General features: G+C 40.8%; 1 protein-coding gene and 1 long non-coding RNA gene across 2 annotated transcripts; one reads left to right on the top strand and one right to left on the bottom strand.

The window, feature by feature from the left end:
- LOC110394266 lies at positions 23998-32599 on the bottom strand. Its single transcript, XR_002435486.1, has 3 exons — positions 32089-32599; positions 27569-27608; positions 23998-25422 (listed from the first exon to the last, which is right to left on the bottom strand). It is a non-coding gene; the product is annotated as an uncharacterized LOC110394266 (long non-coding RNA).
- On the top strand, positions 39590-44363 carry TRIL (TLR4 interactor with leucine rich repeats). The gene has a single exon (XM_021388058.1). It carries the CDS (start codon positions 39870-39872, stop codon positions 42141-42143), a length of 2274 nt encoding a protein of 757 aa, XP_021243733.1. The 5' UTR covers positions 39590-39869; the 3' UTR covers positions 42144-44363.

Below are 72089 nucleotides of genomic sequence, written 5' to 3'. Positions count from 1 at the left end.
CAAGACCACAGCTTCTGTATTTTAGACTAAAAGCATATTGTAAGGTTATTCTGTTTTGCTAAGAGGCCCTCAGCAAAAGAATAGCAGGTTTATCAAATATCAAAGAAGCCAGGGCCTCCACACAAGGCCAAATTGTCTCACTCTAGGATTGGGGGAGGGATACAACAGGCAGGCCTCAGGATGCTTCCCTCTATCCTCCTTCCACACTTATCTTTATCCAAGAATCAACAGGTGTCCAGAAATAATGACCGGGTGCTGAGTAAGCAAGAGTTAGAAGTTAATTAATTAGCAATATACATGCTTAGCTAGCAACAATTTATGTTCAACCAGTATCTTTATGTTTAGTTGAGCGCTGGGAAGATTGTGAACCTGAAGTACTCAGCCAATGAGGAACCAGGGGAGGAAAAGATAAGCGTCAGGTAATAGGGCATAAAAGATGTAACACTGCTTTCTGCGGCGCGCCTGCTTGCAGGACGCCCGCCATTGCAATTGCGAATAAAATCTGCTTTTATCAGAGATACCGTCCTGATCAATTATTTGGATATTTCCAACAGTACAAAACTGACTGGGTAAAGAAAGAAGAGACAGACAGACACCACCCGTGCTGAGCTCCCACCCTCGGGACATCAGCATAAAAATCACACTGCCGCACTCATCTCTGATTTGCACAACCGGGATGTTATTTGGTATTACTTGTCAAATTGAAACATGATCTGTAGATCAATGCCTTCCTCCAAACATAAGCAGAAAATCGGCTCCTTTGATTTTACTACTTTTTTTCCTGAAAGGAGGGAGAAAAAAAGCTGTCTGCTTATTTTACCTCTTCCTGTTTTTGTGAACTGGCCTATCTCTGATTGTTTAGATAAAGTGCAGCACAGACCTGTGTCAAGGACAGGAATTAAAAAAAAAAAAAAAGATCACAACGTTGGCCTGCCCTTTTCTGCTGGGTTATTGTGTGATCTTGATGCCGTTGTTTAGTTTCTTGACTTCTGTTTTCCCTTCTTGTTCATACTGATTCAAGCTTGGGCAGCAGAACGAGAGGAGGAGGGTGCAAGGAAGGACAGCGGAATGAGGTGTTGCCATCTGGCAGCAGCATGATCTCAGATCGGCTCAGCTGCTCACCACACCACACTATTCAGAGTCTACAAAAGTTTCTAACTGTTGATTTTAACTTTGGGGTAAAGGTTGGCTCGTTGCAGAGCAGGCAGTTCTGAAGAAAGGCTGTTCTGTGTGTTTGCTGCTAAAATCTCCCTTTAGTTGACATGTAAAATTTTTCAGATACTGAATTTTCTGTGGGGAAAATGGAAATTAATTTTAATTGTGAGAACTGACTTCATGTCACCTAAGTTACTATGACAGGTTTCAGGTTTTCCATGTAAAATGATCTCCAGACTTCTCCCACGAACTTCACCACAGAAACCTTTTCCAGATGAAGTGCATTTTAACATTGCTTTCAGAATGATATGGAGATACAGCACAGAAGAATGAGCATTTTTTAGCAGTGACTGTTAGGAAAATAAGAGCAACAAGATTAAAAAAATACATTGAAGCTTCCAGAGCTGAGTCTACTCTCAGGATTCCCTTTCTAGCTATGCTCTCTGAGAGGGTCAGAGCAAGTGGTGGGAACTGAAAACTATGGCAACTACAGATATTTGGAATTTTCAAATGCCGAAGGTTACCATTTATCTCTTTGTTACTAAGAGACGTGGCTATCAGGCTTTAATAGAACTTTGGGGGTTTCAAGGTTGCAGTTATGTTTTATTTTCTCTGGCTACTAAAACTTCAGTTTCTTGACACATTATCTGAAATAACTTTCCATTTTAGATAGATGAATATTTTAGTATTTGCATTTTTTCCTGACTGTCTTTTTTTTTAATTTGTTTGACATGGCTTAGTGGCTTTCATGAGCTCCCAGTCTGCAGTTTGTCTGATGGTTTAACTGAAAAGAACTGAATTTTTAAGCTGAAAGCATTCTTGATGTGGAAATCTTAGCAATGTCTCCGGTACAACGGAAAAAACATGATTCAAATTTGCCATCTTGCTGAACTTAAATGATGAACTTTAAAATGCTCAAACATAGGAGTCACGAGACCTACACTCCACCTTTAAGCATCTTAACCTAAAAAGCTCACTGAATATGTTTATGTAAAGTAAACAGTCTTAGATAGGTGAATATAAATTTTGTGTTGAAATAATTCCTGAGATTGTCTCTTAGGGAAGATCATCTTGCATGAATTGGAGATTGTAATGTGATGTCCTTTGTCAACTAGGATAGCATAGGCATGCGTACACAAGCATACACATATCCGCATTGTAGTTTATTTCAACATTTAGGATCTTGGGTCCAATGTAGCTACTCACAATTTCAAAATTTTGACTTCAGTAAACCCCTGGAAATACTGTCATAAGGACTTTAGAAAACAATCCTACCAATAAACTTGTGCAATATCATTGTTGACTGAAAATGTTAATCAAAGGCGTCTTGTGATCGTACCTAACTTCTAAAGCAAGGTGACTCAGCAAACCCAGCTCTACAGTATGTAGTCTGGAAATAGAGACAAGAGGACACCTTTACCTCTTGTAGAGAACCTATGCAAGTTTTCTCATGTCTCTGTGAATGTTAGAGAGAGCCCAGATAAGCAATACAGGTTAGATATCAAACTTCTTGATTGCCTTTAGGCCTCTGGGCACGCAAGTTGTATTTATCTAAGTGAATAGAGTTACAGATTCACATAAACGTGTGTAGATGGTCTCCTGCTGTACCTATGGAGCCATTTCTGGGACAATGCTTTGTTTGAAGCATCAGATAATATCATTCCTGTTTTCAATTTGGAAAGAAAAAGACCTGAAGTTCACAATCACAGTGACCTGGGCCTCTGAAAATGCAAGGCATGCTACCTGGGTCATTTGTACCCAGAATCCTTGTTCTGAAATATTCTCAAAATTCGGAGTATTTCATAATATACACACATTTCTCCTTCAAATATGCACTGACTCTTGCAAATGAAACCACTCCAGAAGCTAAATAAACCTGATCTTCAAATGCTGTTTTCTACCCAGTAGTTGCAATGCAAGCAAATGCTAATTCTATAGGAACTTTCTTTTCTTTTGCTACAAGTTTTATGGGAAAGGAAAAAGAATTATCCAGGCTATCTGCTTTTCTTTTAGACTTTTCACCTAATATAGCACAAGGAAAAATATACTTACAGTTCAAATAAAGAAACAAGAGTTGCAGGTAAATTACCACATTTGGTATTAACTTCTTTGTTACATGTTTGGCTATGGGTTTAGTAAACTTTTTTTTTTTTAATAAATATTTATGCTCAAAAGTGTAACTGAGGGAAAAGTACAGTGAAAGGAACTGCCTTTGCATTTGTATCTGTCTTTTCATAGTTCGCTAACACTCTGACTGTAAATCCTTGGGAGCAGTTTGCTGTTAGTGCTACTTTAAATTAGCCTTAATGAGGTAAAGCAAGCCATTAGTGTCTAACTGGGCTTTAATGAACTGAATTCCTCAAGAAGAGATTTATGGAAACTGTATCTGACTCAAGCAATCACATCAGGGAAACTCCCTCTCCTCTCCCCCTCCTCCCTGCAGCAAGGGAACAACACGGGATGCATGGAGCAGCACAAAGCCAGGACTGCCGTGCTGCCCTAGCAGAGAACGTGCTCAAATCAGTCAGACATCTCCAGCAGCTGAAGGGAGAAACATGCGCCCTTCCTTGCAGATGTTTTGCTGCCATCCTGACTCTTTTGGTCAGGGAACAGGTGAGCATTCAAAATGTAGATGTGTTGCAGTCAGCTGGGATCAGCCTGCTGCTGCACCTTTGGTTGCTGCTGTGTCGCTTCCCCAAACAGGAAACCACGAAGCGCTGGAGAATGAGGTCACCAAGGCACTGGGAGAGGCACACAAGTTGGCCTGCAAAGGATTATCCTCTCCTAGAAATAGGATAAGAGATTGAGATGGAAGAAGACTAAAACAACCCTGAGCTGCTGCTGCAAGGGTGTAACTTTGAATGCCTGGAAAGATGCGACTTGTGTGCAGGCTTCATCCAGTAGGCTGCTTTCCCAGGCCATCATTCCCCAGGTCCCAGGCCATAAATTTGGGTGGAAGGACGTGGCATAATTTCTTCTTGCTGCCTGAACTGAGTTCCAAAGGTAGGTTTACCCTGTAGACACATCTCAAAATCCTTTATGCCAGTGGCTCTGAATTTGAAATTCACTGTTTATGCTCCAGGTAGGGCTTTATCTCCTTAAGTATACAGATTACTTTATTGACAATTCATATCCTGCAAATGGCTATGGCTGTGTTGTAGGTTAAACCATCCATGCAAATGCGAATCCAAATGAATATAGCACGTACTTGCATGTGTGCTGTTAGCTAGTGATACGAATTGTTGAACTAATAAATTCTTTAATCAGAGCTTCAAATACAGGCACTGTATTTCCCATCATCTAACAGTAAATTAAGAATGTGCACCAGCAAGGCTGTCCCTCTATCTTTCTTCTAGGCAGAGAGTTGCATATTAATCTAATACAGGTTTTATGCGATAGCCACAGCAGGATGTGGATCCCCAAGGAGATCTGATATGCCATTGAGCGCTCAAATATCATGAGTCAGGCTCTGAATATAATTGGCTTGGCTTAGGCTCTCTAAATAACAAAAAAGCCAATATGTGGCTTGCAGCTATTTTAATTTCCTTCTCTGTTTTCGAGCCTCCTGTTTGTAGCAAACTTACATTTGCAAACACAAAAGGTTGGACGTATGTATGTGTGTATGAGACAGAGTGAGGATGAGAGCTTATCGTCACTAGAGTCCTGAGCTCCATGCTTCCAGAAAAAAATAAATCATTATATTGGACCCTGCAGCAGTTTCATGGCAAAATGGGGATTTCCTGGTGCTGCAGCAAAGGGTAAGTCCTTCAACAGTGGAACAGTTTTTAAAAGCATGTGAAGAACCATGAATTTCTTTGCTGAGAGGAAGATGATCAGACCTCCAGTAGCCTTTTTCCTTTGGCTCAGTGGCTCCAGGCCATAGAGCAAGTTTCTACTGTGAAAATCTGGAATAAATCTAAATCCCTTTGCTTCAGATAGCAAAACTCCCCAAACTGCTTAATATTAAATACGTGGCATCAGACAGAGTGCAATTTGAACCTGTCTTCAATCAAACCTTATTACTATTAAGCGTGGAAGGCAGAATATCTTTAATACAAGCATTACTACTGAGGAGCTGACTTGCTGCCAAGCTGCTTCAGACCTGCCTTTCACATGGTTGGTTTTCCTGGTGTCTCAGCTTTCTCATACTGCCTCAAGCTGACATTCCCACCAGCGACTTCATGCCCTTGATGGCTGGTAATGTGGGAGGGATCATAAGGCTGGCACAGAGCCCAGCTGCAAGGCTGAATCTGTCATAACTCAGCAGCCATGAATATGTCCCCCTAAATTCCTCATCTGAAAATTGATGATGTTTCCATGGCTCAGTACCTGCATATCTAATATGTATTTCTATACTAGGGGCCAAAACACCGATATCATATTAATAATTACCACTGAGATATCCTAGAGCCTTAGGAAGAGAAAAGAGAGAGAAAAAAATACGTTATCAACCAAAAATAAAAGAAATTTCGGTAAGTATTTAATAAGTCTCTGACTGGTTCTGAATAAAATGCAATTAATAAGAAAACGTTTTCTACACACGGGAACAGTCTAGTTTGTCTTCCCATGTTCTTTTAACAGTCTACTTAACTCACGCAGTCCTGCTGAGTATTCTTGCATGTTAGATCTTGCTCTTTTCAGTAAAAGTCATTAAAGTAGCAATTCATTCTTCTGTCTCAATAAGCTCCTGTTACAACAATTACCGATGGAGAAAATGATGGAGGAAAGCTGTGATTCCTAGCTGAATTGTGTTGTAGTCCCACATTTGCATTACATTGTGATGCACCTTATTACATTTTCTATGTAGATAAAACTACATACACTCTAACAAAACATTTCAGAGTAACAAAAAATAAAAGAAATTAATGCTAATAATGAATGTAAACACAGATATAATGATGTTCATGCTGGTAAATACAACTGCAGAAAATTATCTTAAAGTTATGAGGAATCCAGATCTCTCAACATCACTTAACATATAAACATTGGAGCTGGTTGAGATGAGCCTTCTAAATAAACCTTTGGAAATTTTAGTAGCCCCTATAGGAAGCATGTTCATATTCTACCCATAAAAAGATCTCTATCCTGGCTTATCTCTACCAATTTGCTGCTGGCTCCTGATTGGTACAAAAAATAAATACCACTACAGCCTGGAATTTAGAAAGGAGTAGTACCCATTGTGTTGGGGTTTTTTTGACTATTGATAAAATATAGGTACAATTCTTTCTCCTCACCTGTGGTCGTTGGAGACTAAAACGCATCAGCCTCCTTCCCCCATTTTGGAGTCCATGTGTGAAGGAGCCCAAGAGCATCTGATTCCCACATTTACCACAGTGTCTTCCATGGATTTATGGTTCCTTGTGCTGCCATCATGAACCCATACCAGGAAATGCTCAGACACATGATCCAAGGGTTAAGTGCTTTTCTTACTATATCAAATATTTTTGTAAATGGTGTTTTGAGGAAAACATTAAATCTTATAGCATGTGTAAATATTTTAACTAAGTTTTCACCCTGCTTTATTTATACACTGCTACAGTTATATACCGTGTTTGGAATGATAGTTCTTCAAACCACTTCTTTTTGTACTGTAAGTGCACTTAGAAAAAGAGAGGGCAGTGTTTTGGCTCTCATAAATGTGCTTAGTGCATCAAGGGGTCATTTTTCAGACGCTGTTAGTAGTTTGTTGCCTCTATAGATGCAATTAATTGCAAAAATCCTTCCAAACATTGAAATTCTAGTTCAATCACAGTTCTGAAAATCTATAGTAAAACTGGATTAATGTTTTGCTTTAATTAATGGCTGCGTTAAACTATCTGATTTCCTAACTGCTGTCATATGCAATCTTTTGCATTGACGTTTAGTGGAGTGTTGATGGAAGCTAATCTCTTTGCACTTCCTCTACAGGCAATAGAAAGAAAGGGGCTCCTTCAGAGGTATGATTTAGAATGTCTAAAGTTAAGCTCCTGCCCTAAATCACCCCCCAAAACTCCCTATCATTGGCGTGCCTCCCCATTGATGTGAGTCTTTTTGAATTCTTCCTTTGTCATTGCATGCATGTAATATAGGAAAATGAATAGGCAGAAAAATTACTGCTACTAAGACTCCTCAAAAAGAAATGCTTTTTGTTTTATTCAGTCTTTAGAGGCTGTTAGGAATGTACTGAGAATGTTGGAGTCAAACATGCCTTGTAACATCTGGATTTTTAGGTCTTTCTAAAATAATTAGGGCCTAGCACGGTCTCTGCAAATGTGATTTGCTTCTAAAAGAAAAGAACAGGTCTAGGAATTGATGACTTGCAGAATTTCTGGTAAAGAAGAAAGACAAAACATGTAGGAAAAGATTTCTTAAAGTCATTTTCACCTTTGAAATTTTAGGTGGCTTCAGAAGTTTAAATCTAATAGAGCAAGAAATCAGTTAACAAACAGGTGTCTGGAAGCCTCAAAAGAATTGAGGTCTTGCAGTTTCATTCACATCAGTCCTTGCTTTTCATAGAGATGAGTCCTCTGCTGCTGCGTCTTCCCCCCGGAGCATCCTTAGCTCCTTGATTAAAAGGAGACAGGGAGGAAAGGATTTGGCCATCACAGTGACAGGGACTGAGGACAGAAGAAGGATGTTGCTCCCCCATTCCCCTTCCTTTCTGCAAAAAATAGGTAAGAGTAAGTGACATGCACTGGGGATCCCTCTTGGGTCCAGTAAAGTTCAACGTCTTCATTGATGACCTGGATGAGAAGAGAAGGCTCCAGGGAGACCTCCAGTACTTGAAGGGAGTGTATAGACAGGAGAGGGAATGACTGCTTACATGGGTGGGTAGTGATAGGACAGGGGGGAATGGTTTTAAACTAAGACAGGGGAGATTTAGGTTGGATATTAGTAGGAAGTTTTTCTCTCAGAGGGTGGTGACGCACTGGAACAGGCTGCCCAGGGAGGGTGTGGATGCCCTGTCCCTGGAGGCATTCAAGGCCAGGCTGGATGTGGCTCTGGGCAGCCTGGTCTAGTGGTTGGCGACCCTGCCCACAGCCGGGGGGTTGAAACTGGATGATCATTATGGTCCTTTTCAACCCAGGCCATTCTATGATTCTATGATATGATTCTATGTAGGGACAAGTTTGCAGATGATACAAAAGTGGAAGGAGCAGCTGATACACCACATTTGTGTGGTGCCAGTTAGAGGGACCTTGACAGAATGGAGAAATGGGCTGATGGAATCATCATGAAGTTTATCAAAAGATCTAGATCTGGCCTCCCAGCACAAGAGAGACATGGACATGCTGGAGAGTGTTCAGCAAAGGGACTGGAGCATCCAACATCCAAAGAGGCGATGAGACAGCTTTTACTATTTGGCCTGGAGAGGATGTTTCTTCCCACCTCAACTATCGTGAGATTCTCTGTTAACTCTTAACACAAAATACATTAATTCAGGAATGCTGCAGTCCTGAATTTGAAGTGCAAGAGCTATCCATACTCTGTAATAACTTTGGCTGTTCCCAGGACAAAGGTACACAGTACACGCTGGACATATTGATGTTGTAATAGCAGCCAAAGTGGCAGGGCACTTTCTACATTTTGTGCTACGAGGAACAGATCATCAGTACTAAAGCGCTAACAGGTACAGCTAGGAGATGCACTCTCAATACAAGGCTGTGGCTACATGTGTGCGCAAGTTCAGAGGTTCCATCAAGTAAGAAACAGCTGTCAAGACACAAGCACGCATCTGCAGCAGAGAAGTGCAAGTGCTAAGGTTATTATTCTACATGTTTAGCTTTTCAGTTCTGAAACAGACTTTTCTGTAGCGTGTCTACACATATGCATAGAACCTAGAAATGCTAAGAAAAAAATACAAATAAGATTAGTATCTGGATTATCATTTCTTGATTTTGCCATCAATATTAGTATGTTTTTGCACTCTCAATACTGTTGTTGTTCAAGAATTTTTGTTTTATTAGCATGATAAGTGCTGAAGAGACTATTAGAATGTCCAGGTGAAATTTGGACAATCAAAGAACTAGACAACTAGTTTTTGTTCCTAAACCAGAAGCAGGAACTTAGGGAGCTGATAAGAGCAATGGGCTCACTAATAGCTTTCCAGCCACATAAATGGTGAGGCCTACACATATGCTAAGCCACGATGGCAAGAAAAAGTTCCTAAACTTAGAAATAATGAGTTTTTATGATATGCACTATTATTAAATGTAATTTCAGTCATAGAACCCTAAGTAAAATGGGGCATATGTGTCTATGGCATTTACAAAGTCAGAGGCAAGAGGCAGCGTGGGAAGTCCATATGAAGGACCCTTGGCAGATATGGGCAGTAAATCCCTTAGGAATTAAATTGCTTTAGGTATTACTAAATGCAAGCTGTAACAGGTAGCTGATATCCAGTATAATCCAACATTGCATCTTGCTTTTATGCACTTGGAGGTGTGGGAATGGGACTGTGTCTGCAGCATTTTCTCAGTTTGGGAAAAGGTAGTGTCTAGTCCCAAGATATAGGCAGAGACATCAGTAGTGGGAGTTGTTAGCCAACACAGTCTGGACAGAGGGCAGAAGACAGCCCACAATATCAGGCAACCCAGTTGTGTCTCATCTATGCATTCAGCAAGAGACTTGGTTATCTCACAAGGGCTGTTCTCTTGCTCAAAATTAAATCGAGATCTTGCCTCCCAGTTGAAAAAGTATTTAATGAGGTCCATGCTACCTTGGGACTAGACACTACCTCAATAATCAGGGTTCTCTGCTGTGTTTAAATAATATTGATGAAGTTCTTGTGATACACTTTCTTCTCAAATATGACATGTTTGTGACCCTTGTTATATTTACTTTAACCAAATTACAGTTCTAGCATACATAATTTCTTTACCACAGTACAGGTAACTCTTGCAGGTAGCTGGACAACATGGGTAGAAGCCCTTGGACATCGTATGCTGGGAACAAGTGCTAATAGCTTGCAATGCTGGACTTTGCCAAAATTTATTTCAGAAGTTATGAAAACTGAGTCTGAGACCTCTTATGGTCGTGCTAACAAGCTGGCAAAATTCTCAAATAAATATCCTTAAATTTATAAGCAAAGGCAAATTCTCAATAAGGGATGGCAACAAATAGAGATTCCCATCACAACTGATAGCTTCTTCAATCTCTTCAGTGACATCTTCTAAAAAAGGTGTGTACAATGGTGTGATAAGAACAAATTCACATTTGTCAGAGTGGAAGAACAGCACTTCAATGTGGTTCTTTTCTTCTGAATATCCTCCCAGAACCTCATCTTGTTACAATGTTTTAAATTGTCTGTAGTTGCCTCTTGGTTATAATGAGAAAATTAAAATGTATTAAAAAATATATGTCAAAACTTGATTTGACTCCACTCCACCTAAACATGAAATGGTTAAAAAGAGAGAGAACATTCACTGATTTTGCAGCTAAAGCCAAGAAAAATTTTGACGGCGGCCTTCAGAATCCAATTCAGAGACATAAAAACAGCACCCCTGGAGAGCAGAGACATCCTATGGATTTGTAAATGCTTTGGATTGAATTTAGTCTTTACCTACATTTTTTGTATTCTGCAAATTGAAGTAATCTCTTAGGAGAATCGGTCCATGCCCTTCTGCGCTGCCTGGCTCTCGCCAGTGTATTGTGTCTCTTCTCTCCCTTTCCCCTTTGCCCTATACCCACACATTCCTCTTCTATTCAACGTACCACACAGTGAAAGTACAGCTCTTGGCTGGGGGCAGTTCAGTTCCTTGCCTCTGGGAAGTCACAGAAATGTCTTGAGAATATTTTGATGGCAGGTCCCATCCAACAGGGAATATTCATTAAGCAGCTCATTGCATGGAGTGCATGGAGCAGCTGCCCTGCCTCACGGCACACAGTCACTCCTTGATGGGGGACACTTCTGTTCCTGCACCCTGCCCAAGGAGAGAGTGCTCCACTGCAGCGCAAGGACAAGACCTCAGTCCTGGCTGCCTGCAGAGTTGTTCCAGCTCTAACATAGCTGTCCCAGAAGGTCTCAACATTCACATCGGTGACTCTGAAGGGCCATGGATTTCCTGCGGGTCAGCAGCTGGAGGATTAGCTGAACTATTTAGCCTGCCTGAATGTTCTGTATTGCTGGATACTTTAGAGTGAAACATAGCTAAGCTTTCCTGGGGCTTAATCCACTGCAGAGTGTAAACCATACATTCTACAGCTTTTCTTTCTTTACATTTCTTTTTCTTTCTGTATTTTTTTTAATATAGTGATATGCAGTAGGTAGAACAAAAATACTAGACACATTAAGCTTCCCCTTTCATGCGACAAGGTCTCACGAATCCTTCAAGTTTCCTCCAGAATTTTCTTTCTGTGTATGCCCATCCCTGCATTTCTGCCTGGTTTTGTGTCAAGTGTTGCTCTTGGAGTAATTAGCAGTCTGGAAGGTGGATCCAATTTAAACTTGGGTGCCAGTTGTGAGGTACATGAAAACAAAGGCAAAATTAGTTTATTGAAAGTGTTATCAAAAACTACCAGCAAATTATAGCCTACAAATAATTCTTCCTATAAAATAAAACACATAATCCTAAATAATTACAAAATCAGAATCTTCTAGGTTGGAAGAGACCTTTAAGATCACCGAGTTCAACCAATTATAATATAATTATAATGAGTTATAATACCATCCAGCTGATTCTATTATCATTACATGTTTCTGGTGAAAAGGAGATGACAGGGTTTTCCCTTGTGCCCATCACAAAGTCAAAGATAGACTACCAGAGTGTTAGAAATCTAAGACCAATAATGTACCTAATAGACAACACTGCTTCTATGAATACATTGAAAAGATATTCTAACCTTTCAGAATAGGCATAAAGGAAATTAAAAAAAAAATAGACTTACATATGTTTGCGATAAGCAAGAACTATTTAATTCTGTATCCAGGCCTTTGCATTTTTATATAGGTGATATAAAAATTTTGGCCGAGATCCTGTCTTCTCACTGCTCAAATATCAGATACAATTGTTGAGCAGTAACAAAAAAGCATTCTTCTCAAACTTGGATCTGTGGAGACTTTACAAATGGTAAGTGTGTGGTAATGGAAAAATGGGCTGTAATTGCTGTGGCCTTTCATTTTAGCATTAGTTACATAAAACAGAAGCATATGCTTGTGTTGACCAAAAAGAAAACTTTTTCTGCCAAACCCTTTGGCTCTTAACTTTAAAACAAACTACAGGATGATAGATGCTTACTGTCTACACCCAGAGTATCAAACAGAAGGGAGAAAATGTTACCTTTAAAAAAAATAAGAGCCAAAAATTAAGAAAAAAGACACATGAGTCCAAGTAACTGACTGCAATCAAAGTTTCAATCTTCAGTGCAATGCAAGCTCATTATCTAACTGAACCAAAGCTATTGTATTACCAGCTTGAGCTGGAGTGAAGAAGTCAAGCTCAGCTTGTTCAAGTGTAGATATGCTTTTGGAGTTTGCACAATTGGCTCTTTCTCTTGATAATATATTTTACCCAGTAGACTTTTCTGGTATAGATGTGAACAAGGAAAGGAAAACACAAAGATGTAAGGATATGCTGGAAGTGCATAACTGCAAGTTAACTAGCTAGTACTGGAAATGATACTAGACTTAGCACATGTAATGAGTTTATACATCAACTGACATCACAGGAACAGACGCACTAGGTAAAACAAAAGGTCAGTCTAGTCCAGTGTCCTGCCTCTGGCCAAAATTTCTGGGCAACATTGTAAGAGCAGTCCTACTTCAGCACTTTTGCTTGGAGGAGGTGATAGGGGAGAGAACGACAGTCTCATTCAATACCTGATCCTTTATGTGAATATATGACAGAGGTGGAAAATAGCATAAGACTGTCACATGTCGATATCTAGATAAAAGAGAAAAGAAAACAAATAAGCAGAAAACTTATACATTGCAAAGATTGACATACTGGAACTTGAAAGCATTTGAAGTAAAACCATTATTCTAGTAACAGGCTGATAAATCTGTACCTTGAAAATGGGATTTTGGATATCCTTCCAAGTGCTAGTTTATTAAACCAAAAGGAGCAGATCTAGATATAATGGCCTGGCAGGAAAACAAAACCTAAAATCCCCCCAAACAAACCTAAATCCCTTTGCCTACGGAGGCATTTCTCTGCTAGTTTAATTTCAGTGAAGCAATTGAGATATTAATCAAATTTTACTAATTGCATGATACTTTTTAAAGCCTAGATGCTTGAGGTAGCAACCTCAAAAGAGGTAGTACAGGATTTTAGCATAAGGAATCAAATAAATGAAGGGAAAAGCTTTGAGTCTTTCTAAGCAAATCTTCTAAAGACAAAATACACAGGTAGCAAAATGCTAAGCAACTACTTCTGGTTTTCCTTTGTCCTAGCAGGAGAAGTTATTTAATCATCATAATCAAAAACTAGCCACAAAAAAAAAAAAAAAAAAAAAAAAAAAATCTGTGACAAAGGGAAAACACTGTTCAATATTGAATGTTGAACCGGAACATAATACTGCCATGCAAGGCTAAGCCTCACAGCTTGGTGAGGGCAGAATTCTGCAGAGTTCAGGCTCCTCTGGATGAACGCAGCTGTTTGGCATTGTATAATTTTAGTCAGTCTGCCAGCTGCTAAATAGATTTGAGATAATTATTGCTGGAGTGGCTCTTTCTCAGGAAGAAAACTGATTTTATTGTGGTCATTGTTAAATTAAAATGCAGATACCTGCTCTGCAAAACAGACAATTAGATTCACATTTGTTCTTCAGGCATGGCTCTTAGAAAACATTGTAAATAGCTTGGGTATAACACATAGGCAACATTGGCTCTCTGAGCATTTAATAGGAGTTCTTCCTAGACACGTGTGTGCAAACCCAGTAGATGGATGGGTACACATTTTGTCATCACTAGATTCTCTTTTTTCCTCCAAATATAATCCTCACTCAGTGTTCATTTTGCAATTCCATGACCAAAAATCTTGGTCATATGTGATACAGAGTTAAGAAACAAGGGTTTTGTTTAGATAGTTAAAAACAGTAAAAATTAACCTGCCTTCTGTATTCTCAAGATATCAATGATTTTAAATAGGAAGCAATTCCTAGGACTGGGAGCAGGCAGAATAATCATTGCCCACCATACCATCTTTTTAATGTAAATTTCATAATATCTTTGGTGGTTAACACTCTGTCAAAATCTGTTTTATGTTTTATTGCGACCCTGCTTATTTTGATCACCTTCCTAACCCTAATGTGTTTAACAAACACTTCTTTTCCAGTGACTGAAAACAACTAACGTGCCAATTTATTTGTAGTTTTCCACCTGAACCATTGTTCATAAAATTGGGACTATATGCCTGCAGGCTTACAAATAGTAACTGAGTCTTGTCTTGGATTGCCCTGTGTGTGCTTCAGCAACAGGTGAAGCTTCTGGCACAGCCTGGGTAACACAAATGCTGCATTGTTAACATTTTGAAGTGCAACTTGGTCTTAATAGTTCAACTTTACCTTTATAGAATGAATATATAAAAAATTACAAAGTTCTTGCTGTCCATTTCATGTTCCTCCTTCCACCCCATGAAGTGAATGTGAACATCTCACATCAGTTACTTAAACAGAGGCAACGTGGCAAATTAGTTACTCACAAGTACCAGGAAAAATATCACTCTCCTTGTTTTGCAGTTACTGGCTGAGGTAAAAGTGTGAGCAAACGTATACCAAATGCTGAAAATATCCTGAAAAGAAACAGAACTATTTAACCTCCCACCGTACTGTTTTACTCAAAGGAAAAGACCTGCTGTAAATCATTCAGACTGGACTGCAAAGTCCAAGGACCTGCCTTGGACTCCAGGTAAATACTTACACCTGTAGGACTGTAACACAAGAAGTCTTCAGTCTTAACTAGGCATTTCATAGGCATTACTGTAAAGTACTATTTTGTGATTAAAGATCCAGTTCTGAATGATACTTCCATGAAAAAAATAGGATTGACCCCCGCCCATTTCATTGAAGGGGCTTTCTTCATAGAACAAGCAACTCCTCTCACCTCTCCCTGTTCCCTCCCTCCCCAGATTTGTACTGCATCTATTTAAAATTGGTGGTTTTGTCTACCTTTGAACAAGTTCTTTGTGACCTCAGTTTTATCTCAGAGTTCCAAATTCCCACAGTTAGTTGCTGGATTGGCAGGAGGTCCTGTGTCTTAGAAAGGGAATGCAAGTGCCACGGCTAAAACACAAGGGTTTAGGAATGCCACTGCCTGTAACACAAGTATGTACACAATGGGCAGCTTATGTAGTGGCATGCACTGCCATTAGCATTGGCAGAATGAAGAACTGCTGCATTCATTTCAGCTGCTGAGGGTCAGAGTGGCAGGAACAAGCCACTGTTGTATGGAAAATAGCTGAGAAGACACTTTCATTTGTGCTGGCAGAAAAAAAAGGGGGGGAGCTTTTAATAACACAATTTTCTTTTTCATAGTAAATAGGAGCAAAGAAAAAGTCTTTTTATCAGCTAGTGTTCACAGGTGATGTAAAATAGATATTGCCTTTGTAAGCATGGATTATGAGTCGGCAAGGACCCCTCTGGGAGATGCTGTGGAGAGAGGAACCATCTGTCCTGCGTGCTCCTCCTTGGAGTGCAAAGCTCTCCTGCATTGCTTCAACCCCTGCAAACATGACAGGAGAGAAGGACAATAAGCGATCCTTCACCAGCTCTGATGTGGGGAGCCAGCAAAGGAAACGCACTTTTTTGGTTCATTCGAACTTGGGCCTGTTATTTTAAACTGCACGATTGGTTTAGATTTTACAATGTTGTTTTACTGCTCTGTATGGTGTTTCATCTTTTCCTGTTGGGTATGTAAGTCAGTTCACATTAAATTCTCACTATCTTTATTACTGGGAAAACACTGCAGAAGGTTCAGGGTATATTCTTAAGAGAAAAGCAGCTAATTGCTGTGGTTATATTTAATTTGAAGTTTACATTGAAGAAAACTTGAGTGTGTCTCTGGAATGTTAAATACAGCATTGCCTAAAAATATGAAGTTTTTGTTGTTTCAGTATGCAAATATTGTATAAGACCTGTACAAAATCTAGTTGTGAAAACCTTGATGTATGAATTACGTGATGTCAATATTTGTCAGTTTAGTGCAGACTGGTTTTCTATAGCTGCTGAAATGTATGCTAAGACACCCATTCTACTCTTTCCAAGCTATTCCCAAATCAGTCTAAGGGCCCTGGATCTCCCCCACCTCCCACTTGTTGGCCTTCTTTCCCTTTGCACTGACTCCGTTTCCTGCAGTTACCATCCATCTGTGCGCAGAGGGAAGCTGCCTCCTACAGAGCTCTCCAGCTCTCCTACACAAGGCAGGTTGCTCTGCGAGGCACGTCCCAGCCAGGGAACTGTAATTCCACATCAGGAATCCAGCTGGTGTCCCAAGTGATATTGCACAGTACGACCGCAAAGCCGCAGGACTGTTGAAAACACCCACTATCAGCCAACTGCCTTCCCCTGCCAGAACTCAGAAAACAAGAGCACGCTTGGCCTTCTCCGCATGGTGCTCCCAGCAGCTCGCTCACTCCGTTATGCCTGGCTGTGTCCACATCTGTTTCGCAGTACTCCTCTCACTGGCTTAATTGTACATGCTTACTGATATACCAGACAAACCGCAATGAACCACTTGTATAAAGTGAGCTAACAAAAGGAGGAGAAAAGGAAAAAAAATAACAGCAACATTTTAACAAAAATCAGTGTACGATCATTCTTGGTTTTGCATCACAGAGATAAGCATAATGTAAATCCTCTCTACAGATGCTGCTAACTACATGCACTAGTTTAATTCTTTTTATTTTTTACTTAAAAAGTCTGCAGTGATCATTCTAAATCTGCGACTTGCCCTTAGCAATGACATATTTAGAGAAAAGGAAGGATGTCAGCATGAGTCAGTTTTTGCTAAGACCCAGGACAAACACGCTACCCCTTTAATAATGCACTAATTCTCTAATAATATCCGTTTGAGAGACTGGAAACTTCCACTGATTGTTTTAGCACTTACTCTAAACAAAAGCCTTGTCTACTGAAAAATTTAGATTGAGCTTTAAAAGTTACTTGCAGGACTTAGATTCTGTTGCTCATCTAAGCTGTGGGACTGCGTTGCGGAAGAACAGCAGAGAAACGCTTTCCCCTGCTCCGTCACATGCAGTGCTGCAAAAGGCTCCAAGGACTTTCCAAGCCCTGCTGGCAGCGAGCCTCCTGAGACAGTTGTTAGGACTCAGCCCAGGGCTGAGCAGAGTAAATAACAGCAGCATTCATGTCCATGACCTCAGCTTCTCTGCAGGAGGTGTGCTGGGGAGCCCTGACAGCGCTTTGCTAGAACAGCGTTTGTCACAGAGATTGAAAAGGTTCAGCCAGGAGGTAGCAGTTGTCACAAGCACTGGGAGGAAGGAAGGGATAGAGACACAGATCTAAAAGAGCTGGCTGGAGACACTTATTTGAGCTACTAGAAAAGGCAGGTGATAGCAGAAAGAGCTTTGATTTCCTTCTAAACTGTATCATTTATAAAAGAGCAAAACGTAGCTTAAAGGGAGGTAAATAAACACAAGCCAGAAAGAAGCACTGTCCTTCTCAGCACACTGCTGGCCTGTGGAACACCCATGGCACCAGGCAGGCAGTGCTGTAGCTGTTTTGTAGACAGGCGATGGCATCGAGCCTGCTGTCTGCCTTTGCACCAGGTAAATGGGACATGTTCAAGAAGCATCTGGGAAATGCTCTAAGACATATGGTCTGATTTTTGGGTGGTCCTGTGTGGAGCCAGAAGCTGGACTCAATGATCACTATGGGTCCCTTCCAACTCAGGATATTCTATGATTCTATGATTCTAAGTTAACAATTTGTGCTTTCCTCTGCTTAAGGTATGTAGGGATTGATATGGGAGCAGGCAATCTCTCAGGCAAGTCTTAAGAAAATTGAACACGGGGACCAAAGACTATTTAATCAGCATTACTTTAACCAGGGCTGTACATGAATAGGAACACAACAGCTTAAGACACACAACAATGCTGCCATTAAACCAGCTCAGTGATTGTTGGTCTTATTTCTCAGCTGTGCCTAGCCAAACAGATGAGCCCAGTCATGCAGCCAGTGCCCTTCTTACCAATTCATCCCCCTTCAGCCCTGCTGAGGCTGCATCTCAAGTACTGTGTTCAGTTTTGGGCTTCTTGCTACAAGAATGACATCGAGGCCATGGAGCATGTCCAGAGAAGGGCAATGAAGCTGGTGAGGGATCTGGAGCACAAGTCTTATGGGGAGCAGCTGAGGGAACCAGGATTGTTCAGTCTGGAGAAGAGGAGGCTCAGTGGAGACCTCATCACTCTCTACAACTGCCTGAAAGGAGGTTGTGGCCTCTCCTCCCAGGTAACAGTGATAGAACAAGAGAGAATGGCCTGAAGTTGTGCCAAGGGAGGTTCAGGTTGGGTATTAGGAAAAATGTCTTCTCAGAATGAGTGGTGATACATTGGAACAGGCTGCCCAGGGAGGTGGTGGAGTCAGCACCACTGGAGGTACTCAAGAACCATGTGGATGTGGCAGTGAGGGACATGGTCAGTGGGCATGGTGGTGAGGAGTCAGTGGTTGGACTAGATGATCTGAGAGGTCTTTTCCAACCTTAACACCTCTATGATTCTCTGATAACACAGAGGTCAAAAAGAATGTTTGAGTCACAGTAAATGTGAATTGACACTGCATCCCAGTGTTGTTCCTGTTTCTTACAAGAGCACTAGTTGAGCTGCAGTGCACACACAGTACTGGCACAACCTCTCCCAGCAGCGTGTATTTCTCTGCAGCAGAGTCGCAAGCAGCTATTTCCTCATTTCCCAGAGCCAGTTATTGTCTTGTGCCTGGTGTTCCTGCAGTTCGACAGTTAGGCCAAAAATCTGGAAATTCACAGTGCAGCTAGCAGCTTCTGGTCATGGTAATGACTGGATTAGCAGGGAGAGGGCTGTCTGCAAGGATGCTGCACCGGCTGCTCTAGGGATTTAAACTGATTCCCCAGCCAAAGGAAAATGAGTGTGGTGGCTGCGGTTTGCATTCTGTTAACATTATCTTACAGTATGTGTCTTAAAAATCGGCATAGCTGGCAAATCCTGGGAGCATGGCCCAAAACTGATTTAGCATGAAGGCTGAGCTTTCCCTCACCCTTTGAAGTCTGGGTGTTCCTAGTCAGTGTCTAGGCGGAGGACAATGTAACACAATGATGTTCCTCTTCCTCCATTTGCTTCTAACTTGGTGTCAGAAATCTTGGATCCTGTACATTTTAAAATACATCTAACATCCCCATGGAAGAATCATTCAGATATCATTTGATGCTTGATGCATTTAACTTTGCTGGAGCTGTGTGCAATGTAGCATGTTCTGAGTTAATCATACTCACTTTTTGACATGATTACCACATTCAAAAAAACTTTTTAGCAAAGCAAAGTAAATTGTAGGGGATAATTAATTTACAAATGTCTATTTGCTTAAGGGTAGCATTTTTTGTAATAATAAAAAAGTCTTTTAAGTACATGAGGAAAAGTTTTTAAAAGCCACTAACATCATAGAATTTCTTTGTATTATTCATTGTCTTCGTATTATTTAAAGGGATTTGATACCATATTCCATAATTGTTAGCTGGAAACCCTCCTCTAGCTAAACAAAGAAATTCAGAAACTTCCGCCTATACCTTTTTTGCACTATGCTTTGGAGGTAAGAAAACTTGCTCTGCACTTCGGAAGATTGCAAAGGCATGTTCAGTACTGGGCATTAAAAGGCAGCTCAGCAGGAAGAGCTACCTTTTGAATCAAAAGGTTCTGCCCTGCCTGATGTGGGGACACGCTGAGTTACTGACACCTCCCAGACACAGTGAAAGATTTGTGGTAGTATCCTGAATTAAGAGTTGTAGAACAGGGGTAGGTGTCAGGCCAGGATGGATGGGAGACTTTGTGTTACTAAAGACAGGGACATCAACATGTGTTTAGATTTGCTACAGAGAGTTGACTGCGCATCACTTTTGTATTCATAAGACATTTTAACCTGAAAAATAAATTTCAGAGAGCGTAAGGTCATAATTTCAGTTGATAATGACTGGTGAGCTGTAGTCACTACAGGTCTGGGAAAGGCAACTGAGTTTAGGTTGTTGCAGATTCCCTTACCATAGCCCTGGGCAGGTAAAGACAGGGGGCATCAGGTGGCAAATGTGTAATAATGTCCATTCTGCACTGTTTCTAAATTCTCCATGTTTCTTAAGTGGAAAGTAGTCCTCTATATTCAACTAAAGGGCAGCTAGATCTCTCAGCTTACAGAGGACCAGCTTTTCCTTAAGGATATTTGGCAAATGTGACAAAATGATTTAGAACTGTGTTTTTACGAAATGACGTTTCATAGGCTAGTGATATGTATATATAAAGAGCTAAATCTCATCAGTGTTAACCTTTCTAGTTCCCAAAGTATCCAAACTGCTGACAAGTCAGTTTGATACACTAGAATATGAAGAGAACAGAAATCACACAAAGATGAAAAGATATTGGAAATCTCACTGTGTTCTTTTATGTTCTTCATAATATAGAAACATGGCACTCAGGTCTTAGTGAACAGCTGATGAGTGCCAAGAAAGGACATGTGTTTTTTTCCCTATCAAGTTAACACAATTAGATTAATTAAAGGAGAAGATGAAAGAACATCACATGAGACAAAAAAGAGCCAAGAAACATTTGCTCTAAGCCAGGTCACAGGGATTCCTTACACAGAAGCAACTATAAAAGAGAGAAAAACAGGTTTGCATTGACTCAGCAGTGCTCAGTTCAGAAAGTCAAATTAAGAAAGCTTACTTGATTATTTCATCATGGCTTATTATGCAAGTAATTATTCACGTTAAACTCTTTGATTCATAAAAATAGATTTGAAACAACTGTGCAGATGTTAAGTATCTTTAAGAATGAATTAAATTATAGTAAAATAAATATTATTATCTTACTATTATCATAACTTATGATCATAATCCATATTCCAATAAGGGAACACTGTTGATACAAATGTCTGCTGGTGAAACACTGGCCATAAAAGTAGTACTTACCTTGTTGGAGAAAATGCCATAAAAATACATGCCACAAGTGTCACAAGTTGCTCTGTAATAAATCCTTTTTTCTCTTCACCAAAATAAGCTTGCAAGGAAGATAACCTAAATAAAGTGTTCAATCCTTGAGACAGAAGATTCATAAAACATGTTGTAACAATACCTCATTGGATATCACCTATGAGTCCATGCAAAGTATCTGTGCAGAACATGAAACTGTCTAAACAGAATTCAGCCTGTCATTTTGAGCAAAAGGAAAACATAAAGAAATATAAGCAAGAATCAAGCAGCAAGAGACTTGACTAAATCCACAATTAGTATTTTAAGTTACTTCAGTAATAGATTTCAACTAAATCTCAACTAGATTTCCACTAAATAGCTGTATGTATTATTGTAGAATAGCATGAAGCAGATCGCACCCTCTTTATTGACAGGGAACTAAAGCTGGTTCTGAATGAACCTGACAAAGCAACATGTGTGGCCGAGGCTGGAGCTGAGACCGAGCACTGAGGCTTCTTTGGATATAATGCGCATTAACAGAACATCATTTGCAGATGTTCTTTATCCAGTCGGATTCCCTGGCTTTTCGCTATCTCTGCTCACACGAGTCATGGCCAAAACAAACAAGATGTCCTTTCCTCAGCAAAGTGCATTTGATGGAGCCATGCAGATGAGAGGCCTTCAGAGCAATGGTTCTCAGCATTCCAGCTGGTTAACTCTTCTAATTGGCCCTTTCTCCTCCCATTCTAGGATCTTCTCACGATAAATCTAGTTAGGAAAAGCTGCATAAAATGCAACATCAAGGAAGTACCAATGATGTGAAAGTTGTGCTGATTTTCAAGCAACATTCCTATCATAGAAGACCAAGGGTTTATTTCCTCTTGACAGATGTAGAATGTAAACAACCTTGGTCATTGTGAGGCTCGGTCATGTTTTTGTACATGTTTTATATCCTCTCTGTCTCATCATCAAGTATTAGGATGGAAAGCATATGAAGAAATTAAGAAGCTGGGTTGTGCTGGTGCTCCTCAAAGTATTAAAACCTCTCAAGAACAGCCTGTTTCACCTTCTTCACACACCCATTTAAGAAGTCACCTGAATTAGGATCAGAAAAACAAGTCCTTTGGGGGATTTTTTGCCTTCCACTGCAGCGTGCAGTCTATACTTCTTAAGATCCTGAAGAAACAATTGACCAAAGATTGTGCTACCGCAGCATCTCAAGACATTTTCAATGATTTCTTTTTCTTCTTATGGCAGATTATAACTTGGCCCATTTTGCAGACTCTGTAGTCTGTGTTGGTAAGAAATGGTCTCTAGATCCTGTTAGATTAAATGTCTATTGTGTGGTTATCTGTAATCACTAAGGCTTGGAGTTGTTGGCCAATGTAACTCTCTACTCCTCTCTTCTTACAAAGGGCCAGTGCAAGTTGTAGATTGTTGGGTTTTTGGTTTTTTTTTTGAGGTAAGAAAATGTGGATGCTTTAGGTGAACAACATAGTCTCCAGTATTTGGACTGAAATGATCTGAGATTATTGCAAGGTTACCCAAGTGTAGGATAATGTGTAATGTAGCTCTAGAACACTGATCCACAACAACTGCCGGCTAGATTAAAACTTCTTTAGGTATTTGAGATTTCTTGCCTTTTTCAGTGAGATTTAAAAGTCTTCCACTTCAGATCGGGCTCAGTTAAAACAAACAGACTTGCCTGATACAGTAGAAGAAAAGGAAATTACTGTTAACCAACTGTGACAAAACTGAGCCAGTTTATTTTAGTCTCTGAAGTCCTTCACGAAAAATCAATGCATGTTCTCAAAAAAAGTTTGCAGACAGGAAAGCTCAGTTTTCATATATGAACTGTAATGAGTTACACTAAGTATTTATACATTAAATATCTTCAAAGTTAAATCCCAATTTTTGAATTTGAGAAACACAGGACACACATTAGATGTAATACTACATGAGTCATACAGGTGGTTCCTGTGAAACCTAGAACAAACTTACCTACAGGAATCTCCAAAGAACAATATTGCCTGAGATGAAATTTCCATGTTTCTTCCTCTTTAAACCAATTCCCTTTAAGCGCATTATGTTTTCCAATGTGAAATTCACATGTGAATGTAGCTGTCAATTACAGCAAAGCTATTAAAAGTACTGTTTATTCTGGACAGCAGTTATTTCACAGAGCTACATCTTTGTTACAGGCATTAATAATAAGGCATAGTGACTACATATGACTCCTGTATAAGGAGTTAAGTGTTTGCATTTTTAATTTCCTGTACCTCTCTTGTATTTTTCACTGGGTTATTTGGAGAGCTGATACATATAAATCTGGAATGACTCAGCATGAAAAGCAAATCAAATTCTGCAATATGTAACTTTCAGAAAGACTGAGCAGACCCATGGATTTTTCAAAAACTATTTATATGCAGGGCGTTTGAAATATGTTTGTAGTTCTGTTTAAATAAGAAAAATGCAATGACTGGACTATAAAATTCTTGCCCCACTTGATTGATCTCTTTCTAATTTTCCTGATTTTCAGCATGTGGGCAAGAAGTAAGGATTAAGGAAAGGATGAAAAAACATCCTCTTGAAGCAGAAATGACTATTGAGAAGCTTAAGTGTCAGACCAAAGTCACAGTGCTGTTTGCCAGTACTTAAGCATTCAGTTCATGCAGCCTGGTAACTGTGAAGTGAGTACTTGACAAAAAAAAAAAAAAAGAAAAAAAAAGAAAAATCCTCTTTCTACTCGAGTTTCCAGGCTTGGGAGTTGGCATGACAACTGTGAGCAAGTAGTCAAGTCAGGCACCAGCTGAGAGCACGAAGTGGAAAGAAACCAACAGAAACACATAAAAAACCAGAAATACAAAGAAGTGCTAGCAAAAGAAATGAAATGATAATGTGTGGACATCACCGAGCTTTAGAGGTGTGGGCACAAGCACAAACAGTGAGCAACTACGTCCCTGCATAGCAGTAGGCAGAGTATCATATAGCTGAGGTGGTGACTAGCTGTTTCTCCAGCAAATAAAAAGATTGTGCTACTCTAGGCAAAAGTCCAGCTCTGTTGTGTGCCAACAGAAATAGCTGATCAGGCTGCACCACAGCAGTTTTATAGTGAACTGAAAGTGGCAGCACATAAAGAGCATATTAATCTTCCTTTACCATAGAATTAAGCTAATTTTCCAGAAAATAAGAATTTATATCTAAATACAAGGAAAGAATTAAGAGGGGTGTCAAAAATAAGCATATCTGACATTTTAATGGATAACTCTAAATCATGTTCTGAGAAAGAAAGATGAAAAAGGATTAGAAAAGGAATAAGGGGAAAAAAAAGAAAAAAATAGGGGGAAAAAAGGAAGAAAAAGGAGGAAAAGGAGAAGGAAAATGAAGGAAAAAAAGGAAAAAGGAAAAGGGAAAAGCTTGTGGACACCAGTGAGTAAGAGGAGGCATTCATAGATGCAGTAGGATAGGTTACTCTGCATCATCCTGTCTAATGTTTTCAATTTGTTATTGTTACTTCAATATTCTGACACAGTAGATCCTCTGCTGTCTCTGTCAGTCAAGTCTGAACAACAACAGCCCTACTGTAAAATACTTAAACATAGCCCTGGATTTGCCTCAGAAGCCATTTTCTCCTTATATATTGGCATCGCTGTGACTCATGAGGGCAATTAAGGCCAGACAGAATGCAGCAGAGATCTCCTCTCTTGTACTTCCTTATCCAAGTACAGCTTATAAAGTTTCATTATTTAATACGTATTTCAGTTGAAATTGTAGCCTAAAGTTTGTGCTTAATGGCAATCTCATTCCTTGTAATCTTTCTTCCTTCAGAAACTTGGTCATTACCTCCATGTTTGTCAATTGACTGATGTCTTTGTATTTTTTACTCAATTTTTAAAAATACATTTATTTCAAACACAAACATAACACTGACCTTAATATTTTATTTTTCAGCCTACCACCTTTTTGTTTTCTGTGTTTTTTCCCCTCCAGATGCATGCCTTTAAAATAGGAGCAAGACGCAAGAATCCTTCTTACTTGTATTAAAAGAGACAGTGTGATCTAACCTCACTGTCATTGGTATTTCCTACTTGAGATTCCTATAGAGAAGGAATATTCCCATCTGCACCCTGAGCTTCATTCCACGCATCCCATTTTTTGCTTATTCTGCCGGTGCACTTGAAAACTTTTTCCTGAAATGGGAAAAAATGAGTTTTCATTGAGATAGAGAAGTTTGAAAGTTCCTGACATAAAAAAAAAAATAAAAAAAAATTGCAGCCTTTATGCTGTATCAAATGGCAAACAGTAGGAATTCTTCCACTACTTCTGTTTCAGATATTTATTTCTGATCTGTTAAATACAGTTTTTCTTTTAAGAGGTGATATTTGAGTTTGCTTATTTTAGCTTGCAAATTTCTAAATCTATTGCCTTCATATTAATTATGCCATAAAGTAAAATGGCACTGTTTGTTACTAACAGGAAAAGAGCAGGACCATCTCGCAATGATATAGCAGTTCTTTAACACACAAATTATACTTCATGTGATACTTCCAAGTATGAAAATAACAGTTCTATGGATTTCAACATAATTTCAGGTAAAGCTTTTGGTTATTTCAATAAAGCTCTGTTAAAGATGAAAGCTGGAGAGCACAACCCTGAAACACAGAGCTGTTCTTACCATGGACATCCAAGGAGAGGGGAGAAACTTCTCTCCTTTTGATTTGGAAGTCAGGGAGTAATGAGGAGAGATACTTTTACCTCACAAAGGTTTGAAACAGCATAATCTTTTATTAGAAACTTTAATGATGTGCTTAAACAATTCCGTTACTATATATGGTATGGGTGATATATACTGTCACTATAATTCATGCTGAATATTAAATGATTTATTACATGGTTACTATACATGGTGAAGTCCCCAGGAAGTCTTAATGAGTGACCTACTTCACATCCTCATTTGTTTTACAGCACGAACAAAATAGATGGGACAACTGAATAGTTGTAACTACTCTTTTTCCACCATTCCTATTATATTTCAAATTTTGAACATGTTATTGTTACCAGTGAGAAAGAAACAAGACTTACTTTCTTGGATATATTTAATTTTCATGGTAATTCAGCCATATACATAGCTCTTCAGGTTAGGGAAGATTTTAAAATGCTTACAGGAGGGAGCAATTAAAAATGTAGCTTGTTGATGTGCCAGCATTTTAACTGGTGTAAGGAAGAGCCAGTAATGCTATAATAAACTAAGCCACTGGAAGATCTGGCCCCAAATGTAACTTTTGGTTCACCGGGTGACTCACTGAGGCAGAGAAATCAATAAAGTCCAGCATTCTGCACTTACTGCAAATCAATTAGTAACTTTCCCTTAAGAAAACTATGTGTGTGTTATACCTTAGAAACAAGTATATTGTAAAGATTTCACGTAAATGAGTATTTTTCTGAAGAGGAGTCTCCAGATTTTGATGCTGGACAGCACCGGATTGTATTAAACAAATATTCTGGTGGCATTACTCATACATGTTTCCTTTCTTTTATAACAATAAATTCAAGAAAACAGAGTTTATATTTTATGAATATAGTAACTAAAGCTGAGCAGTTACCTCCAACCTATTACAGCAATTACAGCCAATTATAGTAATAAACCATGGTATAAAAACATCAGCTGAGAATGACTGTAAGAATCCTGAAAATACCAGAAAATACATACACCAGAAAGATTATTTTCCTATGTCTGCAGCTCTCCCTTCTGCCCTTATTCCTTTCCTCTGCCTCTGAAGCCTATGTTGATTAAGAACGAGATATCTGTAACATGATAGGTTTGCACTGATCCTACAGATTGCTGTTAACAAGCAGTCCATCACAGATGTGGCTTCTATTAAGTTTTATTAGTTTCAGGATGTTAATTTTGGTACAGGCTTATTTTACTGAATTTGTGCACAAATACTATCCATCATGTTAAAAACAGAGGTGGGAAGGAGACAAAAAAATAAAAGTGGGTTAAAACAACCCTGATGGAACAGTACTGATGCAGATATCTACATATCCAGCATTAATTTGTCTAAGTTTTTTCTTGACAATCAGTTTTACAAGCTCAAATTGAAGCAGACTTGGAGCACAAGCCCTCTCAAGACACTACTCCTTGTTATTCTAATCATATTATGCAAGTATGCAGAAATAGAAACTATATCGTATGTGACCACTAAAATTTATATTCCAAATGCAATGTGCTACTTGAGAAATAAGTAAAACTTCTTAATCAGAAACAAGAAGAAACTAGAATTCCTAGCTTAGAACATCACTCAGCATCCACTGCCCAAGTGACTCCAGAATTACCTGAAGATTGTGACTCCCAAGCAGAAGCATCAGGTGATACCTGGGAGGATACAGAAAATAAAAAATACTTTAGATCTGGATACTTTCTTTATATAACACATAAAGAAAAATACAGTGCCACCAGTCTACAGTACTATTTGAGCATTTAAAATATGAAGAACTTAAGTTAAAAACACGTAAGTATGAAATTTAAATGTACTATGATTTGAAAAGTTAAGCACTTAATTATTAGGATATTTCAGAATTTTGGTTGCCATGAACCAAATGAATTAATGAATTAATTAAATGAATTGATACACACTCGGACATTAAATATTGCATAATTATTTACAAATAAGCAGGGATTTTGGTGTAGTGGCAGGGAATGTAGTGCCAAGAGACTGTTATCAGCAGGACATAAATAGTACAGGAGACAAGAACTAGAAGGTTTAAAGAGAAAAAGTATTTATATCATCCAAACATAAATGCTACCACAGAGAACCAGACTCTATCTTTGTTTCTATCACAGATGAACTTACAAACCCCCACAATTCTGGAGCCCTTTATTTCAAGGCTGTCTAATTTGAAACATCTGGGAAGTCTGATTTTCAAAAGAAGTGACCTCTAAGCTAAAGTCGCAGCTTCAGTCAGCAGAAGCTATGTTATAAATATGTAAATGCTACGTAAATTTTAATGACTGCAAGGCAAGTGACGAGCCTCTCGAGTTTAAAACTTATTAGCTTTGTTTCTTGGTTAACCATCCCAAAAATAAAAGTAATCCCTTCCTGTTCCACCACCATGTTTTTAAGAAAAGGCTTCTTGCATACAGTGGTGAAGAAAACAAGCATGCACATAACAAAGTACTATCTTACTTACCACTGAGAACTTAAAGCTAAAGGTTTATACAGCCTAACAGCCTGCCCCCAAGAATGACCATCAGCATGTTTTAAACAAACCAGCTCTCCCTGTCCAAAAAGTCACAGCTAGCAGCAGCAGAGGATTTCCCCTCCTACCATGCTCTCAGCTTTTGGCAGCCAGCACGCCATGACTGTACTGTCACTAGGAATTGTTTGCTATGGTCTCTGCTGTCACTTCTCAATCGCAGAGGCCCAGTCCTATGTACTCTCCTGCACTCCCCAAACTGCTATAACTCTCAGTGTCCTTGCTGCCCTCCCTGTCTACATTTTCCTCTTCACTATTTTTGTGGGATTACAAGCTACTTTTTTTTTTCTATGACAAGTTAATTGTCAAGTGAATTTTGAACTCTGACCCTAACATTCCATATCTACAACCCCTCCTCTGAATAGCATTGCTAGAAAATCAAATGAGAATATTCTATTCCATCACCCAGATTTTTAATGAAAGATAATATTGTACAGCAGATGCAGCATAAATCCTTACAAAACCAAAGCTGATAAACTGAGCAAGTTTTAGAGTAATTGTCAGTAACAGTCAGTGCAATTTTTGCAGCTACATTTATCTTCACCTTACACTGTTATCACCAAGTCCGCATGTTCCTACATTCGGAGACTATCAGAGTACCTTACAATTTATATTAGGTATTCTTATAAACCTTTCCTCATCAGCTCTACACATTAAGTTGCTTGTCACGGCAAGCATCTCCTTCTGTCCCTAATTCTGTACAGCATTACTTACTCCTCTTTGGAACTTACTGAACATATTTAGCTGAAGTAACTCGTAACTCAATACTGTGATGTCTAATTGAATATTACCAATAAATCGGCCACTTTAAACAAGTCTCAGATATAGCATTAGCAAATGCTATTTGATCCAAATTTGATCCAAAACTACATTTAATCATGTGATATTAAGTACACTGTAATCAAAATGCAAATATTTATACAAATAGAAAGAATACAAGGACTGCAATGCTTTTGCTTCTGCTTTGTTTTTATAGATCCTCTCATTTTAATTAGTAAATGTTTTGAAACAGTCTACAAACACTTTACCAAGGCACTTACACAAATGAAACTGTTTGCACAGAGCTATTTGCAGTACAAGATTAAAAATATATTTTTCTTTGCTCCAAAAGTTTATTGCCTCCAGTGTTAAGTGAAAGGAAGAATGCTTACATTTGCCACTCCAAATACACATATATTCCATAGGTCAATTTATATAGAAATGTTCAGTGCTTAAGATTGAATGATGAATGTAATGCAGCCTTACTGCCTTAATTTTCACTAAAAATTATTACACATAGTACCACGCACAGCCATATATAGCAAAAATGTGGAACTAAGAAACACTGACAATGCTGTCGATTTTTCAATTAGATCTAGAAATGTTGCTATTCGAATATCACCACAAATGGACATGTTAGTGAAGAGGGAAGAATGAAATGGCCTTAAGTGATATCAAACCAATCATAATTTTAAGCATACAAAACTTTTTTTCAGGCTCGACAGAACCTTTGTTTGGGGCTGCATGTAGATTTCCATCATTTATATCCAAGACAGTGTAACTCAAATGGGGACAAGACACACTGGCAACCACAGAGGAATCGAGTCTATCTGTTCACAGCAGCTTAAGCCAGCTTGCATCATTTATCATGGCAAAAGAGCCAGAAGGGAGAGAACTGGATCCTCAGTAAATATCAGAATACTAAAATGCCAGGAGAAAAGCAGAGCTTTTTATTTTAAAGGATAATTTAGGTCCTCAAGAGGAAATGCATACTAAACAGGAAGAAGTTACATAAGAAATTGGAAGGTTGCCTGCCACTGTCAGAAAGTTCTCAGAGACGCTTCCAGTAGCATCAAAAGGAGCAAAAGGAAACAACCAACAAAGCAATTTCTTGAAAAGATGTAAAAGGACTCATATGACACTTTACTCTGTGTCAACGGTTTACGGGCGTTAGGCCTGATTCCGTGACAAAGGGGACGGGGGACCCAAGGGCCCACGTCCCGGGAAAAGGGGAAAGGGGAAAAGGGTAGGGAGATGGCCCTGAGAGCAAAGAACAGCGGTAACAATCTGAGGAGAAACAAACTAATTTACTAAATAAAATATCGGAATGCAAAACAACACACTATAATACAATATAATTACAATTTAAGCTGATAAATCCAACATAGAGAGAGAGAATGTCCCAAAGTCAAGGTAGGCCTTACTCTACTACCGACGATAAGACAGCTGGAGAGCGAGGTGCTGCCAAGACGAGAGACGGCGGAAAAAGGGACGAGGTCTCGTGATCTGCAAGTTTTTATACTGCGAGCTTCTATCTTTTCCCTCCGGCTGGAAAATGGTAACAAAGGAGCAAAGTACCGTGGGGACTGTAGTAGTCCTTCTCTTCTGAGAACTAGGTATGTCCACTACATGATGTTATGATGTGGAATACCAATAACCGAAAATCACAAAACCATGACACTCTGATAACACATGACTAAACCCAATGATCAAGACAGTGTTTCTAAGCATAACTTAGTCATATGTTTAAATGCTTTCTTAAAAACCACTTGAGGACATGCCTTTGATGAAAGCACATGACCTCATGGCTCTATTAATGTCAAAGTCATGCTGAGTAACTCCAGTTCAGAGTCAAACATGGGCATCCAACCTTTTGGCTTGCCTGCGTTGCAATGAGTGAAGAGGAAATATTTTGGGCTGCCTATAAAATGTATAATACAGTTAATGAATGTAAGTAACAAAACTTCTTTATATACATATATTTATTAAAGCACAAAAAAGAACACAGAGCAACAAAAACAAAACTAGCAGGTCAGACACATATGGTCTAACATGTAGTTTTCAACTACTTAAGATTCATTTACACTAAAAACAGGTGTTGTGGGCACATGTGGATGAAGCGTGTTGATGCCAACATCTTGATACAGGTAACTGACAAACTGAGTTTGCTGAACCTGCTTCCCTGAACAGACAATAACCATGTGGGGATGTGGATGTTGAAGGGAACCTTAGCTGCAACAACCATAACGCTGTGGAGTTTAAAATCCTGAGCTGAGTGAGCAAGTCTGGTTGTAAGAGTTACGGTCCTGGTCTTCATGAAAGCAGACCTTGCCTTGTTCAGAGAGCTGCTTGGCAGGACTCATGGGATACTGACATGAAGGACAAAGGAACCCAGAAAAGCTGGCAGATTTTCTAGGGCAGCCTCCTCAAAGCACAAGAATGATCGGTTCAGACATTTAGGAAGCCAAGCAAGTATGGCAGAGAATGACAGAAGACGGATGAAGAATCAGACTACCTAGAGAAAGGAAAACATTGCTTAAGTATGCAGGGATGCAGACGTAATAAGTCAAAACTCACCTGGAGCTCAAATTAGCTACAGATGTGAAAAGCAAAAATGAGGAAGGCTTCAATACTGGCAGCAAAACAATAACTACATAAAGAAAAGGTGAAACCACTGCTTAATAGGGCAGGGACCTACTGGCAAAGGAAATGGAAAAAATAGAGACTATTTAATGCCTTTGTGCCTCCGTTTTTATTTTACCATTTTACTGGTAAGGATTTTCCTTAGGTCTCCCAGCTCCTTCATCTTAGTAGCAGAGTGTGTGGGAGTGAAGTCTTACCTACAACAAAGGATGATCAAATCAGGGACCACTAAAGATAGCTGCACATACGCAAATTCAAGATCCCAGACAAGCTGCATCTCGGTTGATTTCATCACAAGGCTGCTCTCTACTGACTTTAAATGATCATAGGAATTGAGAGAGGTTCCTGATGACTGGCAAAAAGCCATCTTCAGAGAGAGCGATGAGGATCCAAACCACTACATGGAACTCAGCCTTGCCTCTGATCCTCTTGGATGTCATTGCTGAGCACATAAAGGACACTTGTAAACATATGGAAGTACTGTGCTCAGTTTTTGAATGACAGAATGGTTGAGGTTGGAAGGAACCACTGGTCTTCAGGTCCGTATCCCCCTACAGGGTCACACAGAGCAGGATGCCCAGAACCATGCCCAGGCGGCTTTTGAAGTTCTCCGAGAAGGAGACTTTCTGGGCAGCCTGTGCCAGTGCTCCATCACCCGTACAGTAAAGAAACGCTTCCTGATGTTCAAACAGAATCTCCTTTGCTCTAGTTTGTGCCCATTGCCTGTTGTCCTGGCACTGGACACCACGAAAAAGAGTTGAGCTCCATCTTCTTTATACTCTCCCTTTAGGTATTTATGCACACTGATGAGATCCCTCTGAGCCTCCTCTTCTCCATTCTCAACAGTCCCATCTCTCTTCATGAGAGATGCTTCAGTCCCATGACCACCTTACTGACCCCTAGGTTTTGGCTACCCCAATACAAGAAAGACATTGCCACATTGAAGCAAGCCCAGTGGACAGCCACAATGATCAGGGGGGCTGAAACATGTCAGTGTATGAGGAGGGGCTCAAAGAAAAGAATTTGCTTAGCTGTAAGACAGCTTTGCTGTCTTCAATTATCTAACGGAAGGTATGAAGAAGACTAAATCAGACTGTTCTTAGAGGCCACAAGGGCAGGACAAGAGGCTATCAATAGAAGTTTTAACATGGAAAATTCTGACCACATGGGACAACAAATTTTTCATCATAAGTTGGTTGACCAGAGGCACTATGATACCTCCATCCCTGGAGATTTGGTAGAGCTTGGAGCAACTAGATCTAGCTGGGAGGCTGGTCACTGAAAGATCCCTTCTAACCTGATACACTGTAAAGGTCAATTAACAGTAAATAGTGAATGTTTTCTGTTTCTCTGCATGTCTATCAGAACATTTTTTACAAATTGCTAAATGCAGTCGTGTTCCAAGTGCTATTTTGTGTTAGGGTTTTTGTCTACAGACTCTCCAAATTATGGGATGATAGGAATAGAAAAGAGTATCTATCACATTAATAACATGGCAAGAGAACACTACCCATTATAAATGAGATTGCTGTTAAGTTCACATATCCTTTTATGGAGAAAGAGGAGAAGAAATTGTTTGCAAGAACACTTGCCTGATTTGTTACCCAGTTATGGAAAAACTGGTCTAACAATACTGCAAAGATTCAGTATATAAGCAGATAATAATGTGAAAGAATTGCAGACACTGCAACAGCTAATTAGCCCTACAAAAGCTTCATGAGCATTTGTTTTACATAAATTACACCACTCCTATCCTGACACAAATAGGGTTCTCTCCTTTCTTCCTGTCACAGATGTAGAACTACACAAAAAGTATGTACTTCTGTTACAGAGTTTCTCTCTCAGGAAGTAAGTGTTGGCTAATGCAAAATATATTAGCTATATAATTGGTCAGACCTTTGCAAGTATGATTCACCCAATCTAACAGATGAAAGCCAGTGATAAATGATCCATGTGGAAGAGATTGCTGCACATCAGAATTCAGATATCTAACTCTCTCTTTATTGTTATGAAGTACTAATATTAGCAACAGCATCATTTCCTTGATTTGCATTTAACCATATAGATTGAGCTAGCTTATTTTCACTTGCAGACAGAGCATGTGAGCACACAATTTGTTTAACACTGCCCACACAGGGAAACCCCAAAGCCAGATTTGAAACTGCTTGGGCAGTTTACTAATATACATAAAGTAATCAATTGCTGTAACTAATACAAAATCCTGGAACTACCTGCCTAGGGGAAGTCCAAGAGGAATAGCCTACACTTTGTGAAATACTCACTGGGTTTTGGTTGCTTGACAAAACACACCCTCGATGCTACAAGCACGTCTAGACTAGCGTCTTGTCATAAAACACAAATACTTTACTCAGATGTTTAGTTCGGAAAAGATTTAATGGTATTTGCAATCAGCAGAGCCTTATAGCCCACAGGCCTCTACGGATAATGGGAGCAGATATCTATTAAACATCTGGTGGCTTTCCTTCCACAGAGCAGAACAAGCACGTAATATTAACTGTTGCTCTGGGAGTCATGCTTTATTTCTGAAGAACTGGATGTCACAAGTGACATTTCGTTACGAATGCACACAAACCACCATATCAGGAAAAAGTTTTATTTAAAACGTGAATTACAACTGTAAGTGCAACCAGCATAAATTACACAACACAGATGAACTGTTTGTGCAGTTTTAAAGGAAAAAACATTACCACATTTATCATTAGAATTCTCATGTTTTCCTGCACTATGGTATTTGCATTACTGGCACTGACGCACAGAATAGCACCAAAATGGTGACCACTTAAAAGATGCTTTAATCCAAGGATGTCCAGTGTTTTGGCTTGCCTGGGCTGCAGTGAGTGAAAAGGAATTGTCTAGGGCCACATCTACGAAGGCTGCTCTAAAAGTAACACCTCCTAATTGTTTCAATGGAAACCAGAACAGATACAAAGAGTACAATAACACTATTTAATAGAGCAAATTCTTAGTTACAAAGCACTGTTTTTTCAACATAGTCACCACCGTTAGCTGTGCATTTCCACCAGGGATGAACAAGAGCATGCATGCCACGCTCAAAATAATCTGCACTAGTAGAGGTGACCCACTGTCACCACTGCTGAAACGCACCACCACTGCCCTACTGTGCTCACATCCACTGTTTGGTCTCCAGAAACATTCAGCAAGCATCAGTGAATGTCAGCAGGTGCAATTTTTTTTTTTTTTCACATGAAGGAATTCAATTCCACACCTTTGCTTCATCCGCGTTTCCATATCAGATGCTGTTTTGCCAGACTGCCCCACTGATGCCATCTGTCACAAGGCAACAATGTGTAACGTAATATTGGTGGGAAGGTTCAACCTGTGCTGCCATACACCAAAATCTACCTCTGACGTCACTGGACAACATCATAAAATAGGAGGCATTACTTTCAGAGCAGCCCTCATAAAATGTATAATCTACATATATAAGCAACAAAACGTATTTTACTTTTTATTTTTTTTTTATTAAAACATATTAAAAAGAGAGCAACAAAACCATAAACCTAGTGGGGTATGTGACCTTGCTTTTGTGGAACCAGCACTGGTTCAATGGCAGTAGTTGACACTCTTTGTGAGCTCCCAAGGTGTTCATCAGAGATTTTTGATGAAATTTTATTCCTCCTGTGCTTCATCGTTGAAAACTGCTGTTCAAAATGTGTGTACTGCCAAAAAGCCATGACATGAATAAGGCATGTGAAGCTAAGTGTATTTCTCTCTTTTAAGATGGCGCTTATGGTAAAGATACATTATCAAATTTTTGATTGCGACTCTATACATTCCATTTGAAAATTCACAAGTTATGTATTTGTGTTGACTGAGTTAGGATGTATACCACAATCTCCAGTGACACTGGAAGTCGAATAACTGCAAGTTAATTTTTTTTATCATAACCAACAAAACGTGTATCCCATATATCAGTTTACAGAAGCTTTCTGTTTTGTTTTATATGAGAATTCTGATGCTAAAGTCAAATTGTTTAATTGTGCTATAAACCCACTCGGCTCAGAAAGAAACAAAGGTTAAAGCTAACACTTCTAGAAACATTCTGTACAAATTCAGATGAGAACACCCTTGATGTTTAGTGGGCAATGGAATTGTACAGACCAATGGAAAACTGCTCTTCTGAGGGATAAAGCTCTCATTATCATGCACAGTAACTACATAGAATTATGAGCTATTGGCCTTAAACTTATCAGTTTAGCACCAAGATTTCTCCCAATCCAGAATCAAGACAGAGAAATTCTTCTTTCTTGAATGGGTATTGCCACATTCCCTGTATATGCTGGGATAGGCCACACTAAGCATGCTGCTCCTTTCACTCCACTTTGCATTCTGCCCACAAATATGTATTCACCACGTTTAACCACCAGCCCCCTAATCAGTGCCTAGATAACATCTCTCAAAAAATCAAAAAACGACAAAAAAGTCCAAAGTCTTCAGCATAACAACCATATGGATACTATTTAGTCACGAATCAAAACCTGATTTAAGGTCAGATTTCTGATAATCATCATGGGAATAGATATGTATCAGTGGAAAGATAGCATTTCTGTTTTTGCTATTTGTTCCTGGCCCATAAAATCCTCATATTTTAAATCTTAATAAAGAAGGTGTACTTTAAGATAAACTTAAAAGGATATTACTTTTGTAGTTATCTTCCAACCGTTTTTCATAGTCAGATTTATTTTTTCAGTTTGTGTTAAATGATTACTATTTCTCAATCATGCATTAAAAATGTTATTGTGTGCTTGCATAAGGAAACACAAACTACTGCAGTTAGAAAGTTCTATTCCAAAGTAGGAAAACAAATGTGGCATTTTTTTTTCTGAACAGATGTGTTCCTAATGTATTTGAATAATAATTTCCTACCTGAGTTAAAAAAAAAAAAAAAAAAAAAAAAAAACCAGCATAAAAGCAGTGTATTTATGCATTCTGCTTCTGGTTTAAGATATTTTCAGAGAAAGAACAAGCGCACGATGAGTTCTCTTCCTAAGCATCACTAGTGATTTTTCAACAAAAATTCTGACACTTATAATTCCCCAAAACCCAGTGAAAACAACAATGTTGGCTAAGTGTCAGAATGCATAAATCGAAAGCAATGCCACTGCAAAAGACATGATTTGACTTAAATCTGAAGTATTTGCAATGACACATGAATAGAAAAAGATCTACAGTGCTTCTACAGGAAGGACAGTTCATAAATTGCCCTTAAAATTTTGAGTATCTTTCAAAAAAGAAACCCAAAGGAATTGAAAATAAGAATACCATTATACAGAATGGTTTCCTCAAATTTCACTTTTTAAAGTACACCACAGTTAACCAAATTCGTTGGAGGAAAAAATCGTTACTTGATTATACTTTACTTGCAATTAAACAAAACTTAGTCAGAATATCCTCTCTAGTACTGTAGTAGCTTTGAGAATGAGGAAAGATACACAGTCTTCGTAGCAAGGAGAACACTCTATTTTGTCCTTATTATTAGACATGATGTGATAGATATTGGAAAGAAAAAACCTGGCAAGCGAACACGTATTCAGTAAGTAAGAGGATGAGCTAAAAGATCTGGATTATTATCCATGGGCATTAGAACCACAAACACATGCTGGAAGGAATCCTTTTGTAACACAGAAAAAGAAGGAAAAAGGACAGCAAAAAAATCATCATGTGAAACTTGCTTAGACTTACTGTGGGAAAAAAAATGCCTTAAAATGGTACTGCTCAAAATAAAGCATGTACAAACAGTCAAACCAGAAATTCAACAAATAAAGTGCTTATCCCCAGGAAACAATGCAGCTACAATTTACTACACAGTTCTAAATAAAAGTTAATCTAAGAACATGCTTGTTTGATGACAAGATAGCAGAAAAATCTTCAGAAGTCAACAGGATTTGGAATCTAACAACTCTGATCACCACCATTTTTTATTAGAAATTTTTCGTTTTTGATGGCAATATACTATGACATCTTTCCCTCTGAGTAGACTTTGGGGTATAGTTCGGTTATTTTTCACTTACTCTTCTAGACTATCAAGACTGCCTACTTTAACTGTCGTTTCTCACAAAAAAAAAAAAAAAAAAAAAAAGCCTCTCTAGCTTTAAATTCAACCCCCCCTTAGCCAATCCACCTTGCCATAGCTATATTCCAGTACACTGTTACTGACACTGGGTTTTCCCAAGGAGCAAGCAATAACTCATACCTACTCACTTGATTTTTAGAAGATATTTGCAAAATTTGCCCAGGTTATCTAAAATGTCTCTCTCCTGTCCTAAACATGACTTCCTACAGCAGCACAATGCAGTTACCGCTACAAAATTATTCCCCTTCATAAAGCCTCACATAACTACTAGACCTAAGAATCAAGATGCTCATAGAGATAGTCCATTGATTGATCCATTACTTTTCTTCAAGATTTCTTCTGCCTGATATCATGCTTTTGAAGCAAATCTGCTGACTGTCTCCATGTAGAACATTTTGCTTCATCATCAGAGCAGACTTGGAGCATGCTTTTTATTCTCCAACCACAAGACAGAAGGACCAAGTCAGAGCTAGCTCAAAGTAGTGCCTCTCCATAACAGTGGGCAACAGGGCCTCAGCACAAAGTCCTGTACCACACTATCTGCTCACATTGACACAGTAACTAAAAACACAGCAGCCACAAAAGCTACATGAAGTCTTCTTTCTGGTGAGAGAACGGGCATGATCCAGCACTTAGTGTATTCAAATGTATGCGGTCAGGCACAAGTTCACATATTGGCAGTTTCCAAAGTACTTACTGGATTTCCAACATGGTATTTTGGGCGTTATCTTTCTTGTCTTGTCGTATTTGACAGCTTTATACAGCCTTCACATCTACTTGTTTCCTCCTGCACTTAAGACGCTCATTTACCCAGCCGGCAACAGCTTACGACACAAAACCAATGCCAACAGGAAAGAAAAGCAAGGCAGTGAATGGATGGGTACACAGCCTACTTGGTTTTCAGTATGCTTTCCGACACCTTCGTTTCACTTGGAATTTGGATGCTGTTGAGAGAAAAGATTCTTTAAAATGGGATTTATTTCTATAGAGCACCTGAAAAGCCTTGTGGAGCTGAAGATGCTGAGCTACATATTTACTGGCCGCTGTACCGGGAACATCCCGAGCAGGCTGGTGTGGAGGACGAAGGAAAACTCATTCCTTGAGATACTATCGGTGGCTTAGTCCTCTGACGTAGCCCTTAATCTGAGGCAAACCGTAACTACTGCTTTTGGCAGGTTCCTAAATACGACCTAAAAAAGGGAGACGGCGGTGGGGGGGGGGGGGGCTCGTTTATTCCTCTTCCCTTCCCCCTCCCGATGCGCAGCTCTGTCTGCAGCCCATGTGGCGGGAGGCGGCCGCAGCCGGTTCCAATTCCCACTTTCCCACTTTGGCCCCTGCTCGCTGCCCCGGCCCGGGCCGAGCCAGGACGGGCCGCGGGCTCCCGCCCCCTCCCCTTTCCTCCCTGCCGCGCTCCTTCTCCCCCGCTCCATCCGATCCTCCGCTCCCCCAGGGCACAGTGTGGGAAGTACGAATTTCCGCTGAGTTTTCTCGGTCACTTTCGGAGCTCGTCTTTCTCCGGCTCCCCCGCCCTGCCCGCCCCATCCCCGCGCTACGCCCGCCCCCTCCGCCCCCGAGAGAGCCGGCGGAGCAGCGGGCAGCCGCTCGGCTCCGCTCTGCAGCACCGGCCAGGGCAGAGCCCGGCACCCACAGCCCTCCCGCCGCTCCTCGCCCCGGCCGGCTCTGGTGACGGGAGCCCATGGTGTCGGGCACCGCGACCTGCAGCCGCCGCGGCGCCCGCCTGCCCGGCGCGGAGCTCGGCCCGGCGCGGAGCAGAGGAGGGGCCGATTAGCAGCCGCCGAGGAGCGGTGGGATGCCGGAGGGACACAAAGCCGCCGGGGGAAGCAGCCCTCGGCTCGTCCCGGGATGGGAGCTCGGCGCCGGCTCCGCCTGATGGTGCCGTGGGGCTCCGTCGCCCTCTTCGTTCTGCTGCTGCCTGCGGCCGAGCCCATCTGCCCCGAGCCGTGCGACTGCCAGCAGCACCAGCACCTCCTCTGTACCAACCGGGGCCTGCGCTCCGTGCCCAAAGCCGCCGAGCCCCAGGATGTCCTCACCTACAGCCTGGGAGGCAACTTCATCGCCAACATCTCCGCCTTCGACTTCCACCGCCTGGCCGGGCTCCAGCGCCTGGACCTGCAGTACAACCGGATCCGCTCGCTGCATCCCAAGGCCTTTGAGCGCCTGGGCCGGCTGGAGGAGCTCTACCTGGGCAACAACCTGCTGCCGGCACTGGCCCCTGGCACGCTCAGCGCGCTGGCCAAGCTGCGCATCCTCTACGTGAATGCCAATGAGATTGGCCGCGTCAGCGCCGCCTCCTTCTCTGGCCTTGGCAGCCTGGTCAAGCTGCGCCTGGACGGCAACGAGCTGGGTTCGCTGGGCGACTCCACCTTCTCGGGGCTGCCCAATTTACTCTACCTGCACCTGGAGTCCAACCGCATCCGCTGGCTGAGCCGCGGGGCGTTCACCGGCCTGGCCAGGCTGCGCTTCCTCGACCTCTCTGGGAACCAGCAGAGCTCCCTTCGCCACCCAGAAATCTTTGGGCCCCTGCGTTCCCTGCACACCCTGCTGCTGGCCAGCAACAGCCTGCAGCAGCTGGCAGGGGGGCTTTTCCGGCACCTGCCCGCCTTGGCCAAGCTCTCGCTCAGCGGCAACCGACTGGCTCACCTGGCACCAGATGCCTTTGTGGGGCTGGGCTCACTGAAAGAGCTGCGCCTCGAGGGCAATCAGCTGAGTCACCTCCCTGCCACACTCCTGGAGCCACTCAGCAGCCTGGAGGCACTGGATCTGAGCCGCAATGCGCTGACTGCCTTGCACCCCACCACTTTTGGCCATCTCGGCCACCTGCGGGAGCTCAGCCTGCGAGACAACGCACTGGCTACGCTCCCTGGCGAGCTCTTTGCCTCCAGCCCGGCTCTCTACCGCCTGGAGCTGGAGGGGAACGCTTGGAGCTGCGACTGCCGCCTCCGCGGCCTCAAGCACTGGCTAGGGGCCTGGCATTCACAGGGCCGCCTGCTCACCGTCTTCGTGCAGTGCCACCTGCCGCCCACCTTGGCCGGCAAGTACCTTGACTACTTGCAGGACAGCCAGCTGCCGCCGCCTCCCGACGGCAGCCCCTGCCTCAGTGGCCCCTCTCCCTCCACAACTCCACCGCCGGCTGCCGAGGGGCTCAGCACCAATAGCAGCAGGGTCGTGGGGCTGCCCCATGTGCCCCCGGCTGTGCCACCTCCATCTGCCTCCACCGCCCGCCAGCTGGCAGTGCCTGAAGGCGAGATGCCGGCACCGCAGGGCATAGTGGAGGCTCCCAGCCCCACACCACTACCTGTCCACCCCAAGGCCTCAGGGCTGGTGCCATCCAGTGCAGCCTGGCCCCGACGTGGCAGCAAGCCCCGCTCTGTGCCATCCTCCGGCATGCCACCACTGGTGTCTGACCCGTGCGACTTCAACAAGCTGTTCCTCTGCAACCTGTCGGTGGAGGCGGTGGGCTCCAGCTCGGTGACGGTGCGCTGGGCCGTGCGGCCGCACCGCAGCCCCCGCCTGCTGGGTCCCGCACGCTTCCGCCTGCTCTTTGACCGCTTCGGTGCTGCCATCAAGTTCCAGCGCTTCATCTATCTGCCAGAGCATGGCGAGCCAGCCGCCACGCTACGAGAGCTGCGCCCAGACACCCCCTACCTCGTGTGCGTCGAGGGTGTGCTTGGTGGCCGCGTGTGCCCGGTAGCGCCACGGGACCACTGTGCGGGGCTGGTCACCCTGCCTGAGGGCAGTGCGGCGGCGGCGGGCGGGACCCGCGGCCCTGACCAGCAGCTCCTCACACTGGTGCTGCTGGCGGTCAACGCGCTGCTGCTTTTTGCTGCGCTGGCAGCCTGGGCCTCCCGCCTGCTGCGGAAGAAGGTGCTGGGGCGACGGCGGAGGAAGGCGGCTCCTGTTCATGTGCGGCAGCTCTACTCCACCCGCCGGCCTCTCCGCTCCATGGGCACTGGCGTGTCCGCCGACTTCTCGGGCTTCCAGTCCCACCGTCCACCCCGCGGTGCCGCCTGTGCACTAAGCGAGGCCGACCTCATTGAGTTCCCCTGCGAGCGCTTCATGGACAGCGGCGGTGCCCGGCATGGTGACGACCACCTGCTGCAGCGATTCGCCGACTGAGTCACCAAACTACAGCTCCCGGCCGTCCTGTGCGGGAGGAGGTTGGCAGCTGGGCCTGCCTGGAGCTGCAGTGGATGAGGCAGCCATTGGTCTGTGAGGGATGGCATGGGTCCCTCGGGTCGCAGTCTGCAAGAGGGAGAGCTGCGCTGCTGCCAGTGCCTTCAGCTGCTGCCAGGCCCATAGCACAGGCTGGGGAATGCCGGCAGTGAGAGGGCACCTCTCAGGTCTGTTTCCTTGCAAACCATTGCTAACCCATGGAAAAGACTCAACTGTGACCATAACCGTGCCTTGATGTGAGGAGAGCAGATTGGAGGGAGCTACCACCAGCAGCAGCTGTGGCTGCCTATGCCAACTCTTCTGCCACATGTATGCCAGCGTACATTCAAGCGACACGTTTCACAGGTGGCTTTTCCGGACTGCAGTTGACAGCATCCCAGCCTTGTGCAAGGATGGTCTGAACTGACATTTCAAGGCACAAGCCCTTCCTAATGAGCAATTTGTACTAAATATCTTCCTTGAACATTGTTACTCTTGAATCATGCAGCCTGGAGGTCAGTCGGGGGGCTGGGAGTGCCCGTTTCATGCTGGACAGTTTGGATGTTGTGCCTTTTTAACTCAAATGTGAGGTGTTCTATTGTGCGCAACCATGTTTTCTTGTTTTTTTTGTAAATGGGAAACAATAACACAGCTGGTAAGTTTTACGGCAATATATTGCTGACATCACTAGGAAAAAACTAACAGAATTTTGTAATATGTTTACAAATGAGCTATTTTTTGATTTTTTTTTAATAAATACTGGTGGGTACTTGTACGCATGAATGTGTGTTTTAGTTCTCTGGGTCCATGATGGTCAGTAGGTCACTGACCATCAGATAATCCATCTTCATTCCTGAAGGAGTGGATGCAGAAGCAAACTGTCAATGGATAAATAATATTGGTGCCTTTCTTCACAAACAATAATAGCTATGGATACATCAGAAATGTGAAACTCTTTATCGTAACAGGCAATCTTCTCTTAGCCTTAGCCTACTAAAATTAGAAGCTTTATGTACCTCACTGTGAAATAAAACATTTTTGTATATTAATCTAGATTCTGTGTTTTGTGTAGCTGAGTGCTAAAGTTAAACTCTCGTGCAGTAGTATATTACGTTTGAGCTGTATGTTTGTGTTTTTTTTGTTTTTCCTTTTGATTGGAATTTTGTTTTTCTTACTAGAGCAATGCTAATCATTTTATGATCAATTGCTCTCTACTTTTCTTGGAGTTTTACTTTCCTAAATATTTACAGAATGTTGTTATGTTACTGTTGGATATGGTGGCTTAGTTTACATAATTCTCTCTGTGTGGTCTAGAAATGGACTAATTAAAAATGTCCAAACTGTGGTTACACTTTAAATGCAAATGTTTTAGATGGAGTTCGGTAAATTGTTGAGACCGTGGATACCACTTGTTCTCCCTAGAATTTAATGTGCAACCTCAGATGAACTCTTGTTGAACTGAATGGCTTGAAGGAGTTAATTGGTGGTCTTTGGAGATGTTCATGTCATGCGTTCATTGCTGACATGAGATATTTGTGACTACAAGTTCTTTATTACCATAATTGCAAGTAGCCAATTCGGAGCTTTTCTTTCTTTTGCGATGAACAACTGTTTACAAAAGACATCCTGGTAACTGGTAACTTCAATTGGAATTCAGTGACTGAATGGAGAGAACAAGACTTTAAAGTTCAGAGGGATTTTTATTCAATCAATAGTTTGTCTTGGTCTTTGCCTTTTAAATAGAGAGAAAAATTCAGAGTTATGTTGAGTTGATTCCTGAGTCAGCAGCAAAAAACCCTTCAGGTTTTCATTTTGACAGGCAGCAGTTTTGATGAATATCAAGGGCCAAGATCAGTTGTTGGTATGTAGATTAAAATTCATAGCACTTACAGAACACAGCATTGAATGAAATTTAAAGCAAAGGAATCCAGGATCAGGCTTTATTTTTCAATAAGGGTCTTACATTTCTATTCTTCTTTTGAACATCTGGGTGCTTTGGCCATTGATGACAATCTGTGGAGAACACCACTGTTTATTGTTGGAAATGTGATGAGAATTGTTGAGTAAAGCTGTGTGTCACACTAACATTAGCTCTATTGCTGGATATTCTTCCAATGGGAGATGCATAGATGCTGTACATGGTTATAATAAGTTACGTCAATAAATCCATTTGCTGAAGCAAAACTGGTGTCTTACATTGATTAAAGAGTGATCTATTACGGAATATATGGACTAACTGTAACAACTTGATATCACTAGGACAGCTGTTTCTTAAGACTGCAGCTCTCAGAGTTTCTCTTAGTTCATTCTCTCACACCATTTCACCATACATCATGTTGTCTGTTTGGGTTGTACTATGTTAAGATAGTGCAAACACTAAGATAATTAAAATGATCATCTCTGTGACAGATAGAGCACTGGCCCAAGGCAGACTAATCAGATGCTGTTGCATCAGTGAAGTAACGATCCTTTCTAAACTAAACAGGAAATTATGACTGAGATAATATCAGTTTCTTACACTGATTAGCAAGTACATTTCTAAGAGTTTTTCAGTACTGTCAGGCTAATGATACAGACATGCCATAGTCAGCATATATCTGTTGTTTTAGTTAAGAATTCACTGATTCTTTTTGAATTTATACAAACCTCTCAAGAATGAAATGGCTGCTTGCTCCAGCCTGGGAGAAGTAAATATGTAGATCTTCCTAACAAAAAAAATTGGTTGACATGTGGTGACTTCGTAGAAGCCACATGTGCTGTAACTCTAGGAATCTCTAGGAATACTTAAGCTGTGCGCAGAGATGTTACAGCTCTTTTTTTTTTTTTTTTTTGCGGGGAGTTCTAAACTAGCAGGTGGTTAAGGAAATAGAAATGTCAGTGACATTTGGTGACTGAATGTTATTCATGCTACATGGCTCTGTTTTTACCAGTAATATTTATATGTACTTGTGTCTTTTTTTAAAGTAAGGTCTTTTTTATAGAATGACTGTAAAAATAGCCATTCCTGAATGGGGAAGTATGCCATCAGTTTGTGCTCAGAATGTTCCTTTGATCAGGAACCGTTTTACTGCTGTGTCCGCTCCAAGAGTCTAGGAAGCCTGGGGAAGAGTGAATGGAGCGGCCTTCTCCCACTCAGTAATCACTGGGCAGGTTATCTATCACAGGCTGGAAATCACACCAGTCCTGTCCAGTTCAGCGGACTGCTGCAGGAGATTCCCCAGCAGTAGGAGGGCTTCCCTGGAGCAGCCCTGGTTGTTTCAGCCTCTGCCCACCTCCTGCTCACACCCACAGTCCCTGGCCCTTCTCTGCTGTCAGCTGATGCTGTTTGTGCAGCTGGAAGGTGAACTGCAAAAATAATCCTCCAGGAAAATAACCTTTCCCAGTACCCCACCCCCCTGATTTTTTTCAGCCAGCTCAGTTTCTTTGATCCTGCTAGACTTGCACAAGTGGTAGTGGCAAAATGCAGGGGTGCAGTGCGGAGGCAGGAAAATGCAGCCAAAGACAGGAAGCTGCTTAAACAGTCTCAGATACTCTTGGTATCCCATGTGTCCTCAATCCAAGAAAAGCTGTCATTAGACTAAAATCCCATATGGAGGAGTTCATACCTTTATTGGAATATTGTCAATGATCTGCAAACTGAAAACACTTTAAATGGCTCTATGAGATCCTGAGAATATTGACATTATGGCATATAGCTAGAGGGAAAAAAACCTGAAGTGAGCAGGGCTATAATGCCATCAGTGAAGATCTACACATGCATGAAAAACTTCTGGTATTGAAAGGAACTCTTGACTATTAGAGCTTGTGGTAACAATGCTGGTTTTGTAGAAATATTGATTTCTTCATGGAGTGCTATCTTCAGTTTTCACAATGCACTGTGAATGCTACTTTTTGAATTACCATCATTGAAACCATGTTTAAACTCTTCAAGAAGGAACCTGATAAATTTTATATATCTCTTTTCTACCTTTTCCTTCTTGCTATAAGAGATTGAGAAGCTGAGGAACTGGTAGGAAAAAGAAGAGTCTACTGCAGTTCTGTCAGGATATTTATTTAATTAGTAAACCTACATTTAGATTGCAGTTTCTTTTCACAATACTATGTATTTGTGGAAAAGTACTTCAGTGAGTAAGAGAAATACTCTCCCTTCCAAAAGCCACATTTCTTTGGCCAACAAGGATGTGTGTATGTTGTGCGAGGTCCACAAGTGCAGCTTTAATTTAAAAAACTGAGTTTTAAAACCAAATAACCAAACTATGTATATACAGTGAGATACTTGATTTTTCATCTGGGCTGCTCTTTCGAGAGGAGCTGCTATAGATGTTATCTATAATCTGATAATTGTTACATAGAAATGTGGTCTAAATGTAAGGAAACTGTGTGTGTTGGATGCTGGATTTGTTCTTTCTACACAATTCTAAATATATAATAATTTTGGCAGCCTGTCCAAATACTGTTGTTGTGTTTTTCTCCATAGAAAGTTGACTTTTCTCAAGAACATGCTTTAATTCCCATCGAAATTAAATTCCTGTAGAAAAATAGTCAATTGTCTTCAAACACAAATATTTATCTTAATATCATTGCAGGCAAATTTATTTGCATAAATGCTCTTTGGTATGTTTTTATAAATAAATCTCTATCTCATTTGCTTTTCCAAACAAGGCCATAGGAATTTAAATGGATAATAAAGTATGAGTAAATAGCTGAAAAAAACTGCCTAAAAGCACAATAAAGATATTTATTAACAGGAACAATCTAAGAATTTAAAGAGAATATATGATAATTTATAATCTGGTGTATATCTCCGTGTTGGATCTTCAAGGTGTATTTATTTTTAATTTGATAATCTATGTGTAATAATTTTATATCACAGAAAGAAGAGCTATTATCCCAAGGGTGGAGAGGTCCCTGAGTAAAAGTTATTGATTGCTACAAAGAATTTGGAGAAAAGCACTCTTACTTACTAATGTATCACCTTTTTTTCATTGCAATGCTTATTTGAAGTCATTGCCAGGCAGAGCAGTCCTTAGCTAAATGCAGTTAGTGGTGTCTTTTGACTTCATATAGATAGATGTCATCCTATTCCTTGCTTTACCAAAGTATGTTTAATGTTTAGACAAACATATTTTCAAACCATGTTAATAGTTTTTCAAAATGTTTCAATTTTTTGGTATATCCAGTATTCCGAAATATTTTACTTCTCTTCAGAGATCCATCGGTGTGGATCCTGTACAAAGAAAGAAAACATCAGAGTAATTTCAGTCAACAGATGTAGACGAATTTGTAATGTATCAAGTGTTTAGAGACTGGGATGTTAGGGTCCTATTTTTTATAATTTTGTGAGAATGAATGACCAATGAAACATACAGATGGTGACATAGATGTGCCTTCTAGCTATGGCAAATGTGTTATGGTAATATAGCTCCTTAAACATCACTCTAGTCTAGTATAGTAAATTTTATTTTGTTGCACAGGACTGAAAAAAAAGACATTATTATGAGACTTGAATCATGAATTTAGAGGAAACACAAAAGATAAGCTTTTTGTCAAGTCCTTTGCAAAAATCTTGTTAGACAGACCTTTTCCTCGTTCATGTAATTAACTTGTCGTATATGCAGTTTTTGCCATTGTCACTAGTCTAGTATATGTCTTTTTTGTTATAGTGACTGTTCAGAAGTCATTTGAATATTTGAAGAAGGCCAAGGTATGTATGATAGATAAAAATAATGTGCAGAAAGATAATGAAACAAATTTTTGTAGTAAGAGATGAATTTATATCTTAAGGAACAAATGTTTCAGGGATGCTGTCTTTAAAATAAACTTGAATGCCAGATGTACATCAAGAATGGTATTTCCTTTCATTACAACATGAAGGAGGTAGGAAGGTTGTAAAGAATTATGTGAATCTTTTATTTAATATGTTGCCAATAAGAGAAAAGACTGGCATTTTGCTAACATATTACATTACATGGAGGCAGGCACATATCCTATCCCCATCCAGAAAAGTTCACTGAAATGGTGTCTGTGCTATCACTTTTATATTAAACTAAGAGATGCACAGATACGCTTTTGTAGTTCATCCTGATAGTAAGAAAGACCTCTTCACATGTCCAAACTCACATTTCAGTACAACCATTAACTAGTTCTGTCACTGTACTATTGACATATCTACCATCCTACTCCTGATATCCATGTTCCTTCCATCTTGCTTTGTGTTTAAACATTGAAATTAAAATTCACTTTATATACCAGTGTTACTTAGCATGGTAGAAGCTGACAACTATAAAATGATTTGAAATAAGAGAGAACATTCAGTGATGATACCTATCACATCAAATGGCAGAAATAATTTTAGTCCGGACGCATACACTCAGGAAAAGCATACTTGAGAAAATTCAGCTTCTAAGAGAAGGATAATATGGTTTATTTGCCATTGCTACATCGTGATATACGTTTTGAATGAGAACACCAAAGGACAAGTCTCATATGTTAGACTTATGGGACAATTTGGAATGTTGCTCAGCACATATAGCAGATGTGTTAGTATGTCAGTTTTTGTTGCAACGGCTTGATCCTTCTTCTGCTTTCACTCTGTAAGAGTGACAAAGTTTTAAGGCTCTTAATGTGGGTACCAATAAGAGGTCTATGGTAATAAAACAAGTTCTTTTGTAAACTGTGCTCTAAATTAAATGTTTGTCTTAAAAAAAAAAAAAGGAAGGAAGGAAGGAAGAAAAGAAAGGAAGAATAAAAAGAGGGAAAGGAAGGAAGAAAGGAAGAAAGAACAAAAGAAAGAAAGAGAAAAAAAGAAAAAATACAGCTTGAAGAGATGAGCTTGAGTGTTAATTGGCATGGAGACAACTTTCTCAGGTGATAATTATCTAAAAGGGGGAATCTTTCATGATCATTGTTAACTCTGAACCCTAACTCTGAACATCTTACGAAGTGGTGTAGGGTTTTCTCCTTTGGCAAAACAGATTAGGGACATTCCATTCAGCCTGGTATCCACTCAGTTATTTGTTGGCAAGGGGACGGGGGTGTAGAGTAGTTTCTGCATTAGGAAGAAGTAGAGGAAAGGATTCTTTTAGATATTTTTGTTTGTTTTATCTGATTTGAAGTAGAGATAACACCTGTTTGAAATTGAGTCTGCTCTCAGAAAGAGGAAGAAGGAATACATGAATTTTAAATAATTTCTGCTTAAATTGAAGTTATTTTATTCAGAAGCAATTTGTGATTGGAATGATTCACCATGACCTCACTAACAGGATTCTGCTGGCACAAAGGCAAGTGCAGAGGCTTCTGGTTTTCCGGCCCGGATATATCCCTAAAAACTGAGACTGCAGAGTCCCAGCGTGAGCTGAAGACATCCCTTCCTTCCACTTCCGTGGCTCACATGGAAAAGACATTCAGGGTCAGAATCCTTTTCCCGGGATGGCTAGAAGCTGTATTTATTCTGTAACACATATATATTGACCTAAGCTGGCTTTATAACTGTAAAGCTATAAACAGGTTTTACACTAAAGGCAGCATCAAAAAGATTTTACTTAGATGTATTTAGAGCATGTCCCATCCAGAAAGTGGTAATGAATTCTAAGCCATTAGTTTGTGATTATACAGATGCACTTATATTTTGGAGGCATTTGTTGGTTAAATTTACACTTGCAAGTGGACCTGAGGCATACTGGGCTTCATTCTGATGGTATATTTTCATGCAATCTGCTTAAAAATGCAAACCATTCCAATTAGCACAATGGTACCTGGAAAACTGCTGATGTTCTCACTTGCAGCTTTTTACTTCTATGCTTTTCACTTGTATCATGATAGGAAATCATCTTAATCCATGAGGATTTGTGATATGCAGTTGCCTATGGAACAGGAGAAATAAAAGGTTTCCCAGCCCTCCGACGGTGCCAGTCTCTCACACCCAAAACAAGTGTTTGGGATTTTGTTTTTTGGTTGGTTGGTTAGTTGTTGTTTTTTATTCGTTGTTCTTTTTTAAAACTTTTTTACTGTTGTTGCAATAAATAACTGCTGGATTAGAACTTTGCAAACAGAACAGCAGCGGCAGGACCCAACTGTGTGTATGCAGTGGAATAATCATTTGGTTGTTGAGACTGGGTACTCTGCAGAATCTGAGCATGCGCAAAACATCAGCAGTACTGATTTTATATCTGTAGGGCGTACCAGTTTGTTTGCTTGCTTTGTTTTCTTCTTCCAAAGTATTCTTTGTTTTCTCCCCTGTGCTATCACCTCCTTCTCTGTCTGGCTGGAAGTTTTTGTAATAATGCAGCAAAAGCAACTGAAATATGTGCTTAAGGTATGCTGAGCAGCCACAGCGTCTGAGAGACTGCAGGTGCATGGAAAACATGATGCCTTAAAAAATGCACAAAAAGCGGGCCTGTGGAGGCATTCAGTTCAGCGTTTTGTCCATTACATAGATAGCTGTCCAACTTCATGTGTGACCGTTCCCATTTAACCCCTAATCATGATTTGATGCCTTTTGTTCTCCTTTGCGATCTGCAGTGAGCTGTCAAGGGCTGTATCTCCCACTCTCAGTTTTGACCTGATCCTGTCTACTGTAACCACTCAGTTTGCATTTCTGTCCAGAACAGCCAGTACTTGTAATGCGTGCTGTTATTATGTCATATGAACAAAGTACAAGAGGAAAGGATTATGAATTTAGAAAATGTGTTCCTTGCCTAAAGCCTTACCATTCAGCTGACAATAATGCTGGCAGACAGCCCCAGTGATCTCTAAATTGGTCTGATTCTTCTGAAAGTCTGCTGCCTCTCTCCTGAGAGGGGAATAGCTGTCAGAGCTCCCCTGTTCTGTGCTTTTGATCTTTCTGTTTTGGACGAAGCTAGTTTCCTAAGTTTCTTTACAGAAGGCGGTAAAATGCTGACATCCGGGATAGTGTTACGGCTTCTATCACCTGCATAGGTTTGCACATCAAAGGGATTGCATAGCTTCCTGTTTTTCAGACAGTCCTTTTTTGACCTAAAACAGTCAGAATCAGACAGGAACAGTCAGAAACTGAGTTTTTATTCATAAATCTGAATAATCAAGGCAGGAGTAATTCATACGTCACACAGAGGATCTGCAAAACCACCATCCTTCTCAAAGGCACTGCTCTCATTTTGCACAGCCTTCTCCTCTGTGTGCTGCTGGCATTAGCCTGCATTTCTCAGGTCCCCTTGGGGGCTGGGTTTTGTTTTTATTTATTTCTTTGTTTGTTTCTTGCTTTATTTGTTTCCTGCTGTGTAATAGTCCCTATCCATGCCCCTTTTTCCTTAGTCTTAGGTATTTAAACATCGTAACTACAGCAACCGAGTCATTACAGCAGAGCTCCAAAGAGTGATGGAATGACCTCTGTGTGTTTTGAGGTCAGCAGCTGGAGTTGATGCTCTATGTGCTTAGCTGTAAAGCAGAAGCGTTTTTAATAACTTTTGTTTAATATTTCCACTGTCCTTATTGTATCCTCAAATTCTGGGTAGAGCTGACTCATCCTTTCCATGGAAATCATTATAACTGACCCATAAATATAAACTTCTTAAAATCAAGTACTTTGCATCTGAAAATGTCAGAATAGTAAGGAATAGCTTTCCTGAAAGGACAGAAACCCTCTCCATATATCCAGAAAGACTTTACTGACCATCCATTTAAAACTATATAAATATCACTTCGGAAAAAAAGGATTATTTTGGAGAAATGTGATGATGTCGTTAAAACTGCTTATTATATGTTACTAAGAAGTTTAGACTACAAATTTACAGCATAAAAACTTAGTTGTTTACTAGTTCTCCAGATTAATTTGTTTTTCCTATAGTATTTAGTTTATCAGCACTGGAACAGGTTGCCCAGAGAGGTTGTGGATGCCTCATCCCTGGAAGCATTCAAGGCCAGGCTGGATGTGGCTCTGGGCAGCCTGGTCTAGTGGTTGACAATCCTGCACTCAGCAGGGGGGTTGAAACTGGATGATCTTTGAGGTCCTTTTCAACCCAGGCCATTCTATGATTCTGTGATTCTATGATCAACGTAAATTGCCAAATTGGAGTAGCACAGTGGATCCCAAGGCAGCCCAATTTTTGCTAATTACAATTTGCATCAAACCTGAACGTGAGCCAGTCTTTCTGTCTTCCTGCTTTCACTGCAAAAATTTGTTCTGGGTATTAAGAAGAATTGGTGGTCTATTTAAATTGGGGTCTGTTTAAACAAATCAATTACTGATTTCTTTCATCCAACTGTGAAGCTATATTCTCATTACTGGTGACACAGTGTATGAAGCCAATTAATTTCTGGAAAATGTTCATCTGTGATTCATCTATGCCTGTTATAGTTGTTGGAATATTACAAGGAAAATGAAGCTACCAAAAGGAAACATCTGTTTGTATCTAAAACCCCAAACATTTCTGAAGTTTAGCAACGTGCATTCTTCTCGGGGCTGCCACCTATTATACTCAGCTCTAGAGCAAATACCAAAAGGACACTTGAGGTGACCTTTTGTATCAGATTAAACAACATGAGAAAACACTTGGCAGTCAGACTTCCTCTGCTAGGCCATGGGAAACAGTAGAGCAGAGGAACTGATACAGTAAAAACATATTAACTCAATCCCATTTACTTTAGAAGGATTCAGCAGAAAGAGCAACTAACTGTGACAAACCTGAACTCCCTGTAATGTGGCACCTCTTGCAATATGTCTAGATTCTCCCAACAAGGGCCATCTCAAGCAGCAGAAAAACAGGTGAGGATGAAGAAAAACAAATAACTAGAAGGCATTATGGGGGACACGTTTTTCCTTCCAAAACTATTTATTAGGAAGAAAATATCCCCAGTGGATGGCAGTTTTGTGACAGCCTTCTGTTGTGTGTTAATGCGCACTGACTTTGAATATTTTTTTCTGCATACACTGTAGGATTTCAGTGTTCCCTGTGCGTGTGTAAACGTGTGATTGCCTTGCTTGCTGGTGTGCTGAACAAAGCTGTGGGAGGAAAACAAGCTGTACTTTCACACTGAGTTTAGGTTAGCACAAGTGCTATTAGTGTAACGGCCATGTTTGCTGGTGCACGCTCATTCCTTCTGTCCTTCCATCCTGCACGCATTAGAGATCAGCACTGCTGCAGTATGCACTGCTGCTCCTTGGCAAGATCACCTGTGAATGACAAAGCATAAAAAATAGAAACAAACATCTCTAATGAACAAATCACAGGCCTGTATCAATTGGCATCTCACTCTAAAAGGTGAGCAAATACATCAACCATCATGGAAGGGAAGATTCATGTTGAGCTGCCATGATGACTGAGATGATGGTGCTGTAGGTCCACACACCGAAGCCTTCACTAAGGAGGCTCAGCTTCAGACCTTCAGTGCACTAGAGGCAGCTGGGCTTGGCTTGCTCAAACTGGCCCTTCAGTAACACGCCGGCAGCATGCCTGCTCATTGCTGCCGCTGCTTCCCATTGCTCCTGCTCGGATCTTGGAGTCCTTCCCTGTGTGTGAGCGCTCAGTCCCTGCAGACTGCTTCCGAGTGGATGGGATGTGGAGGACAGCTTCCCTCTGCCTGCCAGGGAGGAGCAGCTGCAGGGAGAGGGGCAGGCAGCAGCACCCCCAGATTTCCACCACAGCCATGTGGGCAAGGAGCCCAGAGGACAAACTGTATTGTCGGGACCAGTTGTGGAGCCAGGAGGCAAGAGTGGGAAACTAACAGAGAGAGAGAGGTTTTTCCTGAAGATAAAACTGCAGTGAGGACAAGAAGGACAGCCAGCAGGGGCTTGGGGAAGGAGCAGGGTTGCAGCATGCAGCATCTGTGACCACATTATAAAAATTCAAGGCCAGAAGATCTCATAGGATTGCTTTGTTCTGCAGAATCACACCACTCCTACATCCCTGTCTGACAGTCAGGAGATAGAGATCTCTTTCTTTCTCTCTCTCTCTCTCTTTTTTTTGTTTGTTTGTTTAATCACTGTTTCAACACTCTCCCTACCACTCCTCTCCCAGCTGAGTAGACAGAGATCTCTGGTGACAGATATTTCTTGGAAAAAACAGCCCATTCACACAGTAGGTTTCTGCCTTCAGCAGCAGAGCTACATTGTTTAGCAGTAGACAGTTTTGGTGGGATCCCAGGCCCTTCCTGGCCCTGGGGCAGCTGGAAGGAGAGGCACTGCAGCCAAGTTTCTCTCCATGCACTACTGGATGTCCAGAATAGTAGCTGAACTTTTGGCAGTTTTGGACTTTTGGAGCTAGGGATAGAGAGAAGGGAGCCCTACTCATTTTCAGGAAGAAAAAATACAGGCACAAACTTATATATATTTCTTAAAATGCAACCCTTAATGCTTTTTTTGTTCTTGTACCATTTTAGTTTTCTTCTTCTACTGCACTCTCAATTCAAAATTTCCTTCTCTATCTTTCCTTCACTCTTTTATTTTCACTCATCTTTCTCTATTTTCATATTATATTGAAAAAAAAAAAACCAACAACAAACATAGATTATATTTTGAGGATTGCCAGCACCTATACTGATTTTCTCATAGGAAATTTGAACAGTTTCCTGAACTAAGTTTCTTTCTTCTTGCTTCATAAAATGAGAGAGTTACTAATCAACTCATTTAAGCCCCTTGAAAAGTCTTGATTCAAGAATGTTTCCACACGAGTTCATCCTTGGGGACAAACAATTTACCTCTCCAGAATTTTGATGTTGTCACACATAGACACAGTCTAAATCTTCCCTCTTTTAGTTTGAAACCATTTCCCCTTGTCCTATCACAACAGACGCTGCTAAAGAATCTGTCCCCTTTTTTCTTACAGCCCTCCTTTAGATACTGAAAGGCCGCTCTCAGGTCTCCCGGAGCCTTCTCTTTTCGAGGCTGAACAGCCCCAGCTCTCTCAGCTTGTCCTCACAGGAGAGGTGTTCCATTCCTTGGATCATTTTTGTGGTCCTCCTCTGGACACGCTTCAACAGGTCCATGTCTCTCCTGTACTGAGGACTCCCCATCTGGACACAGTACTCCAGGTGAGGCATCACCAGCACAGAGCAGAGGGGCAGGATCACCTCCCTTGCCTTGCTGACCATTCTGCTTTCGATACAGCCCAGGATAAGACTGGCGTTCTGGGCTATGAGGGCACATTGCTGGCTCATGTCCAGCCTGCCATCCACAAGTACCCCAAGTCCTTTTTGGTAGGGCTGTGCTCCATCCTTATATCCCCCAGATTGTACTGATAGCAGGGGTTGCCATTACCCAGGTGCAAGACCTTGAACTTGGATTTGTTGAAGCCCATGAGGCTCACATGAAGGCACTGCTCAAGCCTGTCTCGGTCTCTCTGAATGGCATCCCATCCCCCAGGAGTGTCGACCACACCCCACACCTTGATATCATCCACAGTCTTGCTGAGGATGCTCTCAATCCCACTGTTGATGTAATTGATGAAGATGTTAAAGAGCACCAGTCTCATTACTGACCCCTGAGGGACACTACTTGTCACCAATCTCCATGGGGACATTGAGCCATTGTCCACTACTCTCTAGGTACGATCTTGCAACCAGTTCCTCATCCATCGAACAGTCCACCCATCAAATCCATATCTTTACAGTCTGGAGAGAAACATGTTATGGGGAACCATGCCAAAGATGTTACTGAAGTCCAGACTGATGATACCAGTGGATCTTCCCTTGTCCCTTGCAGTTATGCCATCATAAAAAGCGACAAAGTTGGCCAGGCAGGACCTGCCCTTGGTGAAGCCATGTTTGGTTATCCCATATCACCTCATTCTCTTCCATGTGCCTTAGTGTAGCTGCCAGGAGGATCTGTTCCATGACCCTCCCTAACACAAGGGTGAGGCTGACAGGTCAGTAGTTCCCTGAGTCATCCTTTCTACCCCTCTTAAAAATGAGTGCTATATCACTTTTTTTCTAGGCACCAGGGTCTTCACCTGACTGCCATGATTTTTCAAATATCATTGAGAGTGGCTTGGCAACATGGGCCAATTCCCTCAGGACTCTGGGATGCATCTCAACAGGACCCGTAGCCTTATGCATGTTCTTGTTCCTCAGGCAGTCGCAAACCTGATCTTCACTTTCAATCTAGTCATTGATTCGGTAATGTTTATACAAAGCTCTGCACACATATTCTCTGCCTGAGTTTCCCTAGCAGTCTGCAACATCCATGACTCCAGGCTTTTTCCCACCATCTGTGGTTCCTGCAGAAGACTGTGGAGCATTTCTAGGGCAGATAGTTTTCTTTGACCCTTTCCTCCCTGTTTTACTTGGATCCCCTTTCCCAAGGCAAAAGCATGCTTATCTCTTTCTTTCCTTTTGTCCAAACATCCTTGTTTGAATTGGTGAATGAGGTTATACATCTTCATAAAATTTGAAAGTATATTTATCCTGAAATTATTAATTTGCAGTCTCCAACAACTTTCATAGACATAAAAAATAGTTGTTTTATTAGGTTTCAACCTCCCTGATACTCAAGGCATATCTACTTCAGTAGATGATGTTAGATTTAAAGAATGGCTGTAGATAATGTGTTGCAAAGTTATGAAATAACCCTGCTCAGATATTGAATCCTATTCTATAATTTCATTATAACTTCAGCTGGAATAGATTTCCACAGATTATTTCAGCAAGAAAAGATGTCAGCCTACCTTAGATCCTTAGAACCTACCTGCTTGCATGAGTTGCAGCAGCAGAAGCTGCTCCAAGAAGTTGCATTAGAAAGGTTTCCCTGAAACCTGGGACTAACTTCAGAACAGTTTTCAATGTATTGTAACACATCTGAGCTGAAAACTAGGTGTTCAAGGTTTTTGATCCTTCCATTTTTTACTTTTAACGTTAATATTTAATTAATTAATTAATATTAATTAATATTAATCAGGCAGGTGAATTTGGGGGGGAAAATTGAAGGCAAATAATGTTGTTTTTTAAAACCAGCTTTGATAGTTGAACAAATGTTTGGAAATGCACTTTCTACTTGTTAGGGTGTGTAATTGCATATAGTACCAGCTGCGTGCCTGTTTGGTTACCCACAACCTGGTCACCACATCTGGTCCCAGAGCACTCCTTCATTTCTCAGTGCCCTATGGCCCTTCTGATGGGAAGGGGCACTGCCTCCAGGACTGACCTCCCCACTGAGTGTTTTCCTTGTAATTGTGCTGTTTCTTTGGCAGTAATTTTCATGCTACATCCCGATTCAGTTATCCTCAAGAACCCAAATACCAGTGTCAGCTCTTCCAAAGTACTTAAAGAAACCAAATGGCTTTCACTACATTTTCTATCAACACATTTGCCAACAAGTTACGTGAACTGAAATAACTCTGTCAAACTAGAGAAGTTAAAGAATAGAATTAGTGAGGAATTGACACCTTTCAGCCATAGCCATATATATTACTTAAGTAGCAACTGAAGCTATTTTACTTTAGACTATAATCTCGTCATTTATCTAAGTGATGGTCAAGGAAAGTCATACTAACACAACTGCTGGTTAAAGATGTTGTTTTTTACCTCCTAGTCACATATTTTGGAGTATGAGTGCTGCTGAAAATCAAATACATCCACTGCTTGGACACTTTGAATGTCTAACAGTGATGAAGTTGGCTGCCAAGGATTTTGGTTTTTTGAATGAAAAATGTACAGTTGGTATTCTTGGATTTCAACTTGTCACTCAAGCCAACAACGTGTGGCCAATTAAGCCATTCTTCTGATCTATCTACTGTCTACAACCCATCATTGTTTCTCCCATGCAGTACCTGAAGTAATTCAGTAGATTCTTGTTATGATCAAACTTTCCTCTTATTTCTCAGTGACTTTGAAAGTTAATTTCTTTTTTAGTACTCAAATCTTGTAGCTAAAACCAGTCAGTGTTATCAATAGCATTGTTCAGTAACACTGAAACTTCTGATCAGGTAGCCCCACCTTTCTAATTGCTGCTTCCTCCTTGAAGTAATTTTATTTTAGCATCACAACAATTACAATCACCTCCTGTGAGAGCACAGCAAAGACAACAACTGACACTGGGTCATGTCCAATTTCGAAGTCACCAGAGTAATTGCTAGCAATTTGGCCAGCTGCAGTCATCTGTGCTTTTAGTTTTATTTTTTCTTCAATTCTCCTTGTATTTTCACTTTGATCAGTGTCCGGGACGAAGAAGTAAACAATAATAGTATTGGTCTGCACTTCACTTGCAGCAACTCTGTTTTGGTTTGGAGGAAACATGTGCAGAAATGGTTTTCATTTACGCTTCCCCTTTTACAGCCCTCTCACACTGAATAAAATATTCACTTTATTTCCTCCTCCTCAGAACATAAAGAAGCCACAGCAACATTGTCAATCGTGATCCCACCGAAATTATGAGCATTAGCAAAACAGCAGATTTGGTCTTTATTTTAATTTGCTTTCAGTAGTTCAAATATATATATCTGACTGAGAGGGCTGGAAACATACTTTAAAAAAGAAAAGAAAAAATTGAAAAAAAAAAGTGAAAGCTCTCTTATAAAAAGAGAGCTCAATAGTTTAATGAAAAAAGCAAAATTTGTGTAAAGCTGTAAGAAATGACATAATGCAAATCAGGCCATAAGATTCATCCTGATAAAATACTGCTAGAGATTGTTTTTTTTAGATGAAGGAAGTCTTTAGATATGAATTTTAACGCTTAGCTTCCTGGCCAAACTGCAGATATAATCTTGCTACACATGATTTTCTGGCCCCACTTATTGGGTTCTGGACAGCTGTGACAATCCCTCAGTATGTTGTACAGCTCAGAATTAAGGCCCTGAGTTCTAGATAGAGCTTTACTTCCTGTTAACACCTGATGAGGCATATTTGGCTATGTAAGAACATTTGTGATTAGCAAAGTTTCTGGAAACAGAAACTGCAAACAGCGACCAAGCCACACACATGAAAAAAGAAGATAAGGGGGAGAGGTCTTCAAGGGAATTAATCTCCTAAAGTAATTTTACACACGCGTTTGTGCTACAGTTAAAAAATTTAGCTGTCTTGAAAAATCATGTTCAAACATAACACATTTGAGGTAATTTAATAGTTGGCACTTGAAGTAACTGCAATTTGATGTTCAATTCAAACCAGATGTTTATTTTTTTGCAATAAGTATATTCTGTTGTTAGGGGAGAGAAAAAGCATTCAAGGTTATGGAGCAGACATTTCTTGTGGCAGTTGATTAGGACAAATTACCAAGAGCTGCACTTCACGTTTGAAACATTGAGGCGTTTATGATCTCAGGCCCCAACAATTAAAGAAAACAAAAAGAAAGGGATTGAAAATATACATCCTGCGAGTAGTTAAACTGGAAGAATGCTGTGGATCCTACACAGCTGGATTCCATTTGAGCTCAAAAAGTTTAATAGCATAAGCCTGCACATCTTCTTTTCCACTTCTAAGGATCATCTGCCAGATGGAGACATCCCCCCTCTCATTTCCTTGTATTGTACAACTGTGTTACAGAATAGAATGGCTTGACGTGCTGGAGCAGAACCAGTACTTTTAACCAGGGAGTGATATATCGCTCGTAGAGAAGATGAGTTTGATGTAAAGGAAACAAAGGTAATAAAGCATTCAGCTCCAGTAGTTAAATGCTTGCAGGTAAGTTGCTTTACTCAGGTACCAAGCAAATGGGTGACAGCAACGCAGTACTGAAACCTCCGTTCCTGGAAAGTGGAAGATGTTTGTGAGATCATGTTTTAAGATCACTTAAACCTTAGAATGTGCCCCAGAGTTACTTCCTCCTCATTGCTTTAAATGATAGGTCTCCTGCTGCCACGCTAATTGGACTCTTGACAATGACAGCTCCGTACGTTGTCCAGACTAACATTATGATTCAGAAATGAATGTAATGAAGAAAAAAAGAATCAGGCAACAAACTATCCTGGTGCAATACAGTAGTAATCCAGCAATGGGGCTGAACAAAATCGACAGCACACTAGACCTAGCTCAGAGAGAGGAGCAACAGCTTAATGCCATTCTAGCTCTTGCTTCTGCCTGCAGTCACACACGGGCTCTGCAGAGACCATCTGTGGTGTTCTGAGGAATGCACGATTCCTGCCTCATGTCATAAAAGTTTGCTTCCCAGGAAGATGCTGGTTCTGCTGTCTGTGGGACCCTTTTGTGCAAATGAAAGGAGAGGAGGGACTGCTTTTTTGTCATCTATTTTAACAATGCTAATTAAACAAAGATATCCACAGAGCATGGAGCACCGTTAATTACAGCCCTGTTCACAGAGAGTGTGTGTGGAGGGGGGGATGGTACAGAAGCCAAATCACACAAATGCACAGAAGTCAATGTGATGCAACCCCCCCCCCCCCCCCCCCCCCCCCCAGCTCCAGTTCTACTGCCAGCTCACAGGGAGGGAGCTGCTGACCCCAGGCCCCGTGGAGGCTAAAAACCCTCTTTGGGCCAATCCTGAACTGCAGCATAAAAAATATGCCCCTTGCTTGAGTCAAAGCATGGTCAGGCTGCCAGAATGTGCTCAGCACTCCATCGGCATGGGAGAACTGAAGGTGATCTCGAGACATCTCCTCCGGCTTTAAAGACTTTAATGTGACACACTTTAGAGCTGACAGCACTTGGCATTTCTTCACAGGCTGCACTAAGACTCATTGGCCTGTTTCAGAGGGCTTAAAAGGATGTGCATTACTCTCATGTTTAGCTATCTCCAATCACTCTGTAACATATTTCTCCAGTTTAGAAGCAAAAAGATGCTGTTGCTAACCCTGCCAGAACACAACCAGTGTTTCTGCTCGTGAACACAACACTGACACCACCTGCTTGCAGATGCCGGGGAGTGGTCTGTCCAGACTCAGCATGGATAGAGTAACCGAAAGCGCTGCTCTTTGGCTTGGTACGAGACACGCTTCCTGAAAAAGAGATGCAAGATACACACAGCCCTCTGGGAGAGCTGTGACTGCGGCGAAGCGCGGATCTCTCATAACCTGAGGTTCGTACGAGGCGTGCAGCGCCGAGGGGGGCCTCTGGCGGAGTCCCCGGCTCCAAGTCCTCCTGCTCGGCTCTGCTCTCCACCTGAAGAAAGCGACTACCACCCAGTGGTGCCGAGGGTTATTACATCTGTGGGATACTCCTCGCCGACGGTCTTTCATGCAATTTCGCTTATATTTAGTACGGTGCAATGTTTTTCTTGGTAGTGGAAGAAGCAGTGAGAAATGAGGCCAGTAACAGCTATAACGAAGTGATCTCTGCTGCTCCTCAAAGTGCTAGAAGGAAGAAAGCAGCAGCAGTCAGAAATGTGGCTTTGCCTCCTTCGGACGCAAACCAGCCGCTTGGATTTGGGGTGAGCCAAGCTGCTTCACTTGTGTTCTGCCAGCATTTCCACAAAACAGCGTGTGCGTGCTAACTTCAAAGCTTCAGGTGTTTGCGCGCTCAACTGGCGCTCAGCTATTGAGCAAGGTGTATTCTATCCATTCATTCAGCCCCCCAGTTCGAGATAGATTTGTGGTTGTTAATCTCTCTTAAAGAGTGTTACCAGTACTGTTGCTCACTGTCTTCCTGTGCAAGGCCTTGTGTGCAAGGCCAGGCTGGAGGAGGAACTTGGGAGAAGGAAAGAAGGGGTGTGGGGAGCACACCATCACACAAGTACTGTCCCTGTGGTGGCGGTAGGGGGTCTGGAGGTGTTCAGAAAACTTGGAGCTGTGGCACTTAGGGACATGGTTTAGTGAGCAAGGGTTGATGGGTTGAGGGCTGCACTAGATGATCTTAAAGGTCTTTTCTAACCTTAATGGTTCTATGAATCTATAAGATTTTTCTCATCTTAAAAAAAAAGGAAAAGTTTTAGTTCTGTCCATGATCACAGTTTCTTCATAAATGGGGAATGAAGCTATTTGATGTCTCAAAGACTGTTCAAAAGCTGTAAAAATCACAAAATTCCCCCACACGGAGTTATAAAAAAATAGAATTGTTGAATACTGCAAGAATGAAAGAAAGATGCAAATGATCATACATTGTAGTTGCTACGTTATTGAAAGCAGCATTATTCAATTAAATTCACAGAGTCGAATTCTGCAGCAAGTTTACATGAAGCCTTCAAGTCTGAATCTGTTCCTCTCATTTTTCAATGTCATGGATGAAGGAGCATGTAGTCAAAGTATAGTTATTCAATTCATATGTAGATTTTGAAAAAATCTTGAAGGCAACAGGGGATTTTCAGGAAAGTAAAAAAAAAAAGCAGCAAAAATTACCAAAAAACCCTTCAACCTGGTGTATTCATCATCTGATTAACTTGTGTATATGAACAATGAAAATGAAACCAGAAACAAAGTTGGACTAAGAATGAAATGCACCATAGACTGTGAAAAATACATAATGTTTTTTTCCTTCCCCTTTTTTATCTTCATTTTGCAGAGTATAAAATACTCCTAGTGACACAGAAAGAGTCGATACAGTTGCTTGATTTCAGCAAAACATTCACTGCAGTCTAAAACATCTGAGACTGTTGAAGGTGTAGTGTCTGGAGGGTGGCAGAGAAAGCACCTGAGGTCTTCGTGCAGCAGCAAGGTGGTGGGTTACAAGATCAGATAGCGTTTCCCCACCTATAACTTTCAATAGCTTTATGATTTTTTATTTCTTTTTTTTTTTCCCAATAGTTTAGCTAAAATTTATACGTGCTGTAGATTATATTCTACATTCATTTAAGTATGCAGTTTACAGTACACTGTTCCTTTCAACCTTCCAAAGTCTACTGATTCCTCTAGGAATGTCAATAACCTTCGTTGCTTTTCTCATGTGCTCACAGTTCTGTGCTATAGATAGAGGTAGTCATTTCAGAGCTTCAGCTCCAGCAGCCAGCCTCGGGAGAGCTCAATGCTTTAAAGGAGACTACCGCCAGTGCTTAACAGAGTGCTTCACAAACACTTCACGAAGCACATTCCCATTAGAAACAGGCAAAACTGAGAGTTAGTTAGAGACTTGCTTGAAAACTACCTTGTGGATGATGCTCTTCCAGGCTTTTTGGCAGTGTAAATCCAGGCAGTTAACCTGTTCAGCCTCTAAGCAGGTCAGAACTAGGAATGTGGGAACATGGCTCTGTATGTATTGTATTGTATTTTTGGAATAGGCTGTCCAGGGGGGTGGTGAAGTCACCATCCCTGGAGGTGTTCAAGAACCCTGGAGATGTGGCCCTGAAGGACATGGTTAGTAGTCATGGTGGGGATGGGTTGACAGATGGACTGGATGATCTTAGTGATCTTTTCCAACCCTAATGATTCTGTGATTATTTGCTACACTTTTTGGAAAAATATTTTCATTTACAAATTACTATAAAGTTAGAAAACTTGTGAAATTTTACAATTTTAATGTTTGGTTTTTTTTTTCCCCTTTAAAATTCCTAGCTCACAGTAATCCACAGCTGGTCTTCACCTGTTACTGTAGATCAGTCCTTCCCACTATTCGTCCCTTAACTATTTGGTTGTGGTTTACCTACTTTGCCTGCATCACAGTGGGCATAAATATTCTTACAGGAGACCAGACCTAGGAGCTGAGCTGCTTGATGGGTAAACCAAGAAAATACCTGGGGCAGCTGCTTCCAGCTGGGTTAGTTCCACAGAGGCACCTCGGCACAAGAGAGGTGGTGAACACAAGAAGCATGAAGAGGAATGAGGGGTTGAAAACTTTTTTTCCATATTAGGACAAAGAAATGAGAATACTGAATCATCACCAGTACTTCAGATGTTTGCAGGACAGATTTTCCTCTCTCCATTCTTTGTAGAAATGGCTTACATCTAGTAATGAAGAAGCAAAGGAATCTTTTGGTTCTTCCTTTCATGTTAATTTCCATGCCAGAAAACAACCTCCTTAAAACTCCATCCTTACAACTCCCTAACCCTTTCATGTCTCCCCCCACCCCTTTGTCCATCCGCTTTAACCACGTACTGGGATCATAAAGTCCAGTACCCTCTCAAGTCCTCTTTGTGCTGCTTTTAAATAAGTCCATTGTATATTCATGTATAAATGCTTATTTTGGTAACTATGTGCACAGAAGGTTACCCAGTTCCTTACTTCAGTGATGGAAATAAGATTGATTGCACTAAATGTCAACAAGGACGGCTAGGCAAGGGAGGCTGCTGTAGGAGATCCCTGTATGATTTCTTTTAACTTCTATGAGAAAAGAGCTTGGGATGATGGCCAATAAATAGCTGATAAAAGTGGTAAGGAGCACTATCACTAAGAAGGGTGTAACCCCATGGGGGTAAGCAAGTGAGAGCAGATTTTTGCAATAGTGGTCATAAAATGAATAAAATCAGAGTTTTCCTTTCTTCTCACAATAAATGCCCTGGTGCTGGATACATGTTTTTCCTTGAGAAAGTTCTTTCCTTCTCACCCAGATATGGTTATTCCCACTGGCCCTAGCTGAACCATTTTGGGCAAGCCAGAGCTGCAGGATTTGAGTCCTTTTGGCATGTACAACATACATTTAATAATATGACATAATTTTAAGGCACTTCACAGATGTCATTGAAGCCTCCAGCCACTTTTATGAACTTCATGGGTGTGATAACTTGGGAAAGGGTGGAGAACAAGGATAGGACTGAAGTTTATCACTCCAGGATAATGGCTGAAGTCTCCTTCCATAGCCCTTCCTGGAACACCTCCCTCTTTTGCCATGTCCTGTCTAGCAATGTCTTTCTCCTTCCACCTCCCTCATCCACCTGCTCATGAGCCCTGCCCTTGGGACTGGCTGGTGGCACTGGGACTGATGCAGGTGTCTTCTGCCACAGATTTAAGCTTTTCTCAGTTTGTAGATAATGAAATCTGACAGCTTTGGGTCAAAAGGTCATGCAGCTGACTGAATTAGTACTCATGTTCAACTTAGATGGAAAAAAAAGGATATGAATGATATGAATTATGCCTGTTGTTGCTATTAACAGTGATTTTTGAAACTCTTTAAAATATAAAATCATTTTAATTGCTTAGATTTACTGGATTTTGTTTTTCCATTTTATTTATTTGAATACATTTATTGGATTTACTTGAACTCTTCGTTCAGTTCATCTCACAGAATGATTTGTTGCAAAATACTTTTCATGTGCTGCTTTCTGGAGGGATCAATTTTGTTTTAGTTTTTAACTTGGAAGCATTTCTTTGAGGTATGGGTTTAGACTGGTTTCATTTTCATGTAAATAAGTTTTGTGAGTAAATTTCATCTGTTTGCCTTGCTTTAAAAGAATTTTCACCATTCACAGCCTGGAGAATCTTTAATAGAGGGATTATTGATTGTGGACGTATCACAGTCTAGGCTTGTGCTTATAAATGACAGATTCAATAAGCTAATTTTATTGTCATTTTCCCCCCCCTGAGTCTTTATTCTACTGTGATTTTTGTTAATTAGACGTATTCATTTGGTGCTGTCCGTTGTTAGCATTGCAGTCCTGGCTATGACTACCATAACTATATTTGCTTTACAGACTCTGTGTAATAGCTCTGTTTTATTGCTTTGACCCTTCCTGTTTTCCCATTTGATCTGGCAGGATATTTCTATCCCTTTCTCACAGGTTGGTTGCAATGATTATTACCAAAGATGCAGTGACGTGGCGAATAAATCAACTTCCAGGCCAAAACAAATGGTCTCAGACAGTACAATTGGATCCTCCTTGCCTTTTCCTAGTTTCCTCAAAGTACATAAAGGACACAAAGACATCACACATTATTATTAATAATTCTTATTAAAAAGAGGAAAAATACATAAAAATCAGTTTTGAAATGACAGCTGGTGAAAAAAAAGGGCAAGACACAAAACTGTTCCTGATGTGTAGCCTGTTGTTTGATCCAAGGGGCTAAGTATGCCTGTGTCTGCCCAAGACGAGGAGGGGATGTGTAATAATCCTGCCTATGCAGGCATTAGATGATTTTCTTCCCTCGTTAGGGTTTTAACTTAGGCTCTAAGGGTAGGCTTAACCTCAGAAATGTGAATTCTAATGTCTCGTCCAAAGTTATCATCATTAGCGATGACTTACCCACATGAATATTGGGTTAGTTTTTGATGTTCTCTAAGTTCATGACTTGGACAACTTCCTATTGCAGTGAATTCTGAATCCTGCTTGCACATTGTGTGGAAAGGTGCTTCCTTCAGCCAGCTCATGGTTGTGTCAACACTTAATGTTGACTGAACGCCTCCTTGAGTTCATGTTATGAGAGATTAGGAACATCTCTTCTGAACTCTTACGTGAATAATGAATTATCTTATATACTGCTCCAATGTATCTTCTTCAGTTGTCTTTTAATATGCTCCTCCAAAATGTGAAGTCCTGATTTTCCTGCAAATCTAGCACAAGAGATTTTGTTGTTTTTTAATTCAAAAATAGATGTCTAATTTATTTGTCTCTGACACTGATCAAAAGTAAAGGTCTAGGAGAGAATTTTAGCTGTGAAAACATGTAGTGATTCTTCCCTGACAGATTCCCCTAACATACAGCTGTTCGTGGTCGGGGACTGCCTGGACCTAAGATGCTGCCTGTAGATTTTTCTCCACGACTTTGAACTCCACAATGACCTATGGCACAGTTCTATGGCTTAAAAATACACTGAATGAAAAAGTATTTCCTCGTGTTTATCTGAACCTGGTGCTTGCTTATATCTTTAGAGTGGCTTTTAGTTCTTGGACTGGAAGACAGTTAGCAATCTTTCTTTTTCTATTTACCTTATTCTCAGCACTAATGATTTCATTAGGCTGTATCATACAACTCTGTGATCAGGTCCAGAGGATCCATTTTCCTAATCATCCCTGATATGACAGCTGTACCCTATCATCAATCATAAGAGTTGCCTTCTCTGTACTTTTTCTAGGTCATCCATGTCTTCTCGGGTGGAGCAGAATCAGAACTGCACAACAATCTCAAATTTGTAGGTGTAGCTCTAAAACATTCTCCATTTTACTCTTTCTCCCTTTGCTATTTTATGTAATATGATCTGCCTTTCTCAACAGGAACATTTTCATAAAGCTATTTTAACTTCAGAAACTCTTTCCTAAGTGGTCATGAATTGTTCAGAAGCCTCCACTGTATACATAATATAGAAGCAATGGCTGGTTTTCCTGACCACAGTCCCTGTGAATTTCATGTAAGAACCCTCTGATGTTTCTGCAGCTATTCCCAGTTGCGCCTTACTCTTATTATCCTCAGCAGTTTTGTTACCTCACTGCCCATCAGCCTGTATACATTATAAGGGTTTGTTGGACGGCATGGCTCTCAGCAGTGTGTTTTACCAGAGTGCTGGATGGACTCCTTCTATTGAGAAACCTGAGTATTCATTGCTGCTTTCTGGACAGACCTTCCTTCTTGCTCGGTGCCAGCTTAACAACTTCTCCAGCCTTTGATGAGACATCTTGTCTAATATATTTATGTAATTCAAACAATCAGCTGTACCTTGCTTGACTGTGGTTTGACTGGTTCATTTAATGAACTCTAATACATTCATGAGGGACTTTTCTTCCCTGAGGAATTATTTAGTTGATTACAATGTTCCTTATACATAACTTTATTGAATCTACCTCTGAAGCCTTTTGTGGCTTTTCAAGCCACAAGATTGCACATTTCCTGGAATATGTTGTGGACCCACTCTGTTCTTCTCTTAGTTGGGAGAGACACATTTCTCTTTCTCCTTTAGGAGAAATGATGAGTTCCCTTCTCTTCTTGGCTAGTTTGTTCTTCAGTCTTGCTCAGTCTTCAGTGTTTCTTCAGGAAAAATGCCTTTGCATTCAACCTGTAAGCGTCCTATTAATATAATACCCTACTACTGTAGCGCTTGGAATGTTGCTATGTGAAATAGATATATACGCCAAAATATGCATATTAGTTTAAAATATAAGGCAGTACCAAGCAGATCAGTACTTAGTGGAGTTTAAACCAAAGAGAGCCTTTTCTGTTAATTAGATTTTTTGAATGAAAAGAGAAAGGCCCATTGGTGAACTAATGGTTGGCTGACTTGGACGAATGAGGCAAGACAAAACAGGAGTAAAATCTGGCCATGGTCAGCAAGGGAAAGAGAGCAGCTATTTTTATTTTGCATACGGCTTGTACAATAAATGAGACAGTGACATTCTTTAAGATATTTATATTGAAAAATAGTCCTGGTTTGGTTTCATAACATATATGCTCTTTTTCCCTGTGTTCTTTTTTTGCGGTCTGTGCAGTCCCAACACTTGAGCCCAGTAAAATGGCCTGCTCTCACTTGCCTGTGGGAGGGGTATGAGAGCTAAGGGACATCTAAAAGAATTACAGCAGGTTAGTGTAAAACTGAGGAATTCCTCAGACAACATTTTGGCACTGGGGAGGCTTATGTAATTTACCCAGGGGTCAGGTTTAGCTTTAGCACTTCTCATTGTTTCCATTTGCTGCAACCTTCAGAAGAGAGACGATAGTTATATATCACCAGGCTAATTCTCACACTTTTCAGAGAAAATGGATCTAAACGGGCAGAATCAAGCTAGGCACTTCACGTTTCTTTCTCTCTTCAGCCTGCAGCTAGCTCAGTGAGTGTATGTTTGCGCATATAATGTTCAACAAGAATATGTGAGCTGTTTCCCGGCTTTCTGGGCCATTTAGGATGAATAACTGTAGCTATTCTTGGAAAAACCTTGTGGCACAGCCAGCGCAGGGTAGGCCTCTACATGTCCATCAGTGGAGGAGATTGTTTGACTGCCGTCAATGGGATTTTGTGCTGGCAAGGGGGGCTGCCACACAGAGCCCATTGTGGGACCCAGGCCTTCTCTCTCTTTCAGGATCAGATCTATTTGAGGACCAGGCACTCAATGCAGTTCGGTTTGCAGGAGGTAATGAATAACCTCTCATCTTGCTTTTTAAGGCCCCATTTAGAATACGCTTTTTCTGAAGTTTCAATGTCTGGAGGGAAAAAAAAAATAAATATCCATAATCAGTTCCCTGAGTTTTATTTTTAGCAAGGGTTTGGGACAAGCAGGAGAAGGAATGCTGTGAACCCAGATCTGGTCCCCTCGTCATCCTGATCCATGAGTGTGAGGGGGGAAGGTACAAATACGTGCTGTCTCCTCGTTGTTCACATGAACCCCATGTGCTGAATATGCCTTGGAGGGGAAAGAAAAGGCTTCCTATTTTAACCTCCATTCTGCTATGCTCACTAGTGGCTGTATTTCAGGCTCTCATGCAAGAATAGCTAGAATTGTCTGAAGATATGCAGATAAACTGCGTTCACTAGTAACAACCATAATTTATTTTAAAAATCAAATCTCTCTCTTTGTTACTGATGTAGAGACATTGAATGTTTAATTTCCTCTCTGAAAGGCTATAAATCCCTTGAATGGGGGCTTCTTTACACAAAGAAACACAGCACAAAGAAATTACATGGAAAAAAGACGGGAGGAAAATGCAGGCCAATTATGCTCTAGCTCTGAAGTGCTGCTGCCAAGGCTATTTATTTTCACAGACAGTGTTAATTTTGTATGCACACACACAGCTTTGCTTACTGATACCACAGAGAATTTTAATTCTGGGAGAGGTTCTGGTTCTTGTCACCTTTAAATTCACCTTCCCATTCACTGGATATGAAAATTATTTTTGACTGGAGACCTCCATGTTATTTTCTTACAGCTATTTCTTGGCTTTGTGTGTCACCATCTAAAATGTTTTGCAGGTGATCCTAAAAAGCTCCTTCTTGAATGACCAAATAGGCCAAATGGACATGATGCCTTTCCTCTGGGTAAGACATAAGCCAAACCTCCTCTCTGACTGAAGGTGCCAGATGCAGATGAAGACATGAAGCCAAATCACTGTGGTGATGGAGACACAGTGTGATGACCTGGCGTGTTCTCACCAGCTGATTTTTCATCCCTACTTTCCAGAATGTAGAATCTTTACTTTTCAGAATGACATAAACAGCATAACTAAATAATGCTATATATAGCTTCTAAGTGAATTGTTCTCTAGAACGTGCCCTGACCCTCTCTCTCCCTCACTGGAAAATTCTTGTTTGCACTTGTGGTGCAAGATTTTAAAAGGACTTTAGCGGTTTGCATCTGGCATCAGGTGCTTTAGCTACAGCAGATGTTAATTATGAGTTGGCAAGAACTAATGCTGAAAATCCAAGAGTGAAGCTACAATACGTTAAGCTTTCCTTCAAGGACTGTGAGAGTTCCTTCAGTATTCTGTCTCTCCTGGAAGGCACTCTTATAGATGTGTGATTGTTCATAATTTTTTTCTCCTTTGTTATAAAACATTCTTCTTCTTTTTTTTTTTTTTTTTTTTTGTTATGATTACGGCCAGTTTTCTGTGATTTAATGATACTCGTGAAGTGAGGGGGTGAAAGTAGAGTCGTGTATTTATTTTACTTCGTTTCTGTTTGAGTTTAATTGCTTAACTGAAAAATTTAAACATTGTTGAATTTGGAGGGAGGACAACAAAACACCTGTTAAAGCTCAACTCTGTAAATAAGGTTAATCTGCATAAATCCCTGCATTGGATTTTATGTTAATTAAATCTTTTGTGCTCTCAGTACACTAATTGAGGTGTGGAATGTCTCATTCTCCAGTCTCTTTGCAAGGGGAACTGCAGGTGCTGAGCATTTCTGAAAAGTAGGCCAGCATGGTGCACCCAGATTCAGAAGCCTCTTTGAATTTCTATTTACTAAACAAAGCTCTTATTTTAACCACGGTCTTTTGATTGTTTTATCCTTGGGCTTGCCTTAAAAACCTCTGTGAGGCCAGTAGAAGATTCTTATGAGTTGGACCCCTACTGAGGAACAGTATGGTGAGGAATAGTAGAGGTATCCAGAGAAGCATCATAAAAACGTAATTTTGCACTTTCCAATGAATAAATTGACTTTCTTTAGGAGATTCTAAAAAATGCCAGCTGAACACATCACATAATTTTTGGGAAGATGTTGCTGCCTTTCACGGGAACACCACCAAAGTTCGGGCCACTGAATAATACTGTTTTTTAACTTCCTTCAAGTGCAAACATGTTTCAGTTTGGAAATCTGATTTCACAACATGTACATTTTATGTATGGAAATCATCAGGATTTAGGTTATTCTAAAACTGAAGTGTTACTTGAGACATACATTTGACAAGCAGAAAATGTGATGAATTCTTGGATAGCAGTCCAAGGCAGCAACTTGCCTTGAGATTTATTGTGCATTTCATATTTTGAAGTTGAAGCCAGTCTTTTAATCTGTACCACGAGTGAGATCTGGTAAGCATCTAGTCAATATTTGGGGCAAAGTGAATTATTAGAGCACATTAAATGGTTTCTTTAATTGTGCTAGATTTTACTGATTATTTTTCCCCTCTGTTGCTCTGGAAGCTTCATGATTAAATATGTTTTCAGACATCAAGCCTCAGTGCTGAAGAACATTTGTTCATAAGCAGCTGTTGTTGTCAAGATAGTGTAAATAAAAGCACAAAATTCAGGTTGTGTTTCAGTAATACCGATCTAACTTTTGCTTGAGGTTAAATAAAGCATGGTCCAGTAAAACTGTAGGAGTTCATAGTGGGGTGTCTGCGATTCCATATGGATTGTTAGCTTATCTGGAAACCTTATCTAACTTCTCAAAACACTGAGTTAATTGTAAATAAAACTGTGAAAACCCACCAGAACTTATTTTCTACTCTCCTAATAGCCTGTACGTTTCCTTTTTGTCACTTAATTGCAACAAAGTTTTTTATTTTGCAAATCCTACTGCCTTTGGTTGCCAAATTAATGAAAACTCATCTATTTCTCAAGACTTAGAAACACACATAGCAAATTTCCATAAGGAGCAGAGGTATCATGCAATATACTTATCTCATGTAAAGGGTATGAGGTGACCTCACAGCCTTTCTGAAGTCAGTGACAATGCTGCAGTGGACACCATGAGAGGCAAAATAACCCTCTTTTGTGGCTTTAGATACTGATTTCTATGTGGGTAGATTAAGCATATACCAGCAGCTGACTG

Source organism: Numida meleagris, chromosome 2 (assembly GCF_002078875.1).
Source record: "Numida meleagris isolate 19003 breed g44 Domestic line chromosome 2, NumMel1.0, whole genome shotgun sequence".
NCBI lineage: Eukaryota > Metazoa > Chordata > Aves > Galliformes > Numididae > Numida > Numida meleagris.
The sequence above is the reverse complement of the archived record's forward strand: the minus strand, read 5'-3'. Positions and strand labels throughout refer to the sequence as shown.

Excerpts from the sequence above, each read along its gene's own strand:
- TRIL (XM_021388058.1), top strand. The coding sequence starts at position 39,870 with ATGGGAGCTCGGCGCCGGCTCCGCCTGATGGTGCCGTGGGGCTCCGTC.